Source organism: Ailuropoda melanoleuca, chromosome 4, assembly GCF_002007445.2.
Source record: "Ailuropoda melanoleuca isolate Jingjing chromosome 4, ASM200744v2, whole genome shotgun sequence".
In the NCBI taxonomy this organism is placed as follows: domain Eukaryota; kingdom Metazoa; phylum Chordata; class Mammalia; order Carnivora; family Ursidae; genus Ailuropoda; species Ailuropoda melanoleuca.
Window position 1 is genome coordinate 20,992,251 of NC_048221.1, and position 70,658 is coordinate 21,062,908.

Sequence of the window (70,658 nt, forward strand, 5' to 3'; positions counted from 1 at the left end):
GGCTCAGGACTGGGCCTGCTGGAAGTGAAAGCCTAAAGGCACAGGAAGGTCTTGTGGGGTCTGGGGCCCAGGTGGACTTCTGGCCAGTGTCCCAGCCTCGGTGGGAGCCTAATAGAGGCCGGGCCCAGCCAGGGGCCCGCAGCGCCATTGTTTCCTTCGGGCCCGCTCAGCTCACCAGCCTTCTGGAGGAAACACACGGGAGGGCTCTGCCCTCTAGTGGCCACTGGTGGCCGGGCCTCTCCCTAGCTCTGGAGCCTCAGCGGAGCCCGCTTCCCCCTCCGCCTTCTGGAAGTGCCTGCCTGCTGCACAGGAACAGGCCCATTTCCCAGGGGCTGGAACTGAGGCTGGTCCCTGGAGCCAGAGCCCAGGAATCTTGATCTCTGAGCACCTTTGAGCTCTGACGTCCCTGCTTCCAGACGTGAGCCCCCAGCCCGAGGCTCTGGGTGGTCCTAGGGTAACAGGGTCTGAGTCTGCCATCAGGGATGCCTGCTGTGCCCAGCATGAGGGTACTCACAGATGGTGGTCCATACGAGCGCTCCAGGGGTTAGGAGAGCTTAGCTCTGGAATGGGGAGCGTCCTTCTGCCCAGTGGGAGCAGGGCCTTCCCCGACTGCAGCCCCCGACATCCGGCTGTGGCCAGTACTTGTGGGTGGGGAAGCATCACTGGAGTTGAGAATTTGGCCTAGGGCTTGACACAAAAGGTACTTTGCCTCTGGACACCCCCATCTCTGCGCCAAGCCCCAAGAGAAAGGGGGCAGGGGACACGGGGGAGGAGGGGAACGGAAGGGAAAATGCCACCTCTCCAGGGAGGCAAGCGTGCGTGCTGGGGCAGACTAGCAAGTCGCTCCTTGCCTTGACCGAGCCATGGGCTGAGGCTAAGAGCTCAGCCTCAGGAGACCCCCAGGCCCTCCATGCCAGGCCCTGAGCCCCCTGCCCTTCATTTCTAGAGGCTGAAATGGTGAAGAATCACGACTCTTGCCAGGCACAAGATTCAGCTCGAACAAGGTGGACCCGCCCACCCCTGCGGGCAGCTGGCACCCGGGCTAGGCAGTGGCCAGGACAGCCCAAGCTGCAGTGGCTCAGAGCCTTCTCACTGGGGTCCTACAGGAGACCCCGCAGCTCTGGGGAAGGGCCTGTTCCAGGAAGCCTGTAGGTTCTGCCCAGGACATCAGAGCTCCAGTCCCCCCACCCCCCCCCAGAACCACACACACTTCCTGCTCCCAATTAGCACTAATTGGACAAGAGGGAGAACCCACAGACCGGGCGGCAAAAGCAGTCAGGTCTGTAGGGTCCCAGGGAGGCAGGCTTTGGGGGATGGGCCCTGGGGTCTCTGTCTCTCTGAGGGGAGATCAAGTAACAATGCCACATCTTCCAGGGACCCCAGTGGTCCCTCTGGAAGACAGGAGCTTCTCCAGGGCTAGGGCAAAGTTGGGGATGGGGAGCCTGACACGCAGCCCCCTCTCAGCCTAGCATTTGAGGCCTTCACACCAGCTACTCACCCCAACGTGGCCTCTCATTTCTTCTGCTCTGGGTCCTCACACACCCACCCACCCATTCCTGTACTCACTCATTCATTCGTGCACTGGCCCCCTATGGCCGGGCCCTGCAACCACAAAGATGACACACAGCCTTCGGCAGGGACTTGGAGGCCTGCTGAGGGCCAGGAGCTCCTCCCGAGGGCCCTGGATGGTCCGACCAGACCAGTGATAAGGTGGGCCTCAGGGCAGGAGGTCCCTGGGGTTCCACTCCACCGAAGCTGGCCTCTCCTCTACCACTCACCCCCGTCCAGGCCGGGGCCCAGGTTGGTATGGGCCACACTGGCAACCCAGTGGGCTGGCTCCGTTTCATTCTAGGTGAGGAGAAAAGGCCAGGCTGGTGGCGTGGCGTGCTGGGAGTGGAAGGATCGGCCGCATAGCCTCCTCCGTGCCGCTGTGGGTGGCCCTCTCTGGTGAGGCTGTCATTCCCTTGATCACCCAGTCTGGACTCGGGGGCCGTGCCATCCATGAGCAGGCCTGAGGGCACAAGCCCTGGCAGGAAGGCCCAGCACCGCGGGTCAGGAGGAGCGGGGGACTCCAAGCCCAAGCTGCTACGCGGTGGGGCTGGAACACGTGTGCCCGAACCCGGCCGCCGGATCGCGGGCCCTGAGCCAGCCAGCCCCCTGGGCGCCACACCACACGGCTCAGGCCCACCGTCCCGAGCTGGGGGCACAGGAGGAATGCAGGTGGGTCTGGCCTCGCCCCCATTCCCCAGAACATCCCCCTCAGGGAGACAGAAGCTTGGCTCTGCTCCCCTCCCTTCCCCACCTTAGAGATGGAGAAGTCCTGGGCAATTTGGTGTTGCCATGACAACCGCACACTTTCTTCTTCTCTACTTAGCAGATTGAATCTGAGTTGCAGATTAAATCCTGGTGAGTTGTCTGTTCAGAAAGCATGCGGCTGCTTGGAGAGATGTACGCATCTTCAATTCCCAAGTGCCTCTGATGCCCACTCCTTGTTTCCTGATGGCTGAGGCCGAGGAGATGCGCCCTGCCCTGCTCCCTGGGGCGCTGCTGGGGGTGGTTCCAGCCCAGTGGCAGACCCCCTGAGATATGGCTTTCCACCGGCACAACCGCATGGACAGCACTCTGGTGTGTCATCTCCAAGGTAAGCTGGACAGTGGTTGTCGGTGGCCCCGGACAATGTTCAGGCCTCTTTGTCGTGAGGCACAGGGGTTTCTGAAAAGAGCTCTGGACTCACAAGGCTCTCTCTGTCCCCTGCAGGGGTGTGTGCTGCTTTAGGGACTCAGGCAACCATGGCTGAGGGTTGCCTTTGTGTGACCAACTGGATGACTGGGCCCTCGGGCCCCCAGAATGATCTTTTTTTTTCTTTTTTAAGATTTTGTTTATTTATTCGACAGAGATAGAGACAGCCAGCGAGAGAGGGAACACAAGCAGGGGGAGTGGGAGAGGAAGAAGCAGGCTCATAGCCAAGGAGCCAAGAAGCCCGATGTGGGGCTCGATCCCGTAACGCCGGGATCACAGCCCTGAGCCGAAGGCAGACGCTTAACCGCTGTGCCACCTAGGCGCCCCCAGAATGATCTTAACCTCTGCACTTTCCCCAGAGCCGACCTCAGCCAACTCTGACTATTAAAGATCAGAGCTCACTGCGAGTGGGGTCAGAGCTCGGCCCCCCGATGAAGGAGACCTGGGAGGGGGAAGAAAGGCCGTCTGGAATGGGGGCTGGTGGCCCTGGGAGGCAGTCAGGGCACTTGGGCAGGGGCATCATGGGCACTGAGTCCTTCTCTCCAGAGGGCTTGGGCCGTCATTGGTCACCTCCTATTCTGGATGCCAGCTGTGTCCAGGGCCAGGCAGGCCCACCTTGCTCATGCCTAATGCTCGGTGCCTGGTCTGGAGCCGTGACACTGCACAGGTTCAGCCTGGCAGCCGGCTGGAGTCTGGTTTAGCACACTGAAGGGCAGGTAGCCAGGGGGTGGTCAGAGAAAGGGGTGTCCCAGCCTGTGGTCAGGTGTTCCCAGGCTAGGAAAGGGCATGGAGGAACGTTCGGGACAAGCAGGAGGACCTGCCTCTGCCCTCTGCCCTCAGGACTCACGTGCAGTCCTGTTGAACCCTCCACGTGGTCCTTTTCACGTGGCTGTCACCCCCCTGGGCTGCGGCAGCCCAGGCCGGGGGCTGTCTCCTGGTTTAGGCCTTTGTGGTATTCGCTCAGAGTTTTCTGAGTTTTAGGGGAGAGCATAAAGTACAGAAGAAAAAAAGAGAAAGAAAAAGAATCAGCAGCAGCAGCGTATGGAAAGAAAAGAGATAATAATTAATAGCTTGAGGAAAAACAATGGATTGTAGCAGAAAGGAGGCAGCACACTAATTGGTTTAGCAGAGAACAGTGCTGGCATAGTTTTAAACGCATAAACACTATCCATTTGCCCCAGACTGTGCCATTGGAAGGATAGAAGGGAAGTGTGTGGAGACGTGACTATAAGAGCTCATTTTTCCATACTATGAGGTCTATGTTCTAAAAGGGGAAAAATCGAGAAATAGTAATATAAGCAAATTATTCAGAAATGAGAAAGGAAACAGAAGAATTGGCCTAAAGAACTGAAAGGACCGGCCGGGGAGAGGGCAGCTAGGGTGGGGAGCAGAACCCGCCAGGTGTGGGTTACCAGCCTTTGGTATCGTCCAACTTTTAAAACTGTGGACATGTATTATTTTGATCAAAAGAAAAATTGAACAAGAGGGGCGCCTGGGTGGCAGAGCGGTTGAGCGTCTGCCTTCGGCTCAGGGCGTGATCCCGGTGTTATGGGATCGAGCCCCACGTCAGGCTCCTCCGCTGTGAGCCTGCTTCTTCCTCTCCCACTCCCCCTGCTTGTGTTCCCTCTCTCGCTGGCTGTCTCTATCTCTGTCGAATAAATAAATAAACTTAAAAAAAAAAAAAAAGAAAAATTGAACAGAAAAACAGGTAGGGTTTAGATAAAGAGTTCGTAAATCGCCCAGTAAATCATGAAGTCAGGAGACAGCATAGCAGGGATCTTCTCTCAGGTCTATGGCCAAAGGCACGAGAACTTGGGATGACTTTGTCAAGACTATGGGACTCAACCTATGGGCCGAGCAGCTCACCAAGCCTGCACGAAGGCTGCAAACACGGGCTCAGAGCTTAAGGGGATGCACTCCGTGCCTCTGGGCGGGGACACAGAGGCTCAAAGCCATTAGCTCGTGGAGGGTGTGTCAACCCCGGGGTGGAGTGGGAGCAGCAGAAGAGATGCCTTCCGGGCTGTTCCCTTCCTTTCTGCTTCTGGTGGCTTTTTGTCCCCAAGTTCCCCAGGCAGTCAAGCTGATTAATCAGATTAATCAGAGGAGAGCTGGGGCATTGATGAATTTCCTGACACTTTCTGGGAAGCAATTCCTTGGGACAGACACACACTCTCCTTCTGTCTGCGGCCGAGGAGGCCTTAGAGCCTGGAATGTCCGGTCCTCGTTGCCGGCGTGTGGGCACCAGGGACACTGAGGCCGCTGTTCCTCTGGGGTTTTCCTGGCCTCAGCAGTGAGAAAGACTGTTGATTGAGTGACCAAGTGACAGGCTGCCATGATACCACAGTTAATGCTGACCATTGCTGGGTGCCTGGCATCATGTGAAGCCCTTTCCAGACGTGGGACCCCAGTGAAAGGAGGGATTCGGCCCACTGGCCAGCAGGTCCTGAGTCCGGGCCTCCAGGCTGGCTGGTTGGTCATGAGCTCAGCGTGAACTGAGCAGTCTTTTCTCCATCCCCGGCTTCCTTGGGCTCTGGCTGGGCTCCGACTGGCGCTGAGAGGCAGTGACCTGCTCTGACCCAGCAAGGGCATTGTCAGGGTTCGCCTGCAGGCAAAATGTAGAAGCAGGTCCGGTACGGAGAAGTCTTCGTGCCAGGATATTGACTACCATGCAGTTTACAACGTAAAAAAACCGGAGACAACCTGAAAGTGTATACACGTGGTAAGAGAAAGAGCATCGCAGGGGCCAGCAGAAGCAGGGCAGGTGCACACTCTACATGTGAGGTGAAAAGAGGCACGGACAGGATGTGGCCTTTTAAACTGTCTGCAGGGCACGGGCTGCCTGGGGATAATTTTTTTTTTTTTAAGATTTCATTTATTTATTTCAGAGGAGGGGGAAGGGGCAGAGGGAGAGGGACAAGCAGACTCCTTGCTGAGTGCAGAGCCCGACACGGGGCTCGATCTCACGACCCTGAGATCAGGACCTGAGCTGAAACCAAGAGTCAGATGCTTAACCGACTGAGCCACCCAGGTGCCCCTGCCCAGGGATAATTTATAATTTACAATTTATAATTAAATATTAGGAAATAGATGAAATACATAATAGCACCAGGAGATAAAATCATTTGTTATCAGGCAAAACTGTGCATGCAGACATGTGACTCTGGTCCACTTCCCCGGGTGAACACGGCCCAGGCTCCAGCCTTGGAGTGCACAGGCCCGCCTGCCCTCCAGCTCCCCACTCCAGCCCCCAAGAGCTGCTGCACAGTGACTTTCCCTTGGCTCCCATGATGGTCCCAGAGCATAGTGAGCAGGGATGAGAATCTTCTGCAGACGGAAAAGAGGTCAAGTTAACCCCCAGATTCTTACGCAGAGACAAAGGCAGGGCTGGAGTTAGGATGTGGTTCTCAGGCTCTCTGGCTCTGTTGATTATCTGGATCAACAGCCGGCTCCAGGGCCAGAACCTCATCTCTCAGGCTGCAAAGGCGACTGGAGCCCTGGCCGAGGTTGGAGGGGTGGCCCATGGAGGCAGATGGGAATGGGGGAACCTGGAGCAGCGGGCTGTGCCCCTCAGAACCAGGCACATCCAGGTCACAGCTCTTGGAGGAGGAGCAATAGGAGGAAGGGGTTGGAAGGGGAAGGCCTGATGGACCCCCACCACTGAGATATGACCCAGATACTGAAAGTCAACAGCCTTACTCCTTCCCCAGGGGTCAGCGCCAGGCCCAGACATGCCTGGTGCCTGCTCGCTGTCCACGAGTCCTAGCTGTGGCCAGAACTAGGAGAAAGCCCGTTGATCTGAACCTGGCACCATCATCCCAGTCCAGCGAAGGAACACAGAAACAAACACAGAGTTTACAGAGGTTAAGTCTGACAGGCTGACCGCAGAGACAATGCTTGGTTTTTGTTGTGTTCTGGTTTTAGAGTGAGGAGGACGAACTCCACAAGTGTTAGATCAGCTGTGATAAGTGGGTTCAAGCCGAGGACCCTGGCAAACTGGGGAGGGAGGCTGTGTTGGGTTGCCAGGGCCCCGGACCTAAAGCTGAGGCCAGCGGGAGCCAGTGCAGTGCGTGTGGCCGTGCGCCCGGATGGCAGGACCAACTCAGGCCTCTCCCTCTCCTTCAGAAGCAACCAACAGCGGCTGGCCCTCCTAGGACAAAGCCATGCTCTCCTCTAATCACCAGGGGCCCTTTTTCTTTCTGCTTTAATCTAAGGCTGTGGGGAAATATAAACAACGAGCTGAGGCAATTTCTGAAATTGCTGAAAATCACTTAACCAGCTTCTGGAGCATTCCCTCTCGTTCTGGGAAGCTGCTAGGCTGAGCCCAAGAGAGGCATTGGCTGGCCACTCATGGCCCTCTCCGGAAGCTGTGGCTTTGCCTCCCCACGCCTGGCCGCCAGAGTTTGCCAAGATTCAGGAGGCCTAGGGCCTAGCTCTGCACAGTCCTGACCCACGTGCTCACCCTCGCTAAGCCCCTCCCGGGCAAGCTGGCCTGAAGAACAGCTTTCATTTCCTCTTCAGTTGTAGCTTCACCTTCAAGGAAAGGGGAAAGAAATGCTTCTGCTTGACGAAGAAAGGACTCTTGACCGCATGCCTGTAACTTCCGTGGACTGGGGATGGGGAGGAGGAAGCAGGCAGGGGTGAAACCAATGTCCCCAGAGCCACAGGTCCTCACTAACTCTGTTTGGCAGACTTATCATTTCACTCACAGGGCAAACACGAGGCTGGCGCTAAGCACTCCCTGCTCAGGGCCCTCCATCCTCTCCTTGATTTCTGGCCACACCCTAGGAGGCAAGTGCTCTTGGGCCCATTTTCAGATGAGTCAACTGAGGCTCCAAGGGAGCCTCAAGGTCACACAGTTTGAAGTGGGGCTGGATCTGCCTCCATGCCCCTCTCTGGAGGAACCCCCACCATAACCCGCCCTCCTAATTCTCAAGGGAGAAAGAGCACAGGGCTGTTGGAAGAAAGGGAAAGGAGTGGGAAGGGGACAGAACAGCCTGCGAGGTCAATAGAATAGGCAACGGAGCCTGAGGGGGGCAAGGGCCCAGCAGCTGGGGAGGTGAGGAGAGGTGTGAGGGTTGGAGACTGGACAGCAGGTTTGGACAGCAGCTGTGCACCCCAGGGCGCCCTTAGAGTCAGCCCCCTGTGATCCGAGGAAAGGGACAGGGAGCTGTGTTCCCAATGCCACGTGCTCTGGGTGAATGCCTTCGGTGGGTGACAGCCAAGGAAAAGCGGTGAACTCCTGAGTGTGTAACGCCCTTGCTTCTCTCTCCTCTGCTAGCTCAGGCTGAAACAGGCCTTTGAGTTGGGCCCACAGGGTGGGAGAGTGGGACCCCGGTGGTCATGGGGGTGGTGGTGAAGAGTGCCGGGGGAGTAAACCAGCCAGGGGATGGGGAGCAGAAGAGAAAGTGGGTGGGAAGGCGGGGAACGCGGGGTGTGTAGGAAGCCTTTGCTGTGGCCTGTTTCCTGTGGCTCTCAGAGCTGCGTCTGCTAGCCTACCTCTGTCCTTTCACCTTCCCTGGGCCATGGGGCGGGGGTGCCTAGTGACAGATGAGAAAGCTGAGCACAGAGGGCAAGATCTCCTGCAAAGTGAGTAAGGGGCCTGGGAGTCCCAGAGTCAACCACCTTCCCACTCCTTGGTGGCATCACCTGGGGTCAAGGACAGCCACAGATGGGTAGGGGGGAGCTTTTTCTTTATAATGCAACATCATTTTTTGGTAAGATTGATTTCTCTCAAATATTTCTTATTCGAGCTAATGCTAATGCCTGTGCAAAGCAACAACCTCAAAATTTTTAACATGGGACAAAGACTGAGGGACTGAGGCAGGGCAGGAGTTGTAGGGGAAAATGAGCCTTAGAAGGTCAGGGTAGAGCTTTAAAACATCAAACCCTGTAGATTTCAAAGTGGTTTTTTTGTTTTTAACAAAAAGAATTCTTCTTTCAAGCAAACTCTTAAACTAACCCCCAAATTTCAAAATGAATAAAAGCAGCACTGCTCCTCCTGGAGCAGGAGCAGAGCAGGAACAGCAGAAGCAGAGCAGGAGCAGGAGCAGAGCAGAGCAGGAGCAGAGCAGGAGCAGAGCAGAGCAGGAGCAGAGCAGAGCAGGAGCAGGAGCAGAGCAGAGCAGGAGCAGAGCAGAGCAGAGCAGGAGCAGAGCAGAGCAGGAGCAGAGCAGAGCAGAGCAGGAGCAGAGCAGGAGCAGGAGCAGAGCAGGAGCAGGAGCAGAAAAGACTGAGGGACTGAGGCAGGGCAGGAGTTGTAGGGGAAAATGAGCCTTAGAAGGTCAGGGTAGAGCTTTAAAACATCAAACCCTGTAGATTTCAAAGTGGTTTTTTTGTTTTTAACAAAAAGAATTCTTCTTTCAAGCAAACTCTTAAACTAACCCCCAAATTTCAAAATGAATAAAAGCAGCACTGCTCCTCCTGGAGCAGGAGCAGAGCAGGAACAGCAGAAGCAGAGCAGGAGCAGGAGCAGAGCAGAGCAGGAGCAGAGCAGGAGCAGAGCAGAGCAGGAGCAGAGCAGAGCAGAGCAGGAGCAGGAGCAGAGCAGGAGCAGAGCAGGAAAGGAGTAGAGCAGGAGCAGAGCAGGAATGGAGCAGAGCAGGAACAGAGCAGGAACAGAGCAGAAACAGAGCAGGAGCAGAGCAGGGGCAGAGCAGGAACAGAGCAGGAACAGGAGCAGAGCAGGAGCAGGAGCAGAGCAGAGCAGGAGCAGGAGCAGAGCAGAGCAGGAGCAGAGCAGGAGCAGAGCAGAGCAGGAACAGAGCAGGAGCAGGAGCAGAGCAGGAGCAGGAACAGAGCAGGAGCAGAGCAGGGACAGAGCAGGAGCAGAGCAGGGACAGAGCAGGAGCAGGAACAGAGCAGGAGCAGAGCAGGGACAGAGCAGGAGCAGAGCAGGCACAGAGCAGGAGCAGAGCAGGAGCAGAGCAGGAAAGGAGTAGAGCAGGAGCAGAGCAGGAATGGAGCAGAGCAGGAACAGAGCAGGAACAGAGCAGAAACAGAGCAGGAGCAGAGCAGGGGCAGAGCAGGAACAGAGCAGGAACAGGAGCAGAGCAGGAACGGAGCAGAGCAGGAACAGAGCAGGAGCAGAGCAGGGACAGAGCAGGAACAGCAGGAGCAGAGCAGGAGCAGAGCAGGGACAGAGCAGGAACAGAGCAGGAGCAGAGCAGGAACGGAGTAGAGCAGGAGCAGAGCAGGAACAGAACAGGAACAGGAGCAGAGCAGGAATGGAGCAGGAGCAGAGCAGGAACAGAGCAGGAGCAGAAGAGGAGCAGGAACAGAGCAGGAGCAGAGCAGGAACAGAGCAGATGCAGGAACAGAGCAGGAGCAGAGCAGGAGCAGGGGCAGAGCAGGACAGCGCCCACCCCCTGCTCAGGCTCAGGCGTTACCACCACAGATCGCAGCAGGCCTTTGGATCAGGGAGGATCGGATCTCTCAAGGTAAAGGTAAAGGGTGGAGCTCAGGTATCAGGCAGACCCCCTGTTCTGCTGCCATCTTCCGAGCTGGGTGGCCCACGGCAAATCAAGTGACTTCTCTGTGTCTCAGCTTCCTCACCTGTAACATGCAGACAACTGATAGGGCTGCTGCGGAGATCTAACCACTGACACCCATCAGGTGTGTGGTCACTCAGACCTGGCACATGCTCGGTGCTCCCTAACTGGCAGAGCGAGGGGCTTGTTCAAGGTCACCTAGTGAGTTAGGCAGGGCAGCTAGGCCGCGGTATAAGCGACAGCACATGTACATGGCCACAAGCTGTTTAGCAAACCAAACCCTGCTCGCGTGCTTCTGAAGACAGACTTGGACGCCAGTGGGTTCCCTCAGTGACTGTGCAGATGGAAGAAACGCCGCAGGCAGGATACCTCTGGGGTCCTGCCACCCAGAGCCTGGCTCTCAGCCCTGTGTTTGCAGGTTTGCTGCAGGAGAGCTGAGAGGAGGCGAGGACAAGTCGCCAGAGTGCCTGGGCATCATGCTATCACCCCACTGGGGAGCCGGAGCGCCACATGATTTCACTCATGGATACAAAAGAAAAAATGGCAAGGAGCTCTGTCCCTTCTATGGCCCCCCACAGCCTGACATCTGCACACCTGCAAGACATCCTCTTGTCATTGGAGAGCTGCCACTCAGGGCTCTCATGAGCTACACGAGGAAGAGAGGAATCCTGGGCTCTAGTTCGGGAACATAAAAATGCACTCTGCCCATCTGGTTTGTTCGTAAAACCGTGCATGCCCTCGGGGAAACAGAAAGCTATTTTAGCAACATTCCCTAGTTTGGTTGAGATTATGTGTGGAGGAAAACATTCCCATTTTTGTCATGGCTACAGAGGTTTGCTTTTCCCGTGTTTTCATCGTCCCCACTCCTCGGCCAGGCCAGGCCCTGAGGAGGGCGAGACAAGAGTGTGCCCTGAGACAGGGGAGGCTGGAGTTAACCAGCGCTAGGGGGTCCGCATGCCTGTGGAAAGGAGAGAGGCTCCTGGGTCACCCAAGTTGTCCCGTAGTTCGCCTGGACACGCGGTGGAAGTGAAAAGGCCCTCTGGGGGAGGCCCTCTGGCACCCTCTATGCCATGCTTGCTTGTGTCACCTTTTGATTTTCGAAAGCAAGTGCAAAGAGGTGAGAGACGGGCGGGGGAGCTGGGAGCAACACTGGTGCTGGCCACAGCGAGCCGCGCTTTCAGTCCACGCCGCCTGCTCCCCGGCTGCACAGGCTGCGGACAAGCCAGGACACCACTACTTCCACGTCATTGAAAAGGGTGTCAGGGTCTCTCAGACACGAACCAGAAACACGCTGCTCAGCTGTCATGTCCAATGTGACGAAAGCAGTCGTGTCTTACTCTGCCCCTGCTCACTGCCCGCTCTGACGGCATCAGAGCCCTGCCTCGAGGCCCCAGTTTGTGACAGGGTGGTAAGGGTGAGATGCAAGGACTGAGACCTCCCTGTTTTACCGGCTCCTTTCCCACGGAGCACTGTGAACCAGGTGGCCTCTGCCAAATGCGTTTGTCAGCCTAGGGCAATGCTGACACAGCGGGTCAACGGAGTCGTAACTCTGGGACACATTTATTGGAGGGAGGGAGGAAATGAGACAAACCAGTGGTGCTTTAGAAGATTCCTTCACAAGTCAGCTGTTCTGTCGTGGGCCCTCATGCACTCCTGAGGCTGAAGGGGCAAAACTGGATGGCGCGTGCCACCCTGCCTGGCCCCTACCCAGCAAGAGCGGACTGAACCGGGGCTCAGCTGCCCCACGGGTGGCCCGGCCACTGGCTCACTTATGACCTTGACCCACAGCCTCTGCCTCTATGGGTAACATAGCCCAGCTCCCTTTCTCCTGCAGGGGCTTTGCACTGGGAACAGAAGTTAAAGCTGAGAGGATTGGGGGCTGGAGACAAAAGAAAATGTGAAAGAGGAGAAAGGTGAGGCAGCACCTGGTTCTGAGGACTCCTCCCTGCACTGCCCACCAGACTGACACTCCCCCACCCCATGCCATCCCTGCTTTCTGGGCCCCAGGAGAGGTGAGAATCACCCCAGCATGAGGCCAGAAAGAGTGGAGCAGGCCAGGAGCTGCCCTGGTGCCCATGCCAGGCCTCTGGCCTCCCAGCCAGGCGGCTTCACAGGCACCCCTCCCTCCTTCCCCAGCTCCCAACGCCCCATGTTCACTGGGCCTCGTGGGTGCAGCATCCAGGGGCCCTCAACTCCTCAGGAACCTGACCCAGCAACAAAATAGCATGCCAATTCGCCAACCACAACTTTTGTGCAACAAAACAGCATGCCAATTCGCCAACCACAACTTTTATGCACGTGTACTCATTATGTTCAATGGGGGGCGTGCACAGTGCACTGCACCAGCTCTGACAAACTGTGGGGAGGGTCTCCACGAGGCTGCTGGAGCCCGCAGAGGCCGGCGCTGAGTTCTGTGTGCACTGACTCTGGTGAGGACCTAGTCACGAGGGGAAAGACCTACTAACTCCCTACACCTCACCTCCAGCACTTTCTACCTAAGCCGCACTGCCCAGGAATGTCGGAGAAGTTGCTGGGCAAAGAACCGACTGCACTTTGGGAGAGGGGCACCCAGCAACTTCTGTTAATTAACAAGTACTTATAAGACCTTCTTCATTAGGCCCCCAAAGGAGGCCGAATGATACTAGGAGCCCAGTTTTTCAGTTTTGCTGTGATGGGCCCAGACAATTCTGGTTAAAAAGGAATTGACATTAAATAGCAGGACTGATCATGCCATGGTAATTGGGGTCAGATAGATGAAACAAATCAACAGAAGTCTTCCTTCCCCTCAAATTCTTCCAAAAAAGCATCTTTTTCCCTCTATCTTTGAAAGTTAATTAGCAAATGAAATACTGACATTAAAAGCTCCCTCACCCAGGTACAGCAAGCACCAGGAGAACAAAACAATAGCATCTGATTGGCTCACAAGTCCAATGTCCAAAGTAAATACATGGCCCAGCACCTGGATAAAGGTGAGAGGGTACCCTGGACTCCCCCAGAATCACACTAAAATAACACACTTGCCTTACCAGCCCGAAATATGAGCCCTCACCTGTCAAAGAATGGCTGCTTAATCAAAAAACAATGAAGAAGATGAGGACCAAGCCAGACAGAGAAGCACACAGCAAGGGGAGGGAAACAGCACTTGGCCGGGAAGGGAAGAGCAGGGACGCGCTGCCAGGCCTTTCTGCTCCGGACACAGAAGGCTCCCTCGCAGAAGCCAGGCAACGGCCCCTCTTCAGAGTCAGGACCCACAGCCCAGCCACAGCATCCGTATGCAGAGAAAAGCATAAAGATGGTTCACGTACTCAAGCTATTTGCCCACCTTCCTTTTGAAAATTTTTTTCTTCTTCTTTGGAAGAGATGTGAAGAAAATACTTGATTTGTTTGAAAATCGGAAGACTGACATGAAACTAGCAACACAAATTCACGATGAAAGGAGACAGGCAGGAGGCCGCACCCTGCTGGAATCCAGCTGGCCCGTGGCCGGGAGTGGGACAGAGCACAGCACCTCCAGAGCCAGGAGCGAGCAGGAAGTGGCGAGGCGGCAGCAACCCCTCACTGAGGGACCCGACAGGCCAAATCTGAAGTCACCAACACGTACATGCGGCCAGAGCAGCACAGAAGGATTGCTGCAATTCTCACCATCAAAGGCTTCTTCATTTCATAAAAGGATGTGCTTTAGAGACTTGTTTCCATGGAGAAGTAGCCTCACGATATTTTAAGTGGTACTTAAAGCCAAACGTGTGAATCCCCCAGAAGCCCTTCCTGGGTAAAGCGAGGCAGCTAGCACACGTGTATGCAAGCTCCCTGAGGCACCCATGTGGCTTTAGGGAGCCAGCAAGGAAAAGCTCCAGAGGCAGTGGTCAGGCCCAAGTGCACTTCCAGGAGGCGGCCAGCGGGTGGAGGCAGAGGTCAGTGAGGTGCAAAGGGCCTGCTGCCTCGGTGCTGACAGCCCAGGGGACAGGTGCTAGTTTTAAGTACACACCCGCTTCCCATGGGACTTTTCCTATAAACAGGGAAGTAGGACGTGGGAAGGAGCCCCGGGCTGCCCGCCTAGCTGGCCATCTTTCAAGAGGAACTGGTCCTGCCTGCAGCGGCCCTGTGCTGACAGAAGCGCCAGCAGGACGGCATGGGATGAGGAGAGACTGAGCACTGGCTGTCAGACACATCCTCCCTTCACGCTGGAGAGCAGAGCAGAAACCTGGGTGGGCCTACTCCCAGGAGCTGGGGGGCTGGCAATGTTCAGGCAACAGCCACTCTTCCTGGAGCAGAGAACAGACATTGTGAACGACTGGTCTTGGGCCCTGGCGCAGGTGAGGACAATGGACAATGGCAACCTTGATTTGCCAAAAAAAGCTGATCCCAGAGCCCTGCCCCCAGAGACGACTGTTCCAAAGGTCTGGAGTGGGTCCTGGGAGCCTACATTTCTGACTTGCAACCAGGCAATTCTGAGGCAGGCAGTTTAAGGGCCATGCTTGGAGTCTGGGGTCAACGGGGCATGGGGTGGGTAACAGGGTTCTAGGGGAGGAACTGGTGGTCAAGGGCAGCAGAGAAGGAACTTTTGAGGGCTAAGGGTCCATTTCTGTGCATTCAAGAGACAAAGAAAAGTACATGAGAGGGAGGGAGGGCTGCCTCAGTGTGTGCCACCCCCCCTGCCCCCATCCCATGGGACAATCGGTTCTTCTGAGCCAGCCTGAGTGCGCCTCATAAGAGCATAACCATGGCCATGCTTTTGGAGGGTCTCTGAATGGTCAGTGATATCTTACATTTAGCTACTTTTCCAATTAGTGGGAAGCATTCTCCCTTTGAAGAGATAAAAAGCCCAAGTGCCTGGTGCTAGTCTCAGTGTGCTGGTGGGCCTTGATCCTTGGTCCTCTGCCTCTGGCTCCCGGCCAGTGGATTTAAACGTGGGCATTTTAGCCACACCACCATCTGATGCAAGGTGCCCGGCTCTCTGGGTGTAAACAGAAAGTCTGGGACATTGGGGCCAGATGATGACTGTTATCACCCAAGATACAGCAGGCGCGTGTAGCTCCGAGGGTCAATCACGCCCAGAAGGAATTAATATATTATCAAAAGAAGAAAAATGCTTTGTTGCCTCAGAACAATGCCCGGTGACCTTGCCCGCTGGGTGCGGGGTGCGGGATGCAGGGAGGTGAGCCTCAGCCGGGGCTGGCCACATGGGTCCTGAGCTGGCATTCGGGTTTACTGACCAGGGCTGGAAGCACCGGGTCGGGGGGGTGGGGGTGGGAAGAAGGGCTTGCCGTACAGCACATACCCCTTTTTATTTGGAGGGGAAAACACAGATCACTTCCCAGTCCGCTGCCGCCTGTGCAATCTCCACATGAATGGTGTTGCCTTTGGGGGCCAATAGCTCACGCAGGATCGCCACTTCCTTCAGAGCCTTCTCCGGTGGCCGGGCCAGGGGTCTTGCACCAGCCCTCACCGGCCCTGGGGAGGCACGCGGTCTGGGGCACACAGCAATCACAATGAGGGGCATGACTCCCCCTAGCTGACTCTGGGAAATGCTCCCCAAAAGACTGCGTTTTCATTTCCTGGATTTCTTTTTTTTTTTTTTAAAGATTTTATTTATTTATTTGACAGAGATAGAGACAGCCAAGCGAGAGAGGGAACACAAGCAGGGGAGTGGGAGAGGAAGAAGCAGGCTCCCAGCAGAGGAGCCTGATGTGGGGCTCGATCCCAGAATGCCGGGATCACGCCCTGAGCCGAAGGCAGACACTTAACCGCTCTGCCACCCAGGCGCCCCATCATTTCCTGGATTTCTTATTGAGGAATGTTGTTCGCTCTCTAAAAACCCAGACCACAGTGTTTGCATGGGGAAAGGCACGACTCCAGGGCCACCTCTGGTCTCATTCCGTGCACAACACCAGGTCTCCTTCCCGCTTTTACAGAGTAAGTGACATGCTCCTGTGACATGTAATATGGCTACATCTCTCTTTCTGGACCAGATTATTGTTGACTATTATATCCAAGATACAGTTTGTTGGCTTACGTAGCTCCTTAGATCAATCACGACCAGAAGGAATACATTAACCAAAAAGAAAAATGCTGATGAGAACAAAATGGTGACAAAAATAATGTATCTATTTTAAAAGAGCTTTTGGTCTTCCCTTAAAAGTGGGACTCCTCCTTCCTGTTTGAGGCTTCAAACGGATGGTGTTCGGGCCGGCGGTTCTCTCCGACGTCTGGCCTGCCGGGGTCGGTCCTCCCCCACGCCAGACCCGTCAGCAGGGCTCTCCCGCACAGCTAATGCGTTCCACCCATGAAACAGACCTGCAGCTGGCCCAGGTGCCACAGGCCTCAATGCCCCTGAGGTCACGAGGTTTTGTCAGCCAGTCTGAACACACCTAACTGAGTCCTCACAAAGTGGATCAGCTTGGTCTCCGTGAGGAATGCTATCCCAAGAGTCATTCCCAAACAGAAGGCCCCCACGGCAATGTGCGCCAGCCTGGCTGGCCAGCCCTGCTCACAGCAGAGGAACACCTGCAGAGAGAAACCACCGTCACCGCCCTGACCCCTCCACCTGTACATCCTCCCTCGGGGGCCAGGCAGGGAGAGCGGAGGCCTGGCTGTTCCAGCTTCGAGTCAGGTAAAAGGTGTGACAGCTGCGTATTGAGGGGCTAACTCCATTCCCTCTGGTAATGTGGTTTGGCCACATCTGTCATAACATGCTGTCCTGGAGGCATGGGGAAGGGGGAAGAGGCGGCAGCTACTTGCCCAGATGGTTCAGAAGAGCAGGAAGGGAAGCCCAGAGCCAGGGACAGTGGGCAGCCTGCAAAAGCACGGGGTGTGAGGGCTGCGGGGAGTCTCACCTCGGACACGCCAGTAATCCCGGCACTGAGGGCGAATGCCCCGAGGAGGGCGGGCGGGAGGTACAGGCCCGCCAGGGGCCTGTGCGGGCTCCTTCCGTAGTAGCGGTGGATGAAGCGAAGGCCCTGCACGATGCGAATGCCCATGTTAAAGCAGTTGGCCAAGATGAAGCCAACGCTGCCGCACCATCGGGTCAGGAGATAGGATAACACCAGGAAGGAAGACGAGAGGGCCAGCATCGTGAAATTGTACCTGGGCAGAGAGAGACAAGCAAAGTGGGGGAGTGGGTACCTTGTCCCGAACAAGCCTGCTCCAAAACAGGTGGCCGTGAACACGGAATCCCAGAGAGTGCCTCTGAGTTGCCGTGGCCCAGCTGGTTTTCTTAGCTGTCAACAGGCTACGGATGACATGGGGATGTCACCATCCCCGTCCCCCGAACAGAACAGTGAGGAAATGAACAACTCAAGATATTACGATTTTTAAGGATGACTGGTTAGTTTAAGTGACACTTTGTGATCCACACACATAAAAATCCTGTTCAGCCCAAGTCTTCAGCGTGAGGCCCAAGAATATGACCCGGGTAATAATTACATGTGAAGGCAAACTTGGTGACAGCCACGGTCAGGGGCACCGGGATACGCTGATGAGTGAACACACAAGGCCCTTGCCCTGTGAGGTCTGGATGCATTTTACAGACAAGGAAACCAGGCACAGAGAGGCGAGAAATTTGCCTAAGGAGTGACCTGACTCTGGCCCCTAAACTGGAGGAAATGCAGAAGCCCCGTAACCTTGGCCAGTGGAGCTCACTTCAAGTGACCAGCCCTCAAAATGACATGCACACAGGGAGGAAGGCCTGGCCCACGTCAGTGTCCCCCCGACGCTTATACATCCTTCCCTCTGCTCTCCACGTCTCCAGAGCTCTCTAGATGCCTCACTGCATGGAGTACACGGCCTTTCCACTTAGTCACCTTAGTTACCTTCAGTTCTCAGCAAGGGAAACGGAGTCTCCACAAGGACAAAACAGCCCCTGTCGTCTTCCAAAAGGCTTGTGGGACAGCCACGAACAAAATTCTCCAGCATCTGGTTTCTGCCTAGCGAGCAGCAGGCATTCTAAGTACATAGTTGTTGAGGGAACCAAACCGTTAGGTCCCCCGGCCCTGTCTACTGGCTTAGGGAGGCCACTCGGGGTCTGTGCACAAGGGGTGGTAAGAAAGCCACTGCGTCTGCTGAATGCCCAGGTACTGGCCCTCGGGCTGACCAAGCCCAAGGTGCTATGGAGATATACTTTATCAGAGGGGGTGATAATAACACTACACACACACACACACACACACACACACACACACACACACACACACACTATCCTCCAACAGGGGAGATATGCTTTTCACTAACTACGGATCAATGATCAGAACAGCCACCTTTATAACAAGCCACCAAGGGTGGGGACCATCATAGATGGGTTAGTTATCTGACCTCTTTTCCAAAAAGAAGTAGAGATGTATGATCTCCCCCCCCGCCACCCCAGAAACTATCTCAAATCCTTGGAGTTGAGGCTATAGGTTCACAAACTATCAAAGTCATCCTCACCCAACTCCAAGTAAAATATCAATAATGAATGAAAGCAGTAGCTAATTCATGCTAATTCAACACTGCGGCTCCACTGGTGTGGCCATTTGGGAAGAGCTGATAATGATAGGGGTCTACTGTTTCTCATTAGACTAGGGCTCTGCAGCTGTTGAACTTTCCAGAACTCAAATCTATAGCCTTAAAAGCATAATCCACTTCGGGAAAAAAAGAAACTTATAGATGCAATTAAAATACCATTTTTAAATTGAATAAGCCTGTTGCAAGAGGGTTCTCTTACAAATGAAAATAAATAAGTAAAGCTAAGCAAAATTGCCTTGGTCTCCACAGTACCACTGAAGTTCACATAAAAGGTGGAGGCTCCTGGCTCTATCCCACAATTCCATGGGATCTATAGAATACCAAATTTCAAACAAAGTAGTCAGTAATGGTATTTATACTGGTGTATATTAAAACTGATGGAAACTGAACATCAGGTAAAGAAGAAGAATTTACCTTGAGATTTGTAAGCTAGTAACCAACGTTAGGATTGAGAAACTGGTGGCCATCAGATAACCTCTTAAGTGTGAGGATAAAAAATTAAAGTTGGCTTTGATCAGAATTTTAAATGCTTTATCTGTGGTGTCTGTGATCATTATGAACCCACTAGCCACCTTAGTAGAAAAAATATGGTTGGCTTTATTTAAAAGTACACCATTCCTCATTCCAAGTCTTAAGTCATCTTGGGTGAACTTACCTCATCCATTCCTACAGGCTACTGAGAAAAATCATTTAGTCGGTGTCAATACCAGTTTATAATTTCTGGTCTAACCTTATGTGTTGTCTACAGTCACTTTTCTCATCGTTGCTCAAACCCCTCAAAATCCTTACCATTCCACCATCAACTTGCCAGCCCATCAATGGTGCCTACCTTGATGTCAAGCATAGCACCACACTGCGTGTCCATCCTGTCTTCCAGTAGACGAGGTTTCTGTTGCCCAGGGCGAATTTGAGTGTGGGAAACACAAAAGAGGAACTGCCCCAATTCTGAGTTTGCTGACTTAACCCACAGTTTGATTTCAAAATCTAATTGTTGGTTTCCTAGAACCGGTTTTTGTATTTTTTTTTCCAGGGGTCTTAAGCTCAGTTAAATGATTTCCAGAAAACATAGCAGGCTCAAAACCTCTTGAGACCTAAATTCCCTTCCACTCAGAGATCCTAAACCATATATATTTTGTGTATCTTATTAAACTAAAAAAAAAAAATGCTACTTGTAAAATCAATGCAAAATTAGTGACAATAATGACTATTCTATAAGGTTTGGTTAACATAAACAGTCAATTATTTATGAATGCTTAGGTTTTCCATGGCCCCAGGAAAATACTGGGCTTAAAATCAGGCTTATCAAAAGATGGCCAGTCAAGGATGTTGACTGAGGCAGCAAGTGAAGTGCCCCCGGTGGGTACTGGCTGAATAGATGAAGGCACAGCCATCAGTGTAGCCTCCACAGCAAGAAAGGGACGGCTCTGGTCTCTCCTTGCCAACCTGAGAAGATCGTGCTCATCCTTCAAGCGACAGTTATGGAGTCCAGCTCCAAGGTGGGCATTTAAGGGGCAAAAAATCAGACAGTCTTGGGCTTTTGCGTCACTGTCCTCTGTGCCTGGCAGACTCTGCTTGGTCACCCAGCCTCAGCCTAAATGCCACCTTCTCAGAGTGGCCTCCCAATCTAAAAGAGCCCCACTCTCGCGGCATAACCCTGGTTTAGTTATTGGTACTGCATTATATGTCCCTATTTATTTATTTGTTTGCTGTCTGCCTCCCCCACCTCCAGCTCCAGGAGAGCAGGGATCTTGTCTCTTTCTACTGCTGTATTCCTGGAACTTAAAATGATGCCCAGTAGAGAGTAGAGGCTCAAAAAGCACTTGTCAAAGGGACAAAAGAAACTGAGATGTCCTTAACAAAACAGAACAAAAAATCTTCAATAGGGCAGGCTGAAAAATCCATCAATCATATTTGATATATATTATACAGTTGTTAACAAAAAAGCAACTTGGAGTTCAAAGGATGTTCTAATACTTCACATCCAACCAGATGCCCTATTTTTATTTAGAAAAACACTGACTGGCCTGAAGTTGTTAAGTAAAAGCCCATGATTTTATCAATACAGTATTTTTTTTCAATTCAGAATCTGAAATGTCCAATGTAAATCAATCATGACATCTAACTAAGCTACCCAATCCCACCATAAAAATCCTTATTTGAGTTTTATCTCTGGTTAAATTCACAGAGATGAAAAAATGCTGGGGTCTGTGATGAGTCCAGGTGCCATGTGCTCAGACCAGGGCTGGGGGCCGGGCCAGGGGCCCAGATGGAACCTGGGCTGCCGTGGTAACTCATGTAGGAAGACCACGCTTAAAGTCACATTTAACTCTCTGGAGAAGTGCATTACTGCAGATGAGAACTGCGTTAGAAAGTGCTCTGGTTCTGTCTTTTCTCTATGTTGACTACTCATATCATGAAAATAATCTTCCAGGTGTTTATATATCGTCAAAATCCCATTACAGCTAACTTAAAGAGTTGTTTCTTTTGGTTCAATGCTATGTAAGAGGAAAGAAATCAACTAGCCACTGTCTATATTCCCTCATGATTTGATTGCAAGGTCCATTTTAACATTTTAAGCAGGCTTAATGCTGACTCTCCCCCTCCACACTAAGGCTGAAATTATTACAATAAAATTGCCTTCAAAGAGATAAATTCCTAGTCCAGAGCCCTTTCTACCATGGCTCAGGGCCTCCTTTGGCATGTTTTACATTATATCTAAAAATTATTTCATGTTTGAAGCACCTTTCAAATAAAAACACATTATCTCAAAATTAAACTTAAATTGACCTTTTCATCCATGAAAAAAATAAGGGGTGGGGAGGATGGCCTCAAAGTAGTTTTACAGCTATACATTTAACGAAGTAAAAACCCTAACTAGACCAATATTTGAAAACTACGGGCTGTGAGCTAAAAGCTGGCGGGGAAATCACCTGAGTAGGTCATGACATGGCAGTTTGAAAAATGAAATGTAACAGAATTAAAAACCATACGTGTGTCTCGCGCATCACTGGGGTACTTCCTGCTTCGTGAAAGCTTCACTTGGTCATGCCCACCTGAATACGTACAGCGTCACAGGGCGCCGTGTAGTTTTACTGACAAGCTGGTCTGGGCCAGCGGTTCCTAAGGCCCTATCATCATCGGAAATCTCCCGGGGCTGTGTGATGACAGATTCCTTGGCCCGAGCCCCTCAAATAATAGTTCAGTTGGTCTGGGCACTCAAGGCCTTTCAGAGACAGCACAAAAGCCCCCAAGGGACCCAGGGGTCAGGGGGCAAAGGGATAACAAGGACCGACTGCCCCATTACCTACAGCCACCCCTCTACTGTCTTTGCCTTCTCTTCCCCTCCTTTTCCCCTATCGATTTTATCCTTCTCCTCAGCCTCATCTGGTAGTGGTGCCTTAAGATACTGCCATGCTACTTCTGGCATTTGGGACACGCCCCGGGTGTGGGTCGGAAGCTCCAGTTTACTAGTTGTGTCAGAATCAGCTTTAAAAAACACACCTATGCTCCGGGCTGCCAGCCTGCAGGTGTGCTAGGAGAGGGCGGCAGAGGGAAGCCGGAGGGGAATTTGCAATCTAACAAGCTCCACGGGGGACTGTGACCGATAACCAGTGTCAGGAACCGCTGTGGGAGGTATCATGGCAGAGGTCCTGATCTGGGGTCAACGGATGGGAAAAATGCTGGCAAACCGTGTATGTGCACTTGGGCTTTTCTCTGAGCAGGGGACACAGACCCCTGAGCTTCTCCGGGGCCTACGAATCAGTCTCAAGGGTAGGACTCTGCATCTTGAAGGAGCTCCACGGTAACCCACAGGGGTGCTGGGCAAGGAGGCGGAGGAGTGGAGCTTGTCTTGTGCCCATCTCTGCAAACCTAGGCTAACACAGCCCTTCAGGGCCCAGGTTTCTTCCTCCTCCGAAGGGAGGCGAAGGGTGGCTGCTGCCCCCAGTGTGCATGGGGAGGACGAACTGCCTGGTGCCAACACAAGCCCTGGAGCGCCCAGGGACGGCGCCACACTACTGGGGTAGTGCTACCTCTAAGAGGCTTTCTGGGGACGCGTGTTCAGAACAAAAAGAAAGAAGACTGGCAAGTTACTTCAGTTTGGCCAAAGGCCATGATTTAAGGCGGGCCTTGATGGTTACCTACCTGTCGACCTCCTCTTTGCTCATGGCAGCAAATGTGAAACACTCGGTCACTCCATTGATGGCAAGCAGGAGGACGTAGAGACAGTAGGAACGCAGCAGAACAGGACCTATAAGGAAACAACCCGAGACTCTAGAGCCCAAACAGGAGGCCCCCATGTACCAGAACTGGGTCAGGATTCTGGCTGCTGTCCTCAACAGGCAGACACATACTTGAACCTATGGTCTTAATCATCTGGAAGGACTTCCAGTACTCCATGGCATTGATTAAAATAAACAGCTAAAAAAGAAAGGGCAATTAAGAATAAACCTACAGGGGCACCTGGGTGGCTCAGCTGGCTTAAGTGTCTGACTCTTGGTTTCGGCTCAGGTCATGAACTTGGAGTCCTGGGATCGAGCCCCTCTTTGGGCTCCCCACTCAGGGTGGAGTCTTCTTGTCTCTCTCCCTCTCCTGCTTGTGCGCTCTCTCTCTCTTAAATAAACAAATAATTAAAATCTTTAAAAAAAAAGGAATAAACCTACAAATGTCTCAAGCTTTTTTTTTTTTTTAATTATTTATTTATTTGACAGAGAGAGACAGTGAGAGAGGGAACACAAGCAAGGGCAGTGTGAGAGGGAGAAGCAGGCTTCCCGCAGAGCAGGGAGCCCAATGCGGGGCTCAATCCCAGGACCCTGGGATCATGACCTGAGCCGAAGTCAGACGCTTAATGTCTGAGCCACCCAGGCGCCCCTACAAATGTCTCGCTTAACAACTAAAAGCTTATTTGGCCAGGAAGCAAATCTTCTTGCTTCTTAAATCAGGAGGAAGAGGTCTGCTGGCTTGGGCACTGAAGGGCACTAGTGGCCTTGCATGGCAGAGAACTCATCTGAAGACGTCCTGAAGACAAGACCATGGGGAAAAGCCCAGGACTTGGAAGCAGCAAGAAACTAGAGACAGAACACACCCACAAATCTGCACAGAGAGTCAGAAGAACCATGTTTTCTTCTAAAACATGGTGATGCAGTCCTACAGCTAACTAACAAGCTTTAGAAAAATCTGCTAAGAAAGACTGGGAGCCTTAAAAATGGAATTAAACCCCCCTTTTAGGAGGGCCATTACCAAGAGGCAGCCAAGCAACTTCTAATAAAACAACCTGTGACCCAGTAATCCCACTCCTACATATACAACCAATAGAAATATACGTACGTGTTCACATAAGCACTTGTACAAGAATGTCCGTAGCAGTTTTACTCATAATAGTCCAAACTGACCATCAATGAGAGAAAGGATAAACAAACTGTGGGCATCCATATAAAGAAATACTTCTCAGAGAAGCAATCTAAGAGAAAAAAGGTACTGATCCATGTAAAAACATGGATGAATCCCAAAAACTGTATATTGAGAGAAAGAAACTGAACACCAAAGTGTCCATGCTGTAGGATTTCATTGATATGAAGTCCCTTTTAAAGGCAATACTAATCTGGGACACCTGGGTGGCTTAGTCGGTTAAGCGTCTGACTCTTGGTTTTGGCTCAGGTCATTAACTTGCGGTCATGGGATCGAGCCCCACAACGGGCTGCACGCTGAGCACGGAGTCTGCTTCTCCCCTGCCCCTCCCCCCACTTGTGTGAATGGATAAATAAAATCTTTTTAAAAAATTATAAAAGCAATACTAATCTATGGTGATAGAAATCAGAACAGTGGTTGCCTCTGAGGTGGAGGGAGGGAAGTTGACTGGAAAGAGTCCTGAAAGGACTTTCCGGGATAATGGAACTGTCGCAGATCTTAACCAGGATGTTGGTCCCCACCGATGCTGCATCCAAGTCCCACACATGGACATGGCAGCACAGGGGATGGGGAGGGGGTCAAAGAGGCCAGTTCAGGTCACAGGTAAGTCCACTTCCCAGGTGAGGACAAAGACTGATACGCAACTGGGACAACTGAGGACAGCAGCGTTGCAAGTTCCACTTTCAAAACTCAGGTGGTTCGGCTGAGCAACAGAAAGTTGCCATTCTTTTCTGATTAAATTCAGGCTGGAGACAGTCAAGTTTTGTGGAGTATTCTTTTTAAAGATTTTATTTATTTATTTATTTATTTATTTATTTATTTATTTATTTATTTATTTAAAGAGAGAGCACACGAATCAGGGGAAGGACAAAGGGAAAGGGAGAGAGAGAGAATCTCAAGCAGGCTCTGCCCTGAGTGCAGAGCCCCATGCGGGGCTCAATCCCACCACCCTGAGATCATGAGCTGAGCCGAAATCAAGAGTGGGAGGCTTAATCAATTGAGCCACGCAGATGCCCCAAGTTTTGTGGAGCATTTAAGTGAATGAAGAAGACTAGTGGGGAGGGCAGAGCAGCAGTGTTCTTTTCCAGCACAGGAAAGGTATTTGGATCCACAGTACTAGTCCAGAGTCAGGAGCAGGGCAAAGAGATGCAGGGTGGCCTGGAGACAAGGGAGGGAAAGCCAGCAGGGGCCCAGGGGGATAGACTACCAGGAGCCACTATGGGCTTTACAGAGAGCTCAAAGTTTGGTCAAAGTGGAGGAGGAGACAAATGATAGAAGACCCTGTTGGGACAGTGACACTGATGGGGCCCGGGGCCAGAGATGACAATGGTCCTGGTTCACCAGACAGCACATTCTTTCCAGAGACTGAGAAAGCAGACCATTCTTAGGATTCTCCTCTTTCAGGAGATGATACCAAGAGAATATTTTTTGAGTCTAAAATTATTGTTATTCTTTACAGTGTTATATTAATTTCATGTGTACAATACAGTGATTCAATAATTCTATACATTACTCAGTGTTCATTGGGTTGAGTCTAAAATTATTAATGGCTCTGACATAAGCCATTAGAAACAGAATTTACTACCTTAAAAATCAACTACCACTGACCCTTTTAACCGATAACTCTTACTACCAACACTGAAAACTGGCACCAGCCTCTCACTTGCGCCGAAGGCCCACACAGTCACAGCAGCCTGCTTCTATACCTTCTATGACTAAGTATTCCACCAGGTGAACACTGTGCCGACAGGACAGCCTTCTCACAGACACATCCTGTGACTGCGTGACAATAAAGGCTGTTCCTTGGCGAACACCTTTCTAGAGGGGCCATGCTGCTGTGAATGGTTGAGTGCCTGTGACTTACTAACGGCTTCCTAATGAGCTTCCCTGCCTGCTGCTGGAAACGCAGGCCTGACAGCACAAGCCCCAGGCAGCTGCGACCACATCATGGTTTCACAGCAGGTGTTTCTCCAAACTGAATGACCTTTGCTCTTGGGTAGAAACTTGGCCCCTCCTCCCCTAATACCCAAAGTTTGGGCCCATTATAGCGGAGACCAAAACATATCAGTGAACTTGTAAAATGGCATTTGACAAAGCCCTTCACATTGAGATGGAGAAGCAGAAAGAAGTCTTCAGAGTTCTTGTCTAGTGACCCGAGGAACTGAAAACATCTTTCTTGAACCCAAGATGAAACGGACTGCAAATGGACTCCCAGCCAATGGCCCAGCACATTTTGAAACTGGTGACATCCCCCACCTAGCAAGTGCTGTGAGACGCTCAGTGGCAGGGGCACCAGGTGTTCCTAAGTCAGATACATTCGATACTTTTGTCCTTCAAAAACCAAGAGTCACTGGATTAAATACACCATTTTGCTTGCCGAGATCAATTTTATTCTCTGCAAATGGCTGAGCTATCCCTCAGAGACCCCTGCATCAGGCTGTGAGATTTACGTGGCATGTACTGCCTTCAGATGTGTTTAGATCAAGTGGAGACTCATTAGAGCCTGCTCTCTGCCTTCTTCCCTCACCCCAGAGGGTGCGCAGGGAAGTGCCCAGCAAAACACTTTTTAGGCCTGGGAGGAGAGCCAAGGATGCATAATGACTTGTCCAAGTGAGACTGGGGGACCGCCTGCCCTGGTGCCAAAGCCCCCAGAGGGCACTGAGCTGTTTCTGACCTTGTGTGAAGGCAACGGTGTCAGAGCCCCAGCCACGGACAGCACTCCCGACACCGACAGATACCAACCTATACGCACACAAGTTTTTGAATTTCACAAGACTCTCCTATTGCTGTTCGGAAATTAGAACAAATCTGGCAGAACTCTTGTGCGTACCTGACCCAGAGCTAAGCATGGCCCCTCCATAGATCTCCAAAGCCAGCTGAGAATAGGCAAAGCCAAAAATGGTGATGGTCAGGCCGGTCAGCAGGGCCAGCTTGAGCAGCGACTCCAAAACCGCAGCGGCCACAGCAACATCCTCCTGGGGTGGGGGGAGAGGGAAGGAAGTTGGATGAATCATGAGCTAAAGAAAAACTTCACATCTGGCCTTCTCTGTCTGCTGTCTTACAGATCACTCAACTGCTGAGTGGCATCCCTGCTTTCCTGCAGCCTGTGTTTGTTTTCACGTCAATTAGCATGAAGGAAATGAAGGGGAAGAGCCAATCTGTGCTTCCTGAGGTACCACAGGGGAGGTGTGGTTTTTGGCTCATTTAGGATATGTTATTTCAAAGGATGCTTAGGAAACATTCACTTTCCTCTCCGATACTTATTCTTAAGCAGAGAGCAAGTTTTTACGATGCTAGCTGGCTAGCTTTGTTAGAGTGCTTCTCCTGACGAACGTCTCTAAATCCTGACATTCCTATCAAAGTATGCTTAGGAAGGGGCGCCTGGGTGGCACAGCGGTTAAGCATCTGCCTTCAGCTCAGGGCATGATCCCGGCGTTATGGGATCGAGCCCCACATCAGGCTCCTCCACTATGAGCCTGCTTCTTCCTCTCCCACTCCCCCTGCTTGTGTTCCCTTTCTCACTGGCTGTCTCTATCTCTGTCAAATAAATAAATAAAATCTTTAAAAAAAAAAAAAAAAGTATGCTTAGGAAAATATTCCTAAATCAACCGAGAACCAGATTAGTTCATTTTGAGATACTATGCATAAACTGTATTTTGCAAAGTGTCTTCTAAGACATTTAAGAGGCCAACGTAGCTTCCTTTTAATTCTCAGATAAGTCAGACATTTTCAAAGGTTTTAGTAAAAGGGAAGTTTCTACAACCAAATACGCCTGGATTAAAATCTCGTCTGCATTTGCCAATCGGAGTAGGTAGATTTGCACGGTCAGAGTACAATCTGGGCACTTCGCAGTCTTGAAGAAGCTTAAACAACTGTGTGGTGAGTGAAACCAAATGACCACGTCCTTTCCTCCCCAGGCAGTATGCGAGCCTTGCCCCAGCCTCTGCATCCTTCGGCTCACCCCTGGTTCTTGAGAATCTGAGGATGGGGGAGGCAATCTCAATCTTCCCACTAAGCCTGGACCATGGGAAGGGGGTCTGTGCCACACTGGGGATGGCTGCAGAGAGTTCTGGGTCAAGAATGAGGTCACAGAGAAGAAGGGTCAGAAGGGAAGGGCCAGCCAGGGCAAAGGGAGGAGTCTGCAAAAGAAGGGAGCTCAGAGTCCTGCCATCATTCAGAAGGTGATGGAAGAATGAAACCTAGAAGGAAATTTCAAACAGAAGGGAAACTGACTGCTCTACATTTCAGTCTGTTCATCCTGCAATTGGAGAATTCACTTGAGAGATGGTGACGTCTCTCCAGGACTACCTGCTTCTGAAGGGTGGCATCCTTTCCTCTCTCCAGCACCTTAGCAAAGAATATGTAAAAACTCTCCTCTACCGGCTGGAAGATTAACCTGGCCACGAGAGAGCCCAGATTATTCACTATATCGTATACACCTAGAAGACAAAAAGGAAGAAATGGCAATCCTTCTGGTTTTTCTATTTGAATTTTCAAAGCACCATCAACATTTTTTCTGATTTAATTTTTTAAATTAAACTGTTTGAGATAATTATAGATTCACATGTCATTCTAAAACATAACAGATCCATTACCCAGTTTCCTGAACAGTAACATCTTGTGAGAGCATTGCACAATACCACAGCTAGGACACTGCATCCCTTGATGCAGAAACTTCCCTTGATAAAGTCAAGATACAGAACGTTTCCATCACCAGCACCTTCTTATAAAAATCATTAATGCTGGGCACCTGGGTGGCTCAGTTGATTAAGCATCTGCCTTCGGCTCAGGTCATGATCCTAATCAGGGTCATAGGATCCATCCCCGAATCGGGCTCCCTGCTCAGTGGGGCGTCTGCTTCTCCTCTCCCTCTGCCCCTCCACCTGCTTGTGCTCACTCTCTCTCTCTCTCTCTCTCTCTCAAATATATAAATAAAATCTTTTTAAAAAAATCATTAATGCCAGGGGTGCTTGGGTGGCTCATCAGGTGGGTGTCCAACTCCTCCTGGTTTCGGCTCAGGTCATGATCTCAGGGTCTTGGGATCGAGCTCTGCATCAGGCTCTGTGCTCAGGAGGTAGTTGGCTTGAGGATTCTCTCCCTCTGCCCCTCCCCTCACTCTCTCTCTCAAATAAATAACTAAATCTTTAAAAAAAAATCATTAATGCCAAGTTAATTTTTAAAATTTTTTCTTTCCACTACTTCAGGATTACAGTTAAAAATAAATATGAAGAGGGGTGCCTGAGTGGTTCAGTTGGTTAAGCGCCTGACTTTAGCTCAGGTCATGATCTGAGGGTCCTGGGATTGAGCCCTGTCCTCAGAGGTGAGTCTGCTTAGGATTCTCTCTCTCTCTCTTTTCCTCTGCCCCTCCCCGTTTGCACTCTCTTTCAAATGAATGAAAGAAAGAAAGAAAGAAAGAAAGAAAGAAAGAAAGAAAGAAAGAAAGAAAGAAAAGAAGAAGAAAGAAAAAAGAAAGGGAAAGAAAGAAAGAAAAAATACTGAGACCTATCTAGCTGCACAAACACAGGGCGGATCTGTAATTGTGATGACGAGCTCCCTTTTCTCATAGCACCCCCAACAGTGCAATGGGCACCAGAACTCTGCAGAAACCAGGGGATCTCAAAAGAGGACCTGCCACCCGAGTCACATGAGAGGGGGTAGTCAGTACACTGTGGATATTTGCAGAGACCTGCAATTTTCAATCTTCAGGAATCATTTTATTAGTCTTCATCTTTCATAATCATCAGGATTATTTTTCATTAAATGTATCAAACTGCTGAGAAAAATATTAGAAAGTATCTACGAATGGTATTCACTACAGAATTTTCATCTTACCCTGATCGCCAAAATTTAACACGTTCAAAAACGTCATTACATATCGCTCGCCTACAAATAGAAGAACAAAATAATTAGCATTTCAAGGGCACATTATTTTGTTTCCTTTTTTCTTACCGTCTATCCTTTTCAGCTGGGAAATACTCTCAAAGGAGAAAAATTATATAATCAATTAAAGACATCTTCCTTGTCCTAACATTGATTTCAAATAATCTCAAAATAGTAACAATTGGGAAAGTGCTGGGGGATTTATTGACAGCAAATCTCCAAACCAGTTAAATTAAAAACAAAACAAAATCAATAAAACCAGTCTAATAATTTACAAAGGGGGGATTACAAAAATGTTAATAATGAAAACGACTGTCCCAAATTTTAAGTGTAAGTTCTGTGAAATGAGAGGTCCATGATCATGTGCACAGACTCTTCAAGTTGCCTCCCTGGGTGGAGAAAGCTCCACAGAGCCTGGAAGGGCTCTGGAGCCCAAGCTCATGATTCAAATATAAGATAGGCTAATGCCTTCAAGGTGAAGACACTAGCCCAGAGCCCCACCCCCCCTTCCAAACATTTTATCATCCATCAATGGAAAACACAGCCCACAGTGGAGACCTCTGGAGTGACCACAGCCCTAAAGGGCAAATTCTCACCTCCTAGCAACCTGCTCAAAAAGGAAAGCAATATTCAGAGACCAGAAGCAGTGAGGATCTTCTCTAAAGTCTCCCTTCAGCCCTGGCCTTCCTGCACTTTCCCAGCACTGTGTCTGTGGGCCTCCACAGGCCCTCCTAGGTGTGGCCCACAGGACAGCACTCGGCCCTGTCTGCATCTCTACCCTGCTCTGATCCATTCTCACTGCTAGCAGTCCTGGCTTCAGCAATACAGATCTTAAGGCAACCCCTGCTTCCACACCTTTAAATTGCTCTTTGGTGTCTGCAAAAAGTCCAGGCTCCTTAATTCTGCATTTGAGGCCTTTTATAAATTGACCCCTGGCTACCTTTTTGGCCTTTCTTCACCAACCTCCTGCCCACCTCGCAGCATTACATTGTCATCCTCTGCGATACCCGGCTAGGTTTTAGCCCCTCCAGCTGCTCTGCTTCAGGCTGGGTCCCTCCTGCTCCCAGCCTCAGCTTTTAGCATGCTGGCCATCTAGACTGGCTTTACCGTAGGGACCGCCCTGTGCTCTGGTACAACCAGCCTCTCTTCTCACACTCTGTAAGCTCCCTGGGGGCAGGAACCACATCTCTCTCATTTCTCTGTCCCTGGTTTCCTAGCAGAGCTCCAGGAAGTGCAAGGGCACTTGAGAGACGCTGATGTTTCCAAGTACAGACCTCACAGCCCTGGTTCAGAGCTAACCACACAAAAGTCTGTGTCTTGGGTGAGAGAATGAGCTCCTTGAGGCTGTGGCCTGTAACTCATTCATCTGTGTATTCTCAGCACCTGGCACACAGTGTTCAGGAAATGTGGGGGCAGAAGGTAACAGCATCTATATTTTTGCTATTACAATGAAAGACTTCACCTTTTTTTAGAGTTCTAGTTTTTAGATAAGAAGAATTTGGGGGCAGGGGGTTCTTGTCCAGTCACTTCCTTATTTCACAGCGATGGAGACGGAAGCCCTGAGAGGTTCCTAACAGCCCTCTGCCAGTCAGGCCAGGGTGGTCCAGCCATGAAGCGAGTGAGCAATCGGAACCACACTGAGGCCTGGCTCACTTACACCTGCTGCTGTCTAGCCACTGCGGTCCAGACAACCAATTTAGGGCCATTGTTCGGACTGGATCCATTCCTCAACTCATTTAAACTGCTCTTAAAACTTTGGGAGGAAAAGAAAGTGCATAAAGAAAATGCCCTTTCCAAATTCCCTCTATTGATTTTCTTGTTCTAACAATGTGAACTATCACAATATACAATTTCACTATGGATACCTTTCTTTATCAAAAGATACTTGTTGAACGCTGATCACGTGCCAGTTCCAGCAGGGTATTGGGGAGACAGTGGTAAACGGCACATCCTGCTCCCAAGAAACATATAATTAAGGCACCTTCACTCTGCTCTCCAAAGGCTTGTGACCCTTACTTCCCGCAGGGGTCCTGTGAACAAGTTCCACTTTTGTAACGGCAGTGTCACAGGCTCAGGCTAGGACTAAGCACTCTCAAGGCACAAGAGCCCTCAGACTGCTCCCGGTTCTATCCTTTAACTCACAGACGGGGCAAGTGAGGCCTAGGGAAGTTACTTCCCTTTGGAAGCATAGTTAATGAAAAATAGAGAGGGAAAAAGGAAAATAATAAGGTAGTAATAATGATGGTTGTATTAGAATGCTAGAATCATAGGGAACTTTTTCCTATTTTCCAAAATTTTTGTAAAGAGGTTATATTATTTTTATAATTAAAAGACAACGTCTGAGGGACACCTGGGTAGCTCGGTAGGTTAAAAGACCAATGGTTGATTTCGGCTCAGTTCCTGGTCTCAGGGACATGAGATTGAGCCCTGTACCTGGCTCCGTGCTCGAGGTGGAGCTCGCTAAAGATCCTCTCTTTCCCTCCCTCTGCCCCTGCCCTGCGGTTCATGTGCGCTCTCCCTCACTTTCTCAAAAAAAAAAAAAAAAAAAAAAAAAAAAAAAGACAATTTTTAAAAAGATTTAAAAATACATTCAGTAACAGAAAAATGGATGTATAGACATAGCAAACTTATATAGAGAGAAACCACTACCTTTACCCACTTCTAGCTGCCTCAAATCTCATTCTTTGAACTAAAGCTGGGCATAAACAGACCAACGCACATGTGCAGAAAAACGAGATGTACTTCCAGCTCCGTGCCAGCCCTGTGTGCGGAGAGCTCTGCCACTGCCAAACTGGAGGGCCTTAAGAAACTGGAAGGCTGGCCAAACTATCACACAGGTAAGTCTTACTATTTAAGAAAATAAAATGATGAAAACCTGTTTCTTAAAAATTATGTTCACAAAAAGAAGTGTATAAAAAGTTAGAACAGGGTAATGAGATTATGGATAATTTTCTCTATTTTCCAAATTTTCTCTAAAGGATATAAAACTTCATAATATATTTCTTTAAAGGATAAAACCTGGAGTTTGGGAATTAGACTTGGATCCAAAGTACATTGTTCCTCATTACTGTAGGGCCCCGTAGAAGTTATATAACAGCACTGCCCCTCACTATCGAATGAAATCAATGTTAGTTCTCCTCTCCCTATTTTAAAAGCTTCTGTTTCTGAGGTCCCTCTGCCCACAGGGGCTCTAGAAAGCAGGTAGTCTGGATCTAGGTAACGAGCAGTTCTGTGGAATCCCCTCAGTTATACTATGGTGTCCTGACTGCTCAGAGTGACCTTTTACTTACCTTCTGTCAAAATCTGCTTCAGAAAAGACTGTTTGAAAAAACTCCAAGTCAATTTAGCCTCTTTCCAATTTACAAAAGCCTAGAAGAGAAAACAAAACAAAAGCAAAAGCTCCCAGGTACTGCAAGTCTACAAGTACAAGAAGCTTCCATGAGAGGCAAACTCATCTTGTCCCTAAATCCCTACTTGGAGAGTCCCCACTCATTTTTCATTTAATGCTAAGCACACAGAAGGCACCCAATGAATTCTGGCAGAGGGTTTCCATTGCTAAACATGAAGACAAAGTCTCTAGGTGGAAAGAGCAGTGGTGTAAGGATCCTGGCCAAGAGTCATTCACTGAGATGCCTAAGGAACTGTGCTGTCCCCTCACTGCCCAGACGGTAGGCTGACCATATCTAACACACACACAGCTCCGAGTCATTTCTTTCCTTAAAAAATGTCTGAAGCATGCTAAGCTGCAGAACGAATTCTGCTCCACACACCACACATTTTAATGCTATATTTAGCCACCCAGGGTCCCTTTACACAAAGTATATGAGCTTTGTTTGTGTATTTCAAAAGGAAACCAGGCTGCCTAGGTCAGTCAAACCGCTCAGAACTGTTGTGACAGAGGAAAGGAAAAAACAAACCCAGAACTTTTGGTACGGCTCTTCCAAAACTGTCCATTTCCTAAAGACAAGGACGGTAAGAAGAAAGCAAGCACTTAGCAAGGGCAGAGGTCAGCCTGGAAGAGGCAGACGGCCTCAAAGCCAGATTGCCAAACACAACATGGAGGAGTAAGGCACCTCGCTGGACAAGACTTCTGTCTTTCTCTCTCCCGCAGTCCCTTCTGGAGGCGCCTCCTCTCTCATGGAGAATTCCTGGGGTCCCGGAATGTTTAGTCTAGGTGTTAGGTACTTACAGGGTACCTGCATCTTGAAAAATTCTTACTAACTTCAAGTTATGACTTTGAAAAGTAGGATTTCAGGGGGCTCTTTGGGAGGAAAGGGGTGAATCACAAAGGCCCAGCCCACTCTTCCTCTCCAAAAGATCAGTTAACAGCCATGGAAGTTGGCCGAAGGGCAGCTGTAGAATCTGTCCCAGTCACGTGGGCCCCTGATCTCGGCCCCAAGCCCTTTTGTGTAGAGTACTGCTGGCCGGTGGAAATATAATGTAGGCCACACACAGAATTTAAAATTTTCTAGTAGCCACAGTGAACAGTGTGGCTGTAAAAAAAATAAAATAAAATTATTTTAATATATTTAACCCAAAACACAATCATTTCATGTAACTATTAGAGGCATCTCATATTATTTTTTCATACTAAGTCTTTGAACCCCAGTGCTTGTGTTGCACGTACAGCCCATCTCGATTCTAAATGCTCTCCAGCCACTCGTGGCTGGTGGCTACCATTTAGGAGAGAGTAAGTCTAGCATATCCCTTGAAAACAAGGGTCATATTCAGTCTTCAAATCTCTTCACCCCTTGGTTTCAGAGCCTTTCTTCCAGACACTTTGAAGACAGGCCTGAATCCTCCCAAACCATGCTGCCCTCAGAGCATCACTGCACCTGGAGCAGATGCCACCCCGGGCTCTAGTCTGGGAGGAAATCTCTCTCTCTGATTAGACCTCTCCTTTCCCAGAACAAAGAGCGCCGGAGTATTTACCACCACTAGGGGGCACTGCGAACCACATCATCCCCAGCACTGATCCCGCCCTTTGCTGTGGGCAGCACCTTCCCTCTCTCCCTGTCACACTCTGCGCCCCCACACCGGGTGGTCCTGGCGCGGGGGTGCGGGGGGGAGGCGCTGGGCAGCAGTGCCTGTGCTCTTTTCCAAGGAAATGAACAGTTACAGCTGGCCATGGGGTTTTTGTGGAGCCTTCTTGACAGAGGTTGTGAATAGGTTTGGGAAACTGACCGAGCTCTCCAAAAAAAGGCCATTTACCAGAGGGTAATCTTGACAGTGTATCTGACTTGCAAGCTCATACGGGAGCATTCCATTCTCCTAATGCCTTCAATTTAAATGCACCCACAGCATAGAAGGAATGGTCACACTGCTTATCTCCAAAATGCTCACTCAGAACACAGAGGCAGGAAGTCTGATCAGAGATTGGGTTTCTTCTCAGAGGCGTCTGCTAAGTGGTCGAAAAGAAGCAGAATATTCTTTGCACTTTTACATTTTGATTCAAATGGATTTGTCACTTGGGAGGTCAGAAGAGGCCTATTTCACAAGAGCTAGGTTGGTACTGCCTAGCTGGTCTTTATGGCCGTGCGTTTCTCTGGAATCCTCTGACCAAAAAGCCATTCCATTGCCTCGCTGTACTGGTGGAGAAACTGAGGCATGGACAGCAAAAGGTGATGGGCAGTACCTCAGGGGAAGGTTTGCAGTCAGAACTCGGGGACTCAGGATGAAGTGCGTCAGTCCCCCTCCCAAACTCTTCTGCCTCAGGATGGTCCAGTAGCCATGTGCCTCCCACACTGACAAGAGTCACCAGGTAGTCTGCAGCCATGGACCTGTGTCCTGCCCCTTATCACCTCCATGTCCCACACAGGACCCCTTCCCCTCCCTCTTGCTCTGGGGCCATCGACTCTGCCCAGCTGTGTCCACACTCAAGTACACTTCCACCCACCCTCCCACTGTCCTCATCACTTATCATTTGGACAACTGTCACTGCCTCCGTGTGAGCTTGTTCATTTCCGACCTTTTCTCTAGCCCATCCTTCTCTTGGGAGGGTTCGGGCTTTGGAGTCAAGCTCAGACATTGAGGCTCAAGCTGCAGCTCCCAACTTCTGAGTGCAAAAGCCATGGGCAAGACACTTAATTTTGCTAAGCCTCCATTTTCCCATCTGCAAAATGGGATAAGGAGTCTTATCTCCTGGAGCCGGTATAAGGACTGAACAAGAGAAAACGAGACACTTGATAAAAGTGAAACAGATGGTAAGCGCCTCAACACAGGCAATTGGATCACGGTACTGTTCACAAACCTTTCTTTAGGCTCCCCTGCCCCTGAATCAAGCCTGTACTCCAGGGCACTGAGGCCACCACTACCCGGCCCTAGCCCAGCAGGCCACAACCTCCTTCCACCTTTTGTTTCCTCGCCTAAACCCTCATTGTCCAGCCAACCTAAGTACCGCAGTCATCCCTGCAATCCCAATGCCAACACAGCGATGGGCATATAACGGGCCCCAAGCAAATGTTCTTTCTTCCCGCAGCCGCAAACACGCATTTCCACCACATGTGCACATTCACCTCTGCCTGCCTATGTGTCGAGGCCCAGCTCAAAAGCAGCTTCCTCCAGGAAGCCTTCCTCAATGTTCCCACATGGAATTCATGTCCTTTTTCTGTGCTTCTATTTTGTTAACACTACACACACACTGTCTTGCTGTGGTTGGCTGAGTACACACCTTATCTCCCCTCCAGTTCTGAGGGCGGGGACCCTGCTCAGGGCACCCGGAACAGTGCTTACCACAGAACACTGCTTATTACATGCTTGCTGTGTTAAATTACTCAGCTTTACTTAAATGTTAGCAGATCTCTTCTATGAAATCACTCAGATGTGTCAAAGAATATAACAGATATAAAAGGCAGCCATTATTTGAGGTATCACTTACTTATGTTAAGGCTAAATACGTCTCTTTACAGAAGATGGAATTCTACAAGTACAGGAATCAAATCTCCCAATTTGGTCAAATCGGTTTTGGATGTAACTGCTTGAGCAGCTCTGTCTAAGGGAGCCCCCAGGACGCAAAGCTGCTCCCGAGAGTTAAGCTGGGCGCACTGCTGGTGGTAAAGTCATCCACTGCACTCAGATTCATCGCATTTCTTTTCTCTTTTACAAAAAATCAACTTGAATAATGAATTGTTCTACCTGGAACTTCCCAATCGTTAAGTCAACACGTCTTCTGTTGGAAGACTACACGGCAGAGAGATTAAACACACAGACCAAGGCTAGTCCACAGACACAAGTTAGAGAGAAGTGGGTCCTAAGTCAGGTGTGTGATGTTGGTTTGGTCACTTAACTCCTCGGAACCTCAGTTTTCTCATCTGCAAAATAGAGACGGTATCTCACAGGGTTACTAGGATGGCTGAACACACAAGTCCATGTCAAGGGCTCCGCACAGTGCCAGGCACAGGGTAAGCATGCAGTTATAAATGGCTCTTTGTCCAAGTTCAAATACCTTCACAATTTCTCAAGTCTTCAAAGGGGCCTCACGGGTCGTGTAGACCAATAATCTCACCTTAAAAATAAGGACCCTGAGGTCTGGAGAGTGTCCTGCAGATACCCCACCTCCCAAACACACAGGAAGCTCCCCGAGGCCCAGCAAGCACCTTCCCACATGTCGGCTTCCCAGATGGCACCCAGGACAGGGCTGTGCTCTGTGGGTCAGCAGGAACGGCGCCACTGTGTAAGACAGGTACACATCCCTTCTCAAGGGCAAGGCTTCTGCCCGGCAGTAGGAGCCTGGGGACTTGTGGGATGGAACGCCAGATGAAAGCACCGAGTTCCCAGCCCAAGGCCATCAGACGCTGCCTTGCTAGGCTACGCCGGTGGAGCTACTTCTGCTCAGAGCAGCGGCGGCATGGGGGTGACAGTATCAGCTGTCACTTACGGACAGCCACTGTGTCAGCCACGATATTCAGTACCTCCCATGCCCTATTTCACCGCACTCCCACAAGCACCTTAGGAGAGAGGTACTTTTAATAACCCCACTTGTCAGATAAGGAAACCGCAGCTCGGAGCTGTGAGCCCACCACCGGGTTAAATACACACCAAGGCTCTTTTCACTACCCTCTGTCTCGTTGCCTATATTAACGGTCCAAATGCTCCTTTCCAAAATACTGCTGGGCACCGGGGCTGGCCCAGTATGAAAAGCCGGCCAGGCCTGGTACAGAGGAACACGGGGGAGCACTCAGGAGGGGAACTTTCCTGCACTCTCAGACGTGCTCTGTGCAGCTCCAAGCAGAAGTGATCCCAAGGCCTGATCCTCTAAGCCTGCAGATGAGGCACTGGGTATCCCAAAATCGCCAGGCTGATTCAGGTTAAAGGTGAGATCCGTTTGATCAGAATGGAGAACTCTTATCTAACAAATGAGAACATATCTTTCTTTGTTACATAATATCTGCTCTTTCTTGAAAAGCTGTATAACAGGATTCCATAAGTTCTGAGATTCACGTCTCAAATGCTTTACTGCTTTCTCAAGTAATCACAAAAGAGGAATAAGGAGACGTCCAGCTGAAGCCTTACCTCAGCTATGTGCACCACATCTAGCCGGCAAATAAGCAGGGGAAAAAGGGAAAGTGGGTCAGCCCTGTTCACAAGGCATCTGAGCAGAGGCAGTGAGGCATAACGTCCCGTGTACAACTCCAGGGCCGCAGACAGTAGCAACGACCCTACCAGAGTCAGGAGATAAAAGTCAAATGGACTGAGAGCTGACGAGTTCAGAAGAAAAAGGTTATGCCTCTCTCCCACACATCGGCACCTAGAATCCTCAGTGGTCTCCGTGGGAAAGTGGGTCACTGGAAAGACCGGCCTGACTCTAGGTAATGGAGCTACGCAGGGGTCTTCCCTGCTTTCATTGTGCTCGACTCTCTGTGCTGGAAGTCAGTCCTGGGAAAAACCAAGACATAGCCAAACAGAGAGACCGGCACGCGGTGGTTACAGCCTGTGCTCTGTGGGGATTCAAGCCACTCCAGGCTCCTGCCCTCACTCTGAACCTCACCCTGGGCAGTTAGTCTCTAAGCCTCAGCTCCTTAACCCCAAAAGAGAAATAATAAGGTCAGCCTCACAGAGTTGGCATAAGCATTAAAAAAGGCACAGAAAGCATTCAGCATAGGGGCTACACAGTGGCTCTAAGAGGGGAGCGGTGTTGTCTCCCATGGGCCATTGGTCCCCCATGGAGACATTTTTATGACAGCTGAGAGGTGGCAGCTCCTGGCATTTAGTGAGTACAGATCAAGAGTGCTGCTAAACACCCTACCATGCCCAGGACAGCCCCAGACATCAATAGTGCCAAGGCTGAGAAACCCTGGCTTAGCACACAGCGAGCACTCAATAAATATGAGCTATGAAACTATCCACACTATTACAGCAATAAACAAGAACGCAAGAGTTTCCTTCTTTCCAGGATAATCAGCATCTGGGATTAACATGATAAGAGATGGAGTGCATCACTTACTCTGCTTCTTGTAAGACTGGGTAACAGGTCTGTCATTCTGGAGACAGGAAGAGTCTGTTCCTTGGTTGACTCTGAGGAGCCCAATAACTTTGTGAAATAAATAACATAGCAGAGCACCAGAGCTGCAGTATAGAAAAGCTGAAAAAAAAGAAAATAATGGATTTAAAGGGCACTGTTTTAATATAGGCAGAATTAAGATATGCCTGGAAACTGGACCTCAAAGGCCAAACCAGAAAGAGAACTGTCTTTATTATCTGCACCTGTCAGTGAGCAATGCCTCCCGCTCCGGAGAGAAGCACTACTCAGGAAGAGCCAGCCCCACTGTGGCCTCTCTGGGGAAAGTGCTCCAAACACGTCACCTGACTGGGAGAACAGTTCTGGGCGGGCAGAACATCATCTCCCTGACAGACATCCCCTAGTGCCACCACCACCGCAACGGCAGACATGTTCTCAAAGGAACGACTCTCCCGCCTCGACAGCAGCCTGCGAGGACCCACGTGTCCTGTGCTAATATGCAGACACTTGCCGTCCTAGATGACGGGGGCTTTCCCATAAACCCATAAGCCGTGACACGGACTACAAAGCAGAACTGAGCTGTTGGCTCCCTCCTCGCAGCCCAGTGAATGGGCAGGGCAAGAGCCACTCCAGGAGGGGGGAGGTGATAAGAGGGCCCACCCTTCCCTCCACAGAGCCCGGACAGAAGGGTGGCTTTTGGCCAGGAGCCACAGCCCGGGCTTTTGTTTGCAGGTTGGGAGGAGTATCCAAACAGCCCCTTTCACAAGCTCCCTTCTGCCTCCTCCCTGCACTGGGAACAGCAAGGCACACTAGCTCGGGAAGGAATGAGGCCTCCAGGTGCCGCTTTCAATCTGGAAACGCTGAGCCTGCTCCTCTGGCAAAGGCGGAGAGCAAGGAGAAAGGGAAGCCTTGTTCAGCGGGTGCGGGCTCCGTGGCTCTCCACCCTTATCCGTGCCTGAGCACAGAGCCCACCATCCACTGTCCTTCTTTCACGCCTCATGCCCTGTAAGAAGACACAGCAGCTCTGCTGTGAGCCAAACCACAAGAGGACTCCCCTCCCCACCTCCCCTCATCTTCCCACAGCCCAGCACCTGGGAAACAGTAACAATCTACAGGTAGTCTTCCTGCCGGGCGCCCTAACTACGTGATCCTTCCCCCTTTTTATGGAAGAAAAATTCACATAACACTGAGCATTTTAACCATTTTAAAACATACAACTCAGTGGCTTTTAGTACATTCACATTGTTGTACAACCACCGCCGTTATTTCATTCCAGAACACTTCCATCACTCCAAAAGGAAATTCTGCGTCCATTAAACAGTCACTCTCCGCTCCTCCACACCCTGGCAATCAAACCCAGCTTTGTCTCTACGGACTTGCCTCTTCTGGACACAGCATATTAATGGAATCATGCATTTGGTGGCCTTTTGTGTCTGGCTTCGCCCACTTAGCATAATGGTTTCCGAGTTCATCGTGCCATGGCAGCTATCATTGTCATGGCTGAGTAATATTCCGCTGCACACATATGCCACATTTTGTTCATCCCATTCATCAGGTGATGGACATCTGGCTTGTTTCCACCTTTTGGCTGTGGTGAATAGTGTTGTTGTGAACATCTGTATACAAGTTGTTTGAACACATTTTCAATCTTCTGGGTATATGCCTAGGCGCAGAATTGCTGGGCATACGTCAGTTCTATATTTAACTTTTCGAGGAACTGCCAAACTCTTTTCCACAGTGGCCGCACCATGTTACATTCCCACCAGTGACGTGTGAGAGCTCCAATTTCTGCTCATCCATGTCAACACTTGTTATTTTCTGGGTTTTTTTGATAACAGCCATCCTAACAGGTGTAAAGCAGTATCTCATTGTGGTTTTGATTTACATTGGTCTAATAATGGATGATAATGGAGCATCTTTTCATGTGCTTATTGGCTATTTGTTTGGATATCTTCTTTGGAGAGATGTTTACTGAGGTCCTTTGCCCCCTTTTTGGGTACTCTGTCTTTTTGTTCTTGAATTGTAAGAATTTTTTATATATTCTAGAGTAACCCCTTTATTTGATATATGATGTCATGTGGTAAGGGGCTGTGTAAGGAGGAACCTGGAGGTGGGTTGGACAAAGGGGAATCCCAGAGCCCTGGTGGGGATCACCTGCTGATATGAGGTGCTGTTGCTCTTAGACCTCTCACACAGACACTGACAAAGAATGTACCAGAGAAGAGCTCTCTGAAGTCTTTCATAAGAAAGCAAATAAACTCAGGGGCGCCTGGGTGGCTCAGTCGTTAAGCATCTGCCTGTGGCTCAGGGCGTGATCCCGGAGTTCTGGGATCAAGCCCCACATCAGGCTCCTCTGCTAGGAGCCTGCTTCTTCCTCTCCCATTCCCCCTGCTTGTGTTCCCTCTCTCACTGGCTGTCTCTGTCTCTGTCAAATAAATAAAATAAAATCTTAAAAAAAAAAAAAAAAAGAAAGCAAATAAACTCAGAATGGGCCTTGCTGACCCAGGATGTATCCTGGGTGGGAGCATCAGAGTCATAATGCCAAGTGTCCTTCCCAAAGGAGTCAACCGATAACTGGGCATCTCCAAGGCCTCCCATCCTATTACGGAGAGTGTATCAAAAACATGATGAATGCGGAGAACTGTAGTTCCAGATCTAATAAAACATGGCAAAAATTATCACAAATAACTCCTCTAAGATACACAACTATTTGCAAACTGCTTTTAGGAGGCACTTCTCATTCTTATAATATTGATTTGAAATCTACTTTTTCTGTGTTTCACAAAAATACTTGTAGTTTTTGCTCAGGACATGGGAAAGACTTTCACATAAATCGCTACTAAAACTTTTAACTTACATTTGTATACATTAAGAAAAATAACAAACTGCTTCGTACTATAAGCTGTTCCAGTAACTATGTGATCTTAGGTTTCATTTTTAAAATGAGCACTGTACTCTAGTAGTACTCTCATTGGAGCTAGGGATATGAACTAGAACTAGAACGTGGGATGGCAACGAGGCCAGACCTGCCGGAAGTGAGAGCGTGCCTGCCAGGACTTGGTTCCTGTGCCTCTGCATTGTGTGAGATTGCAGTGCAAGTTCCAAACAGACTTGGCAGAGTTTCCTCCTATTCTGAAAACACCTGATTGAAATCCAGGGAAAATCGCACACATACAATTCGATTCCCACCCTACCCCCTTACTGCTTTTTTCCCTCCTCCATTAGACAGTAAGACAATCAAAGATGAGTTTGGTATGGGCTTGCCCACAGAACATCTAAAGGAGTCGTTATGTTTGACAGCAAGGCCTAGTGTGGGGTCCTCGCCAGGCCCCTGCGGACGTGGAACAGGATGGACAGCCAAAGGACAAGCGCTATCAAGAATATATTTCTAGAGCTTCTAGCCTGCCTCACATGCATGAGTACTGCAAATGTAAACCACATAGTAATGGGAACAAGAAGAAAAAAATCAAATGGAGAAACATCGATTAAACAAAAGTGAAAAGCCGTAACTCCTACCTGGGCCAAAGAGAAAATGTATAGCCCCCAGTGAGGCAACCACAGCACAAGAAAAGCTGTCAGGACACTCTTGAGGATGACGGACAGGCTCTCGGCAATCACCTGCAGAAACATGGTAAAGGGTGCACTTTACGTTATTAAAAACTAAAGATGCACAGGAATGACGAATAGGAAACTGGGATAGTGGTTACCCTGGCAGCGAGGATTGGGCATAGGGTTAGACCCAGCACCAATAATGTTCTAGTTGGGCTGGACGGTAAGTTCATGGATCTTCAATATACTATCCTGTTTTAAGATTCATACATATGCTATATATTCTTTTGTACATATCAAATTATATATTTTGAAAGATGAAAAGTTAATATTAGTATACAATTAAAAAGAGAATCACTAGAAAAATCTGAAAAATCTTTACAGCCCTTACATTCTTATCTAGATTAATAACTTGTCTATTAGTAAACCTATTATTCATTAATAGTACAGCAGAGGTAAACTTACGCCCAACCCATCTGCCAAATTTCAAGGGAATGAACTAGACCAATCATGTTACCTTTTTCCAAATATCTTTTTAGATGCAAATCTGAAAAAAATCATTCACTCCTAGAAAACATTTCTAAGAAACCACTCTTTCCCTTATTCTTCACATTTTTCATCAAAGCAGAAGGCACACTGACCTTGAGTTTGACAAACATCTGCACTTGTGCCAAGACCCAGAAGGGCTCTCCCAGAAGCTCTACCACGGCTGAAAGGCCAAACAACACCACTCCAGTTCCATAGTGGGGGACGACATTAGGGTCAGGCACTTCAAGCAACTGTAACCACACCCAGCCCAGGAGCAAGGACCAAAACACACCCAGCGGGACTCTAGAAAAGGGAAAAAAATGTTTTTTAATATGCTAGATATAAAAATAAATATATATTAAAATAGTAGCAGTGAACAGAAAGGAAATATAATCATAAAAACAGCTACCACTTATTAAGGCACTTCCTACACACCAGACACTCGGATCTACCCCCTTTACCTCTTGGACACCTCACAATGATCCTGTCATTATCCCCATTTAAGTGATGAGGAACTAAGACTGATGACAAACATTGGAAAATCTGGCCAAGGTCATGGACAGCTAGTCAAGAGCAGAAGCAGGACCCGATCCCCATCTAACGCCAAACCCTACACTCCTATCCACTGTGTTAAGCTGACGAGATAAGCAAAATTGCTGGAAAGTACATGCCTGTTGTCTGCACCTCAAATGACTTAAAGATGGTATCCAGTTGGTTCTTGCACCCAAATAAGCAACAGTCCAGTGCACTATGTCCCTTTGCATGTGCACCACAGAGCACTTCAATATGACTGAGTAGTTAACTCAAATAAAATGAACACCTACCAGCCTCATGACAGTCATTTCCATGAGGCAAGAAGGAGTTATGTAAGGCAGCACTGAGAAAAAAACCTCAAGCACCAGCCCTCCCTGCAGGGATCTAACTGCAGAAGAGCCATTACAAATTTTAGCTGATGTACTTGGCCTTCAAGAATATTCTAAAAGGCTCAGAACTCAAATCAACCTAACAAAATTGAAGAAAGATATAATGAAAGCCCTAAAAGGCTTTCAAAAAATACTAAGTGGTTGTTAAAAGCTCAGAAAAGACTACAGGGGGAAAGATTAGGAATAAAGAAGATGGCCCAGGCCCATTGGGGCCCAGAATGGGCATCAGGAATGGCAGAAACAATTTCCCAAGAGGGTAGACACAGGGCTAGAAACCCGGCCTGAAACCCCCACTCGGAGCTCTTGGCCGTCCACAGAGAAAACAGCCAACAAACTCCTTCCACATGGACGCCCTCTCCCTCCTGTCCCATACCCAGTCCCCAGAAGCCCCCCATGAAACCAAAGCTGGAGACAATTCAGCTTGGGGCAAGGGTTGCTGTTTCACCTATAAGACTTAGGGCACTTGCTTTCGCACTGTCTCCTGCCGGAGCACAACTCACGTTAGCCACAAGAGGTTGAAGGTCTGGCTCCAGTCTCGCTGGGGGCTCCCACTCAGACACGCTCTACGGAAGGCCTCTCTGGCCAGGAAGATGGTGGTCGAGTACAGCAGTGTTAGCCTGTAAAGGAAAAACAGACATCAATAATGACTCTAGTTTTTTTCTTTCATGGAGAGAATTTCTGAGATTTTGCCAGTGACAGGAAAACAAAGTCTTGGGGCATAAATCACTGGTGGTGATGTGAAGGGCCGTGAGTTCCTACAGAGCCCCGTACTAATCTGATCCATGTGAACGACAGAGTTAGGAACTGAACAAGGGACACCTGAGAGTGTGCCCACAGAGCATTATGCCAGGACAGACACTGCCACAGTGGCCCCCCAAATCTAATGCTTCACAGCTGGAGGCAGAGGTGTGGCTCTGACCATAAGGAGGAGAAAAGGACAAGATATGACTGCACACAGCAAGGGGACCTCTTGGTCACCCTGAGACTGGTGACCCATCAGTTCTTGTAAGAGAAGCTGAGGCTCTACTGAGTGGAAGCTCTGGCCAAAAGCATCTCAGGACAGGCAACAGACTTGTTACAGAGGTCACTGCAACCCAGGTCAGCAAGGCTTGTCTGCATACTTCCGGGGTGGCCGGTAGCTACGTGGACCCTCCTGCACCTGGGTGAGCGGTAGCTGTGGTTTTCCCTCATCAACAGGCTGTGGCTGATGAAGCCAGAGTGGGGACAGCCCAGGGCTAAGGTCTGTCTGAGGTTGTCCAAGGATCATGCTGCTACCCAGTGCTTCCGTCTGCCACTGCCAATGAGGAGACTGAACCATATGTTAAGTAGGGGGCAGGCCAGACCATGGTTGTCAAAGCAGAGACCTGCCAATCTGGAGGAGAACAGATGGCAAGAGGCCCAAACTGTTTTTAAATCTGAGCACCTAAGAGAAGATTTGGTCCTCTTCCTTCCTGCTTTAAAAAAAATTTTTTTGAAGATTTTATTTATTTATTTGAGAGACAAAAAGAGAGAGACAAGCAGGGGGAGGGGGCGGAGGGAGAAACAGACTTTCTGCTGAGCAGGGAGCCCCACATGGGGCTCTATCCCAGGACCCCAGGACCATGACCTGAGCTGAAGGCAGACCCTTAACTGACTGAGGTGCCCCCTTTTTAAAAATTGTTTTGAAGATTTTATTTTTAAGTAATCTCTACAGCCCACATAGGGCTCAAACTCACAGCCCCAAGATCAAGAGTCACGTGCTCCACCCACTGAGCAGCCAGGCACCCCTCCTCCCGCTTTTAAAACAGTATTTCTTGGGGCGCCTGGGTGGCACAGCGGTTAAGCGTCTGCCTTCGGCTCAGGGCGTGATCCCGGCATTATGGGATCGAGGCCCCACATCAGGCTCCTCCGCTATGAGCCTGCTTCCTCCTCTCCCACTCCCCTGCTTGTGTTCCCTCTCTCACTAGCTGTCTCTATCTCTGTCAAATAAATAAATAAAATCTTTAAAAAAAAAACAAAAAAACAAAAAACAGTATTTCTTAAAGTATGGTCCCTACTTTAAAATTACCTGAGGAGCTTGTCAAAATACTGATTCCTGGGCCCCTCCTCAGTCCCACCTAGTGCAAAACTCCCCAGATGATTCCTTTGCCCGTCAAAGTTTGAGAACCTTCTCCAAGCTCTGAGAACAGAGCCCAGAGCATATGTCTGGTGGGTATTCGATGTGAAATGCTGTCTGGAACACACTGTCTTGTTTAACAGGACGTGAAGATCCACCTGAAAGCTGAGCTATTCTGAGCACTCCCATCACTTCATATACCTTTGTGTCATTTGTGAATACAGAATACGTGTGGGTGCCCTTGAACAGAAAGAAGAGCAGAAGAAACAAAATGGAGCCTAAAAGACAAAGCAAGGCAGCTTTCTAAGAGCCGCCGAGGGACTCATGACAAGGACTCCAGCTCTCACCCTAACTACCATTTTCCAATTATAAAATTCACCGAGGGGGGAAGGCAGCCAGCTCCAGCCCTGCGATTATGAAGCACACCCTCACGTACTGCAGAACCCCTGCTTCCTTCGCTGTCAGCAGGACAAGAACACAGGGTTATACCTGACACAGGGTTTGCAAGGAATTACTCCCACTCCTCTCCTGGGTTCTCAGAGTAGGCAAACCGAAACAGCTGGCAGAGAAATGTGCATTTGGAGGCCGCTAATGGAAGACACTCCGTGGGGCCATTAAAAGCAACATCGCGAGCTCATTCCCCTGCCCCGGCGTGCTCTTCTCAGCCCCCGGCTAAAACACTCTGCTTCTGGGAAAGGTCCAGGCTTCTAAAACCCGAGGCTGACACACAGGTGCCCTGACTAGGGATGTGAGTTGTGGGCAATGCCAGGGCACATCCCTTCTTACCTTACATTCACTATGCCAACGATTTCCTTTGACAGGAAGCGAAGAATAAATGCATTCAAGACAAAGGTGATCAATCGAAACAACACCTACAGAAAAAGAGGAAAATTACATGAGAGTGAATTATGTTGGGAATATTTATTTGTGAAACGAAAACAATGTGGCTGGTCTTCCTAATAACATACTGACATACGGCAGCTTTGCCCTCTCAAAAACATGCCACCCGTCTGCATTTCTTCTGAAATTTCATTCCTTGGGGTCCCTTGGCACTCCTGTGCGATGGTCAAAGAACCCACAAAGGCACTTGGAAGGCTAATTTCTTGATAGGAGGGAGGCCCTGACATATTCGGTGAATTTCTTCGGGTTCAAAGTTAAGCACTCCAGAAGAAGAAAATTCTAGTTAGTGCTTTACATTGGCCCTCCCTCCAACCTGTTTAGAAATAGCACACACTTAGCAAGTGAGAGCCCACAGGGTATGGCAGAATCTCTAGGAATCCCAGGGTCTAATTTCTCTTTCTTCTCTGCCTAGTAATATCTGGGGATTCTGATAATAACATTTAATCTCTTTGAACTTGTTTTTTCAATTAGAAAAGAAAAAAGGCTGTATTTATTTACTACATATTTGCCACTTTCCTGAGGGGAGTTGAAAAAAAAAACTTTTTTAATTTGAGTACAGGGGCGCCTGGCTGGCTCAGTCAGTAGGGCATGTGACTCTTGATCTTGGGGTTATGAATTTGAGCCCCAAGCTGGGTATAGAGATAACTTAAAAATAAAATCCTTAAAACAATTTTTGAGTACCATTGACACACAGTGAAGTAACTTGCAGTAAATGATAACTGCAAACAATAAGATAATATAAAATGGGGAAAGGGAGGGGCACCTGGGTGGCTCAGTCATTAAGCATCTGCCTTCAGCTCAGGGCGTGATCCCGGAGTTCTGGGATCGAGCCCCGAGCCCCATGTCAGGCTCTTCTGCTGGGAGCCTGCTTCTTCCTCTCCCACTCCCCCTGCTTGTGTTCCCTCTCTCGCTGGCTGTCTCTCTCTCTGTCAAATAAATAAAATAAATCTTAAAAAAAAAATGGGGAAAGGGAGACAGAGTCCAGCTATTGCCATTCGAAGGGGATATATCCCAAGATTTCAAACCTGTCAATTCAAGAAAACTATCTGAGCAAAGAATTCTTCCAGGATACAGAGAAGAACAGGGTGCTAAGTGGGGATGCTAAAGGGGGACGTTGACCAGGTGCAAACCTCAGCCCCCCCTCTGCTTCCAGGTAGCACGGCTACCTGGTAACTCAAGTGCGCTCCACAGCAAATGACAAATGACTCTCAGAGTTACCTGTGAACAGCTGCAATTTGGTCGTTTTTTTGAGAGAGAGCACACACGCCCTTGTGTGGGGGTGAGGGAAAGAGAAGGGAGCAGAGGGAGAGGGACAGAGAGAATCTTAAAATCTTAAGCAGGTTCCACACCCAGCGTGGAGCCGGACACGGGGCTCGATCTCACAACCCTGAGATCATGACTTGAGCCAAAATCAAGAGTTGGACGCTTAACTGACTGAGCCTCCCAGACACCCCTCAACAGCTGAAATTTGAAAGATTCAATCAAAATATGCCAATGGGCCATGACGGCTTGAAAATCTCTGGTAAAAGGTATGACCAAAAACAGACAGTACAGTGTTAACACTGTCCGTGTCTGTAACCCTAGAGTGTCACAGAGCAACAAAGTCTCCAAAGCCAAGACATCACCATCTTAACCTTTATGGAGTCAAAGGTGGACTTTTGGGAGTCTGCTGAAAGCTCTGTAGCTCTCCTTGGAAACATGCAGATACATATATACCAAATTCTTGGCTCAATCTTAGACGTTCAAAGCCATTTCATGGAGCCCTGAATGGAAAAAGCACTCGGCTCAGAGTCTCAAATTATCCTTTAGCTGTTAAACCCATCATCTCCTAACTCATAGCTATGAGTCTCAATTTCCTCCTGTGAGGCGAGGCTACCTATCTCATAGGGTTAGTAACAAGGATCAAACAAGATCGTGAAGGTGAAAGCATTTTTTGAAAAATACATACAAATGAAAGACATTAATACTTTCATGATGACCAGCTCAGAATTAAGACAGAGAATAAGCTCTCGAATTATTGCAGAATACAACTTAATTGCAAAGCTACCTCAATTGTCTGCATTGTAATTCGATAACGCATACAAGATTAAACATACAGGGATTAAAACACTCAGGAAGCCTAGATTATGGCTACAGTTTTCAAATGACGCACACATTTATGCTAACTTAAAAGTCAAAGTTAGGGGTGCCTGGGTGGCTCAGTCATTAAGTGTCTGCCTTCGGCCCAGGGCATGGTCCCAGGGTCCTGGGATCAAGCCCCACATCGGGCTCCCTGCTCTGCTGGGAGACTGCTTCTTTCTCTCCCACTCCCCCCGCTTGTGTTCCCTTTCTCCCTGGCTGTGTCTCTCTCTGTCAAATAAGTAAATAAAATCTTTAAAATAAATAAATAAATAAAATAAAAGTCAAAGTTATCATTGTCTAAGAAAATGTCTCAGGCTATATCTCTATCTCCTAATTGGTTTGAAGAAAGGGTTGAGTTAATGAAGCTCTGAAGGTGCTCATGCTAGGCAGTATTTGCTCCACATAGTGGCCCTTATTAGCAACACAATCTTCATGTAACTTTGTAAAGGACTTTAGAGTTTATTTTCTTATATTAAAAATGAGGGATTTATTACATGCATCATATATACATTGTGGGTTTTTTTAAAATCGTAGTTAACACAGTGCAATATTGGTTTCTGGAGTAGAATTCAGTGATTCATCCCGTACACACAACACCTGGTGCTCATCACAGGGGCTCTCTTTAATACCTATCACCCATCTAGCCCATCCCCCACCCACCTCCCTCAAGGGCTTTGCAGTTTAAAAAAAGGTCTTTCACAACTGTTAATCATTTGACCCTTCAAAGCAACTTGGTAAATGCACAGGAAGCAAGTTAAGACTCAGAGCAAAGACATTTGCCCAATGTCACACAACGATCATATGACCCAGCTTCACTTTACAGGTAGGCCACCTGACTCCTGGTCCATTGTATTTTCTGCTTAGATGTGGTCTGTTTTTTTTTATGAAGCCACCCATCATGGGTGGTATCATCAAAGCCTGAACAATCAGCACTGTGGATAAAGCACTGAACTCAGTTATTTCCGTTGTGGAATAGAAGAAAAAAAACTTGGTAAACTCAGGGTTCACCTACTTTAGGGTTAGGTGAATGTTTATTAAGCACGTGTCTTGTGCAAGGAACTCTTCTACGTGCTTTATGTGATTATATCATTTCATCTCTATAATGACCATCTTAAAAATCCTTATTACCATAATAAAAATACCTAACATTTACTAAGTACTTATAATGAGCCAGGCACTTAACAGTCCTGCCATCTAATCTTGCTAATGACCCTGTGAGGTTGCATTATTGTTCTCATTTAAGATGAGGAAAACTGATGCTCAAAGTAAAGCGATTTTTCACAAGGCCAGGGATCTGCCAAGTAACGAGGACTAAACGACCTTAAGTGTGCCCGTCGTCTCTTGTAATATCCAAGTGAAACGCTGCCTGTAAAATAAGGGGGAGGGTGGATTCAGGACTCCTCTGAGTAAGGGCTGAATGGTTCAAGAGTGCAACACAGAAAAATTGAGCCTCTTGACTTAGAATGACCAGCTCCTGGGGTTAAAACAGTATTTAGAGACCATTTGGACCAGTTGGCATGTACCTTATCTGACAGATGATGAAAATTAGGGCCAAGAAGGGGAAGTGACTTATCCAAGGTCACATAGCCAGAAGGAAAATGCAGCCAATGTTTACTAAGTGCATACAAAGAGTCAGGTACAGCATTAAGTACAATTATCTGAATGACTCCAGTCAAGCCTCATAGGAACTTTATGAGCTAGATACTCTTATGACCCCAATTTTCCGATGAGGAGCTGAGGCTTAGCATAAGTCCTCTGTCTTGGGTCATACACCAAGCATAAGGCAGAACCAGGATTCCTACACCTAGGTATCTTTTTCTTAGTTATGCCATACTGTCTCTCTGAACTCAGTGGGAGTCAGAGCGTTTGAAAACGGTGTTTGAGGGTCAGCGATGGGGCACGGAGAAAGTGAACTCCTTCCCTTGAAAGCATCAGATTCTAGAGCACCAAAGGCACCCCTGCCACCTGACCCGACACCTACTACCATATGGGAAATACAACGCTCAGAACGAAAAGTGACTTGTTTGCAGCCTCCCAGCCAAAGCTCTGCACTCCAGGCCCAGGCGCCCCTTCGCCGCCGCCACCGCCTCCTGTCCAACCCCTCTATAAGTGGGGTCCACGCTGGGACTCGGAGTGCCCCGGGGCGCGCACTCAAGGGCCCCAGGTCCGCCTCCCCGTGCATTCCGGCTGCAGGTCGGGCTGGGGCCGGCCGGGCAGAGAGTACCTGCAGGAGCAGACCCGAGGAGGCCAGGCGGGCCGCTTGACCCAGCACCTCCCGGCTGCCCATAGCTTCGGCGCCCGGGTTCGGTCACCGGGAAACGCACCGCCAAGCAGCCTCGTCGCAAGGAGAGAGCGTCACGGAGAGGCTCGCCCTCTGATTGGTGATCTTGGGGCAGCGGAGGCGGAGCACGAGAGGTTCTGGTCCTTTAAGTGGCCGGCTTGAGTGACGTCAGTGTGCCCGCGCCGCATCTCGTCTCTCGTTTGGGTTGAGCTTGTGAGTCCTCTGTCCCTGCCCTTCTCCCTCCCAAATAGGTTAAGAGAAGGTGGTAAAGTAGCCAAAGCCCCTTCCCTGAGGCTCTCAGCCTACCAACCAAGAGACACTCATTTCTCCGGCGTCGTTCGTAAGATTCTTGCCGTTTGGCCTTGGTTTAGAAAGTTGCGCCACAGTCCCCGGAATTAGGCAGGACGGGATTGGTCAGCATTTTACACAGAAAGGACAGAAGGACTGGAAGTTAAATCAGCATTTTCACGTGTGTGGTTCTGTGTAGTCCTTCCTAAAGAGCTGAGAATTGGGCCCTGTTGTCAGATGAGTAAGATGAGACCTGAAGATGTGAGGTGAATCTGCACAACTTGTTCCTGAGTGGAGCCGACCCTGGGCTTCAGATCCTAAAGTCGCTGCTTTTGCCTACATGCTACCAGTTGTGAGGACAGAGCAGAGGAATGGTCGGGAAGTGCTTTGTAAAACGTAAAGCACCCAACACACAGCATCAGCTGCTGGGTCCTTGTTCTTATCTACTATGCAGTTGTGGGACTTTCCCAGTCTCTTTTAGGCCTTCCCTGATTTGACCCCAGTCTACCTTCTGAACCACCTTTCACACCATCACTTCCCTTTCCCAACACTCTCCAGGCCTAGCCGTTGGGAACCCTCACCATTCCTCAAACAGGCCCTATCTCATTGGCTTTCATTTCTGTTGCCCTTTGCCCAAAGTGCCTTCCCTGATGGCATCCCCCACCAACCACTCTCCCAGACCCCATTGTCCTGACTTTCCTGAGTACTACAGTCAGCACCTGCTATGGACTGAATGTTGGTGTCCTCCCTAAATTGATGTTGAAGCCCTAATCCTCAATGTGATGGTACATAGAGGTGGGGCCTTTGGAAAGTAATAGCTCATGAGCATGGTACCTTCATGAATGGGGTTAGTGCCCTTATAAGAAGAGACGAGATAGAGAGGAATGCTCTCTCTCTGCCATAGGAGGATACAGCAAGAAGGCAGCCATCTACAAACCAGCCAGGACTTTATCTTGGACTTTGCAGCCTTCAGAACTGCAATTAATAAATGCCCGTTGTTTAAGCCACCTAGTCCTTGGTATGTTGTTACAGCAGCCTAAGCACCTGGAAAGCACTTTGTGACCTTTATAGCTTCTGGCGCAATCTGCTTTGCAGTGAAGAGGCTAGAATATGCATCTCTGCTGAAACAACCATGAGCTTCAAGAAGGCAAGAGTGAAGCCCACCTGGCTTTGCCTCCTGTGGCAGTGCTGGAGAAGGCTCCTAGGAGTTCCATAAATGTCTCCTACCCTGTTACAGCTGCTATGGCTGCTGGAAACAGACTATAGGGCTCAAGGCCTATGGCCTTCCTCCCCCACTCCATCTTGCCAGATGAATCAAGCTGTGTCTAATGGTAGAGGTTCAGAATGTGTTTGACTATGAGACAGACCTGGCCCTGAATCCTCATTCTGTTACTCACTAACCTGGTAACCTCAGTATGCTCATCTGTTGACTAGGAGATATTTTATATCCATCTGTTCTGTGAGGGTAATCATAAGAATGGAAGCAGACAAAAGTCTGGCCCTTCAGGAACCTAAAATCTAGTGGAAGGGAGACTGACTGAAACAGTACTAATAATAAAATTTCACATAGTGATAAGTGCTATGAATAAAATGAAACCAGATAAGGGAAGAGAGGCTCTTGGAGGGGGAGAGGGCGTGCTGTTCTGGAAGGCAGGATAAATCAGGTAACCACCTGGAAGAGGAGTGTACCTAGAGAGGAGGGCAAAGTGCTAGAGGGTCAGCCTAATGTATTTGGCCTAATGGCTGAGATGCCCAAGGGCTTGACCTGCAGCTTGCCCATCCCCATGGACCTTGAGCTGGCAAGTAAGGTAGGCTACCGCTCCCTTTATCCCCAGCCAAGCAGCTGCCTCCTCCATGGCTCGTCCTTGAAGCAGAACCAACCAAGGGCTCTTCATGTCCACATACTCCTAACCCTGGGCATCCTAGTGGCTGGTCTAGGAGGGACGAGGAGATCATTTTGCTGGGGGCAAAGAAGCCAAAAGGGAAATGCTGCAAGCTAAGTCCAAAGAGCAAAGCCTCAGGGGAGTCCAGGATACAGACTCGGAAGGGCTCCTGGGCACAGAGTTGGGGGCCTTTTTCTCCCATTCTGGAGGTTAGCACTTAGTAAGGAGAGACTGAGCATGCACTTTGTGCTCAGAGCCATACTGGGTGCTGGGGCGGGTGGAGAAAGGAACCGTGCTGAGGGTCAGTGAGCACTGACCACCAACTCCATGGTAGGTACTCTTGTGTGTACATTGTCCATGCATGTTTCAACTCCTTTAAATCCCCCTCAATGATTCTTGGGGTGGGTATTACAGATGAGGACAATGAAAACGGAGATATTAGTGACTCACCCAAGGTCATTCAGCTAGGGAGGAGTCAAGATGGTATTTGAACCCAGGTGCTTTCTGACTCTAAATGCTTGAAGACGTTCCTGCCTTCAAAAAGGTTCAGGTCCCAAAGGAGACCTAAGAGTCCCCATATCTAGGGGCGCCTGGGTGGCACAGCGGTTAAGCATCTGCCTTCGGCTCAGGGCGTGATCCCGGCGTTATGGGATCGAGCCCCACATCAGTCTCTTCTGCTATGAGCCTGCTTCTTCCTCCCATTCCCCCTGCTTGTGTTCCCTCTCTCTCTGGCTGTCTCTATCTCTGTCAAATAAATAAATAAAATCTTAAAAAAAAAAAAGAGTCCCCATATCTAAACCACAGAGAACATATGTGGCATCGAGGGGAGGGACTCTGGGAGGGCTGCAGTGGTGGAGCGGCAGTGGGCTTGGAGGCTTCCCTCACCTCCCTGCTGAGCCTCCCCAAAGGCCTTGCCTCTCCTAAGAGTGCTGGCACCCACAGGGCGTGGCACAATCCACAGTGTTTGTGTAGAGGGCTAAGCTCAGGGCTGGTGAACTGCTGCCTGCTGGCTGTTTGTTGCCTGTCTTGTACAGCCTTCAAACTAAGAACGGTTTTTACATTTTCAAATGGTTGCGGAAAAAATCAAAAGAAGAATATTTGATGATACACGAGAAGTATACGAACTTCAAATTCCAGGGTCCACCAATAAAGTGGTATCGGAGCCCAGCCACGTCCACCCACCTGTCTGCATACTGCCTGCAGCTACTGTCGTGCTGCAAGAGCGGAATAGTGTGCCCCCCCCAAGCTAAAAATACCTACTATCTGGCCTTTTACAGAAAAAGTTTGTCCGTCCTGGTGATCACTGTCGAGCCCCAGCGCCTGCCATGCAGTAGACATTTGAATATTGAATGAATGACTGCGTAGATAAATGAATGATGAGGCACTAGGGAAAAAGGGAAGACGAGAAGGATTCTTCCCCAGGGGTCACTTGGTGTGGGGAACCAGTGATCCCTGGAGAACACCAGACTATAACTGGTGGTCACTGAAGAAGCTCTTTCCCCAGGCTGCCCCCCTCCATCCTGCTTTCTGTGCCAGGTGGCCTCCTTGCCAAGGAAAGCTGACCCAAGCAGACTATTTTATTACAAACTAGAGGAAGTGCCAGGGCTGACACCAAGCCAGCTAGGCTCCCCAGGCAGCAGGGCAGGGAGGGGGGCTGCCAGCGGGCTGCTTGCGAGGTAGGGTGGGAGCTGTGGCTAGTGGCTAGTGGTGCCTTGGGCCTCAGCAGAGGGGAGGAGGCAGAGCTGAGGACGGTCCCAGGCACCAGCCACTAGGTGGCGGGTGTCTTGGGCGAGGGCCCTGCCCTCCTAGGGCTCCCTGCTGCCCCAAGAACCTCCCCCAGGGGCCCTCCCAGAAGGAGAACGTCACGGCTCTGCCCCTCACTCAGGAGTCCCCGGGCATGAGAACACGGCTGCACATCTCATAGTTCACATTTGCTGAGCCCACGTAGGTACGGTGTCAGGCACTGCGCTTTCATGATCTCGTTTTACTCTTGCAGCAGCCCCACAGGGTAGGCACCCTGATTATCCCCATTTTACGGACCAGGAAACTGAGGCTCAACTATGTTAAGGGACTTGCCCAAGGTCTAATAAATGGTGCTGCAATTTGCCCCTGGCAGTGTGGCTCTCAGACCCCAAACCAGGAGTAAACCAGAGTATCTATTGTTAATGCTGATTGCTGGGCTCCCCCACCCCCCGCCGGAGGTTCTGATTCAAGAGGCTGGATGGGCCTGGGAAGTTACATTAATGAGCACCCTGGGCGGTTCTGAGGCAGTGGACCAGGCTCTGGGAAGCACTGCCTGGGGGCACTTCTTCAGGCACCCTGCAAAAACTGCCTCCTTTGGGGAGCCTGGGTGGCTCAGTCCATTAAGTGTCTGCCTTTGGCTCCAGTCATGGTCCCAGGGTCCTCGGATTGAGCCCGGTGTCCGGCTCCCTGCCCAGCAGGGAGTCTGCTTCTTCCTCTCCTCTCCACTTGTGCTTTCTCTTGCTACATCTCTCTCTCTCTCTCAAATAAATAAATCTTTTTTTTAAAGATTTTATTTATTTATTTGACAGAGAGAGACAGCCAGCGAGAGAGGGAACACAAGCAGGGGAAGTGGGAGAGGAAGAAGCAGACTCTTAGTGGAGGAGCCTGATGTGGGGCTCGATCCCAGAACGCTGGGATCAAACCCTGAGCCGAAGGCAGACACTTAACAACTGCGCCACCCAGGCACCCCAAATAAATAAAATCTTAAAAAAAAACACACTACCTCCTTTGATGAGCGGAATCTGTCTGCTTAAAGCTGGCAAAGCAAGTCCTGAGATCTGCCCCCAGGCTTGTCCAGCCTGCAAGGGGTCTTGCTGTCATGACTAGGCTGTGGGTCGGGGGTCAGGGCAGCAGGAGCTGGAGGCAGTGCCTGGGTGAGGGCCTTGGGGAAGTTCCCTGCCAGAAAGGGTGTACAGTGCAGCCCTGGGGCCCCAGGTCTGCCCATGCATTGAGGGTGAGTGGCCACAGGCCCATGGCTCTGTTGGCTCCTCTGGACATTGACTTGTGCAGAGACAGGAGAGTGACCTATCACGTGCACAGTGTGGTTCAGTTCAATGCAGCCTCCATGTCGGACCCATCACCCTGTGCTGTGCATTGGCAGGTGGCACAAGGGTGAACGAGCCACAGACACTGCGCTCTCAGAGCCCGGATCCCTCTCCAGGAGAACCCAAGAGTGATACCGGGCAGGCTGAGGTGGAAAAAATGGCCCAGGAGAATTCAGAGGGAGGAGTCAGGTCTTTCTGTCTGGGGCTGGGGCGTCAGTGAAGCTTGCCTGCAGAGGCTGTTTTTCAGCTGTGCCTGACCGGGCAAGAGGGCTTGGTCAAACAGAGGGCCATGCTGGGCCGAGAGAGCGGTAGCAGTGAGGGCTCTTAGGAGGGAACTGGCAGAGCCCATTGGAGGACCCAGGAATTGGTTCTGACTACGCCGGAGTGCAGAGTTCTACGACCGGTCTGGGCCCCAGTGCTGGGCTGCTGGTCCCAGAAGATCAAGTTCACGGGTGTGGGCACGCATGTGTGAATGGATACAAATTCAGCTACATGTGTTCATATGCGTGGGGGGGATGGGAGCGTGCATTTGCATGTGTGAGCAGGCCTGCTTGCCAGGGTCTGCCTACAGATCTCTGACGTCTGTGTGAGGCTGTGTGTGCGCACGCGCATGAATGGACAGGTGCTTGTGAGTTCATGTGTGAGGGTGGACACGAAAGTGTGAAGGTATGGTCACGCGCAGAGCATGCAACGTGTGAGGACATGAAGGTGTGGACTGTGCAAGTATACAGGTACATGTGCTGCTCTGGGGGCCAGCCCTTGGGCTTTCTGATCCCAGGTCCATCGCCCCCGTAAGTGTAATAATGGTTAACATTGTAGAGTCAGGCCCCCACTTTGCACGCAACACCTCAGTTCATCCTCTCATCAGTCTTACGAGGTGGGCTTGACCTAGTTAGGTCATAATCTTATTTGTTATTCCTCCCATTTTACAGATGAAGCAACTGAGGCTCAGGAAAGTAAAGTGAATTGCTTAGGGTTACTCCACCGGCAGGTAGCAGAGCCAAGACTAGGCCCAAGCTGCGGGACCTCAGAGGCCCCCCCCTTACCATTTCCTACAAGCGGCTGCTAAGCAATCCGTGAAGCTCCTGGTGGCATACAGCTGGCCTGGCCATGGCACAGACACTCAGGGCTACTCATGGGCTAAGCGGGAAGGAACTGTCCCTGGGGCCTGGCTCTTGGACCCAGGGCTACACACGTAGAAAGGTCACACAGAGGTGAAATGGGGCAGCCCTTGTTTATCCAAAACCCCAAAGAATTTGGACTGGAGCCAGCAGAGGCCCCTAGCCTGAGCAATGTTGTGTGTCCTGCTCTTTGAACAGCGGCCTGGCATGGAGAGTTGCCCCAGACTCTACTATGCTGGTTTCTTGGAGGCTGCTTAGAAGCACCTGCCCCTGCTGAAGGCCAGGATCCCAGACTGGGGACCAATGTCCCCTCCCCGGGACCCAGCAGCCTATTGGCTGCAGCACCAGCCCCCTTGCATTCCTGTCTTTCTTCTTGCATTCAGGATGCCGGTTGCCATGTTAAAGAACAAAACAGACAACAAACAAAGGATCTCCCAGAGTCCTTTTCCCTACCATTTGGAGATGGACTGATCGAAGGCAAATGCCTTTCAGGCAAGTCATTTCACTTCTCTGAATCTCCCTTCCTCATCTGCAAAATGGGGGTAACGAGAATCCCTGCCATGACATGAGATAACGTGTGCAGAGGCCTCCACATGCTCGGCACACGGAAGGAGCGTGTCTGACACGCAGGCACTATCAGAGACATTTCCACTGGATTCGTGACAACAATGAGGGCTGACCTCGTTTCCCCCTGTGGCCCTGGCAAAGCATTGCATCTTCCTGGACCTCCGTCCCCCACCCACAGAGATTCTTTTGACTCTTTTTTTTTTTTTTTGGTTAGGCTTCTTTAAATATTTTTTTTTAATTTTATTTATTTATTCGACAGAGATAGAGACAGCCAGAGAGAGAGGGAACACAAGCAGGGGGAGTGGGGAGAGGAAGAAGCAGGCTCATAGCAGAAGAGCCTGATGTGGCTCGATCCCATAACGCTGGGATCACGCCCTGAGCCGAAGGCAGACGCTTAACCGCTGTGCCACCCAGGCGCCCCATTCTTTAAATATTTTTAAATATAATTTATTTTCATAATTCTGTATTGTAAAATTCGCCGCTTCTAAAGCATACAATTCAGTGGGTGTTCGTACATGCCCACAGCTGTGCAACTGCCAACCAGGGTCTTTTCCAGAGCATTTTCATCACTCCCGCAAGAGACCCCATGCTCATTAGCAGGCACTCCCCTTTCTCGCTCCTCAGCCCCTGGACACCAAGAATCGACTTTGTGTCTCTTTGGATTTGCCCATTCTGGGCAATTCATATCAACGGAATCGTACAGCATGAGGTCTTTTGCACCTGGATTCCTTCCCTTAACATAGTGTTTTCTGCGAATCATCCACGTTGTGCCATGTATCATCACTTCTTTGGGCTTTATGGCTGAACGCTGGTCTACCGTAGAGCTAGACCACATTCTGTCCATGCACTCAGCCCCCCGTGGAGATTTGGGTTGTTTCCACTTTTTGGCTGGAATGGAGACTGTTGCTACGAACATTTGCATAAAGATTTTTGTGTGGACATCTACGTTTTCAATTCTCTTGGATAGGTACCTAGGGGTGAGGTTGTGCTAACTCTGTGTTAATCTATTCTCCACAGGAACTGCACTCTTATGTCCCCACCGTCATAAAGAAGGGCTCCGATGTCTCTCCACCCTCACCTATACTTACTATTGTCGGTGTTCTCATCATCGTCACGCTAGCCGGTACCAAGCGGTATGCCGTTGTTTTGATTTGCATTTCCCTAATGACTCATGCTGTTGAGTATCTTTTCATGTGTTTATTGACCATTTGCATGTCTTTTTTGGAAGCATGTCTGTTCAAATCCTTTGCCCGTTTTAAAATTCTTTTTATTTTAGCCAATAGTTACTGAGCACCTTCTGTGTGTTGACATACTTAGGGACTCTGCTTGGGGCCTGAAAGCTTGCCCTGCCCTGCCTCCCAGGGCTGTCGCATGGGAGCATGTGTGTGAAGTAAGGGACAGGCTCCAAAAAGGGGAGGAGGCACAGATGGGACTAGGACCTCAGGTTTCAGAGGCTTTGTCGGTGTAATGCACCCGCCCAGGGCTACCCCGCCCATTGGCTGCCCTGCCTCACCTGACACCAGTGCGATCAACACCGTGCAGCCAGAAGCTGACTGGGAGTGGCAGGTACCCCCTGAGTGTGCTCCCTCGGGGATTCTCAATTTAAACCTGCTACTACCCAACCAGGGCCAGCCACGGAGCCCCTGGTCGTCTCCAGGCCTTGCTGCAGGGTGAGTGCTGGTGGCAGTTGGGGTTCTACTGAAGCCTGAGCAATAGGAAGACAGAAGGACCCTGCCCTGCGCCCACTGCTGTGTGGCTTCTGCATGTTCCTTGACCTCCCTGAGCCTCAGTTTTCTTTTTCTTTTATTTTTTTAAAGATTTTATTTATTTATTTGAGAGAAAGAAAGAGAGGGCATGAGCAGGAGGGACAGACAGAGGGAGAGGGAGAGAATCTCAAGCAGACTCCCCACTGAGCGTGGAGCCCTATGCGGGGCTCCATCTCATGACCCTGAGATCACAACCTGAGCCAAAATTAAGAGTCAGACACTCAACCGACTGAGCCATCCAAGCGCCCCAAGTCTCAGTTTTCTTATCTGTGAAACAGGAGAGTAAGAGCACAATCTTTCAAGGTGGTTATAGGCTGAAATGCAATGATGCATGTAAAGGGCTTTACACAGGTTAGGGCAGAGGAAATGTTCCCTAAATATAACTCATGTTCTTTGTTTTGTCATCTGAAAACTGTGAAGGACAAGATGACCCCTGAAGGCTTGACTCCCTTATAGAAAGGAGAGGTTGACAGGGTGCCTGGGTGGTTCAGTCGGTTAAGCATCTGACTTTGGTTCAGGTCATGAGCTCAGGGTCCTGGGATGGAGCCCCACACTGGGCTCTGTGCTGAGCACAGAGTCTGCTTGAGATTCTCTCCCTCTGCCCCTCCTGTGTAAAGCCCCACTTGTGCTCTCTCTGTCTCTCTCTCTCAAATAAATAAATGAAATGAAAAAAAAAAAGAAAGAAAGAAAGGAGAGGTTGGTAAGGAGCAAGTGACCCCCCAGGTCAAATGGAAGAAGTAAAAAGGGGTGCCAGACTCCCCCAGCCACAGTTGCCTCTGTGGGGAGCAGCTGCCTTGGGTTCAGAGTCATCCAAAAAGAATTTCAGAGGTGGAGCCCCTGTTTGGGCAGTAAGACCATCCCAGGAAGCCCTCCGGCCTCTGTGGCTCTCTGGTCTCCATCCTGGCTTTGCCTCAGCCCTCCTGGGCCACACCATGGCAGCTGGAGCCTTCTCTCACTGATGTGCAGAACTCACAGCCAAGGGGAAATATGTTTCCAGATAGGGTGAAAATAGATCCTTCCCCAAATATGCTCACCATGACTAAGAAAATAAATAGAACCAAGAGGGAAAAGAGGAGGGAGCAGCCACCAGACGAGGCCAGGCCTGTGCGGGCCCAGGACAAGCTGCCAGACAGGTGGGGGTTGGGCTTGTCCAAGAGAGGGTGTGTGTGATTGTGTATGAGTGTGTGCATGTGTGTGTGACTGAATGAGGGTGTGCATGACTGCATGAGTAAGAGTGTGACAGTAAATGTGTGTGTGTGAGTGAGTGTGCAGGTGTGAGTAGGCATGGGTGAATGTGTGAGTAAGCATCGATGCATGTGTATGTGCGAGTGTGAATGTGTCTGAGCAAGAAGGTACAGAGTACATATGTGGGCGAGTGTTCACCTGTGTTGTGTGGTGTATGTGTGTGAGCAGGTGTCTGTGAGTGTGTATATGCAGGTGTAAGAGCTGTGCATGCAGATTGTGTGAGTGCGCATGAGTGTGCGTGAACTTGTATGCGCGTGTGAGTGTGTGTGACTACGTGTTTCTGTGGGGAGGGTGCCCCAAGTCACGTGCTATGGAAGGCGGCCCCGAGGAAGGGGAGAATTCTCTGGGCTTAGTCACTCATGGCTCAGACAGACCAATCCAAGACCATGTTTCAGAACAGACCCGGCTGCATTTGTCATCGGCACTTCCTGTTCCCCAGTGGCAGAGGCGGCTTCCCTGAGTTGCAGCTTGGCAGGGACCCCTTGGGGGCATGAAATGTTGGAACCCAAGAAGATCTCGGATCTCTTCTCCCCAAAGACTCCAGGGTACGCGTGGGGAGCCTGAGGCCCAGAGTCGCACAGCTGGGGAGGAGCGAGGCTGGGAACTCAGGCCTTCTCATCTCTGTCGAGGGTTCTTGTGTCTCCCGCCAAGAACCGCCTTCCACCTCCCCGGTCATCCCTCCTTCCTGCGTTCAGCAAATGTCTACCAAGTACCTATTAAGTGCCACACAGCAAACTGGGAGCTAGGGTACAGGCGAGACTCTGTCTCAAGGAGCATTCCCCCCAGTGTGGAAACGCAGAGCTCAAGCAGATAACCAAGTCAATGGGATAATTCCAGATCCCAGTAAGTGCGTTGAAGTCCGGGAGGCAGGGTGATAGGATCGGAGGCCTGCTTCAGTGGGGTGGTCAGGGAGGGCCTCTGCAGAGCGACATTAGTGCTGAGGCCAGGGCAGGGGAGCCAGCTACTCACAGCGGGGTATCCAGACCCATTTCCTACGCGGCCTTGTAGGGGTGCATGAAACTGTCGGAAGCGCCACCGGTCAGGAGGCCTCAGCCACTCCTCTACCCGAGTCTGATGGGAAGTGATGGGAAACCCCTCAGGAATACCCCCTCAGAGAAGGCCAAAGCTGAGAAGCAAGCTGAGAAGCAAAGTGGGCCTCGGGGCCCAGGAAACACTGCTGGAGCCCTGGAGGACCGGCAGCCTCTACTCACACCCGGGAGCGCCTGTCCGGCCGCCATGGCAATGCTAGTAAGCACGGATGTTGGGTGACAGTGACTGCGGACCTAGCTAAGCAGTCAGCATGTGCCAGGCACGTACCAGGCACTTCGCCTCCCCCACATACCTTAGGAAATGGGCATTGATGATGCCTCCAGTTTATAGATGAAGTGAGGCCCCATTAAAGTATTGTGCACAAGCTCATACCACCAGGAAGGGGCAGAGCTGCCATTTGCACTCAGGCATCTTGGGATCCCAAAGGCCCGAGCCCCTGAACACACACCTCAGCCCCTCCTGCCTGTCTGACCTTCACATTGCACTTGCATGGACGCTCCTCACTGCTCTGGCCTCCTAGAATCACCCTGCCTGCCCTTGGAGCTCCCTCTGACACAGTCCTCAGGGCCTGCCATGTAGCCATGAGTATTTATGGGTCCACCATTTGCAGGGCCACAATCAACATCACTGTCCTCACAGCCCCTACTGTGTGCCAGAAGCTTTGGGACCTTTACATATGTGATCATAAGCTTCTCAAGAACCCATCAAAGTCAGGATTATGTATCTCATCTTACAGCCGAGGAGATAAAGGGACTGGCTCAAGGTCAGGCAACTGTAGTAGGGAGGGGGGTAACCTGACCCCAGAGCCTGATAACCCACATGCCTTCCCACAGGGTGCTAGCAAAGACCTCAGCCTGCTTTGCTTTGCTTAAGCCTCCAAATCAGCCTCCCACCACCTGCCTTAACCTAGGCAAGGTTCAAATTCATGCCTCAGCCATGCTATAAATGACAGAAAATCCCTGACTTTTGGGGTTACTCTTGAACACTTGAAACCCCTGGTGTTGACATGGCAAATGCCAAGTGTTCTCCACGTCTCTACCTCAGGGCCGTGAGGGAATAAATGTAAACTAGCACAGCCCCATCTTAGTGTAGGGACCCAGGATCCTGGGTAAGTGACCTAAGCCTTCCGAAGCTCCATTTCCCATCTGTAAAATGGGGTTATATCATAATGCCCACCTCACAGGTCTGGAGTCAGGTAAAACCAAGGGGACATAATGATGCCTGGCACACAGTAGGCGCTCAGTACATACTTATGGGTCCGCTGGTTGTTGGAGCATTGGCCCCAAGACCCTGAGGGGCTGGTGCTGTTTGGAGTCTAGATGGTGTGATGGAGATTTCAGCTTTCTGGGTTTCCAGGGCCCTCTCCCCAGGTCCCTGGCATTGCGGCCCAGCAGGCCCCCTGCTTTTCCTGTGGACGCTGTAGGGGTGATGCACAGGTCCCAGCCTCTCCAGTTCCAGACAAGCTGGGCAGAAGAAGCAGCCATTGTCCAGAGAGCTGTGTGCCCCAGAGCTGCAGCCGAGGGAGGGAAGTAGCTGCAAAATGGGGAAGTTGCTGCCGCAAACACCCTGGTTGAGAAACGTACGGGGAAAATCCAACAGGCTGCTGAGCTCTGGGGAGGGGATCTCCGGGGCTAGCACATACACGCCACCCCCTCACCCTTTGTCTCTTTAGCCTGGGGATGGAGGTGTCTTCCTGCTGGTGCTACTCTCTGGGCTGCCTTTCCATTCCCTGTATAACATCTCCACTCTTCCATTACCTGTGTCATGGATTCCCTACATGTCACTCCATCTATTTGATATACCCAGAGCAGCTTCTCTTTTCCTTCTGGACCCTGAAGTCCAGAGAGGTGAGGCCACTTGTCCAGGATGAAAGGGCTTGCCTGGGGCAGCCCACTCTCTGCTTCCTCAGGCCCCCACTCCGTTTGGAGATCTTCTTTCCTCACCCTAGCTCTGTGCCAGCTTTTGTTTTATGGAGGTCTGCCTGGGAATGCAGTGAACTTAAGGAACCCCTCAGCTGCTTCTCGCTAAAGTATTACTGACTGATACCTGCATCATCCAGAAGCAGCTAAAACCTCATCGGCTCCATCCAGGGGGATCTGAGGCCATGGAGCAGGTGCAGCCACAGCTGGAGACATGCCTTAAGTGTCTCTCTGCTTGTTTCTGTCCGCTTTCCCCCACAGTACGCCCACAGTCTAAACCAAGCCACACAGAAGTGCAGGGAATGCAGCCTGAAGAGAGCGGCCTCCTTCCACAGACAAAGATCAGAGCTGGGGAAGGCAAACAGGTCCAGGATGTGCACTTTCCTCTTCTGCGCACTGTGACGGGGGGTCAGACCAGGTGATCCCTGAGGACCTTTGCTCTCTGAAAGTCCACAGATCTGTGACTCTTAGAGCAAGGGTGTGATATCCCTGGGTTCCAGTCCCAATTCTGGTTCGGTGTGGCCTTCCGATCCCTTCTCTCTTTGACCTTAGTGTGCCTGTCTGCTCAATGGAGAGGTTGGTCAGGCAGGTCCAGGAGGGCTCTGGATGGAGACCCTGGTCCACATCCACGACGGGACCACGATTCTCCAGGAGCCTCTCTCAGGAATCTGCTGACCTCACCATCCCTGCTTAGCTAATGTCCTGTCCATCCTGCTGTCCCAGGCTGGAGCCCACCTGGCCGTGTGCCCACTTTTCCCCGTAGCCTGATCTGCGTGAGCCTGAGAGTCCATCAGCCTGGCCTAGACCTCCCACCCACAGGGCCAGGAGCCATTCCAGCTGTGGGGGGCCCTGCCTTCGGCCTGAGGGGGTGCTTCTCCTTGGAGGAATAGGAGGCACCACCTGGCCTGGACAGAGGTCTGCCTGAGCCCCTTACCCTGCTTACCCTCCCACTGTCTGGGGCTCTTTCTTTCCTCCTTTCCGGAAATGAACAGGAAACTGGGCTGCTCTCTAGAAAGACTCCAAGAGTCTTTGCTCAGAAGCAAAGGAGGCTGGTCTCCCTCCCCTGAAAACTGAGGTCAGGCCCTTCTAAGTTTTCTGCAGGCTGGGCTCTCAACCCAAGCAGGTTACAACGTACCCACTTCCCACATAAAACACTTTCGAATCACTTTGTAAGAGCTGAGGTGTGCTACATTTGACAAGTTGTCCTAATATTACCCTTTGCAGACATTTAATGAAACATGTAGGAATTTCAGGCTTCCTGTCACTGAGCTCGCATCCTATGCCACGTGATCTCAATGTCCTCAAAACACTGCACTACTATTAACCCCATTTTACAGGGGGGAGAAAACAGGGTGAGAAAGGTCCAGGACCTTGCCTAAGACCACACAGCCAGTGAGCCCTGGGCCACCCTCTGGGCCTGCCACTCCTCGCAGCCTGGATCCCTGTCACCCTGGATTCCTGGCTCTGCCCTGGGGACTGGGGTAGGGGCTTCAGGCCTGTGGGGCTCACACTTCATTAGAACTCAGAGCTGCTGCACAGCTTGGTTGGCGGGACCAGAGCCCTCCTCCTGGCCCAGTTAGGGGCTTGGCGCCAGTGCCGCAGGACTCCTCCCCGGGTGAGCTCTAGGGCACGTGGTTTACCTGCCAGGAGCCCGGAGGTAGGAAAGCAAACACCATAAATCATCAGGAAGCCCGTGTAAATATTTTATAGCTGAGACAGTAAATAATGCAGCTCCCTGGACACACCCGACCCAGTTCATCTGTCCCACATCCAGCCCCTAGGACACCCTGTCTGGGCTCTTTTCCTGCCTTGTATTTTTTTTTTTTTCCAGCAAATGCTGAAGCCCACTGCCAGGCAATTTCCCGTGCACCATCTTCTCTGCTTAGTCTTTGCCCAGGCTGCTCCCTCCACCTGGAACACCTTTCTCCCTAAGCCTCCTCCCTATTCATTCTCCTCCCTCAAGAGTCACCTCCTCCAGGAAGACTTCTTTGATTTTCTGGGTGGGGTTAGAGGTTCTTCTGGCTCTTCAAGTACCTAGACTTCCCCCATCTGGGTTCTGCTCACTCTGTGTGGTCTTTTCCTAGTGATTTGTCTGCTCTCCCTCCTTCTGTCAGCTCTGAGAGAGCAATCACATCACTTGAGTTGAATGCAAGCCTTGGCATATAGTCAGTGCTCAACAAATAATGTTGAAAGATGGAATAAATTATCTTGTTTAATCCTTAAATAAGTCTGTGAGGCAGGTGTTACTGGGTTACTAAAATCCTCATGTTACAGACAAGAAAACTAAGGCCCAAGTGGCAGTGCTGGGACAGACCTCCCACCTGTCTGATCCTGAGTCTAATGCTTTCTCAATAACCCATCTGGGAACACACCTCTTTCCCCTGTAGACTTCAAGCTCCTTGAGTCAGGATCCTCTGTTTCCGCTCAGGGAGGCCCTTGACCCCTGTCACAGGCTCTGGCATTCAGTAGGTGCTAATTCACATGTTTGAATGACTACAAAAAGCAAGTCAGTGGTCAGGATCTTGTCCTCAACCTGGGAGGGAATGCACAGTAAGGGCCTGGGGGGCAGGAAGCCAGGCAAGTGGACCTGTGCTCCCCGAGCCCCAGGGATTCTCTAAGAAGACGTGTGTCTGGGGAGGGTCTCAGGCTCCCAGATGGAGGCAGCCGGGGAAAGTGCTCGGATGCAGCCGCCCAGATGCCTTGGGTCTAAAGACACTGCACCACTTTGGGGCCAAGTCCCTAACCAGGCCATCGCTGCCTCACAGGAACCTGAGATGCCATGACAGACGATCCTGTCTGCCGTCTCCCCATCCTGTGCTAGGCTTCAGAACGAGGACAAAGAAATCAGGGCACAGGCACTGCAAGGTGGGACAGGACAAGGATAGCTTTGCACAGGAGCCCTGGCCCGACCCTGACCTCAATCCTCGGCAGGAGGTGGGCTGCAGGAGGGAAGGTCAATGGGTTTCAACTTGTATGTCAGTTCCAGCTGGTTGCTGATGGCTCCCTGAAACTGTGTTAAGGATTCTGAGCTGTATTCCTCCAGTCTCAGCCAGAAGTGATCAGTTAGCAAGACCTGCCACCAGCACAGAGTGGGGCGCACTAGCTCACGGCAGAGCGTGCCTCCTCCTCTTTCACCTCTCCTTGGCTTTCTGCACAAAGTAGGACTAAATAAAGGGTTGCAGGTTCTTTTTTGATTACTAACAACAAGGTCAGTTTGGAGTTACAGCTTGTGGAGACGGAAATATGAATGCATGGCCTCTTTACCAGTGTATCTGCAAGAGCCAGAAGGGGATAGGAAGAAGAGAATGGGAAAGAATAACAGAGAGCAAGTGACAAGTCAGATGTCCATCAGGATCTCCCAGCAGTGTGCCTGAGACCCTGAGCCCAGGGACAAGGGCAGGCCTGGCTCTGCCCTCACCAGTCAGCAGGAACCAAGAGTTTTCCAAGGCAAATTCCAGAGATAATTCAGGCAAGGGTCCAGGCCCACGCCTTCTATGTCTGGCAGACCTGGGCATCCCCTCTGGGCCCTGGAGGGTGCAAGGGGCACACGGGGCCGGGTGCCCTCACACAGCTTCCCAAGTTGTGGGAGAAGAGTCTTGCAGGATCAGAGCAGGCAGGGATGGGCAGGAGGGCCCGTCTGGGCGGTCCCCGAGGGAGGTGGCAGGACCCAGAGGGTCCACCATGAGGCCCCCAGACCAGAGTGCTGCACTTGTCCCCCAGCCTCCAGCTGCCCCTTGGACACCCGCCCCATGAGGCCACATCGGCAGGGTCTGCACCATTCTTTGCAGGTGGGGAAGAAGACTCTGGAAGGGGAGCTCCGTCCTTCCCCAGTCAGCTGCCAGTGCCTCCACAACGTCTCTTGCATGGCTCCCCCCAGGCCAGCAGCCAACTGTCCCACCCTCGCTCCTGTGGCTTTAGGGCAGCCTGGCCTAGTGGCTGTGAACTCTGGCCTGGAATTTGGAGCGGTGTGGAGTGTGAAGCTCCGTTTGGCTGTGTCCTGTGCATGTCATTCATCCTCCCTGGCCCTCAGTTTCCCGTCCTGTGAAATGGGGCTACTGATGGTGCCCACGTCATAAGGGCTTTGTGAGAGGCTTGTCACTTAAAGAACATCAAGTGTTAGCTCAGGGCCCGGAGGTCATGAGCACTTGATATGTGGGGACTGGAATTACCGTTGTTATTATTCTAATCTGAGACCAAGTTCATGTGCGCCACATCTTCAGCAGAGTCCAGAGTCTACCCAGACTCCCAGGGGACCCCTTCCAAGACTGGTAGGCATGTAGGCTGGTGGAGGACCCTGGAGCTGGGGACCTGAAGACCGGGGGCCCTGCAAGATGGGGCAAGCAGGGGCTCCCCGCAGGCCTGGGAGCTCTGCACTGTGGACAGAGTCCGCTATCCCAGGCCACTTAGAATCCTCTTCTGTCACAGCCCTGTCACTGAGCAGGAGCAATTATTGTCACATCTAATTTGGGTGCCCAGACAAGGCTCTCAGGCAGCCCCACACCAGCTGGCTATTGCCTCATATGGCTAAAAGTTGAGTTCTTTGGGGAGAAGTCCCTTCCAAAAAGGTTGACCTCTGTGGGCAGGGTACAAGGCGTCAGGAGCCCACGGTCTGTCCTGACCCACCTCTGCTCTGGGGGGCCTGGGCAGCCGGGGAAGCCGACGGGAAGCACCGAGGGCACTCTTGGACATGGTGTGAAGCCATAGTATGGAGTGGGCTGGGGAGCCGGGGACACAGTGGACTCTCTGTCCTTGTCCTCCTCCCTTCTGTCCCCTCTACCTCCTCCCCTCAGCCACCCAGGCCTTGGTCTCATGCAGGAGGACTCTGGCATGACTCGCATTGGGGTGCCTCCAGGGCAGACCCTGAGCTGGGGAAGCCAAGAAATGTGTGGAGGACAAACACTTCTGAGCACCGTCTCTGGGCACAGGGGTGCCACCACAGGAAAGCCAGTCTTCGCTAAGTGCCTACAGTGTACTTGGCCCTCACGGGGTGGTGCCACATGTGTGGTGGCATTGGGAGTGACCAGGAGAAGAGGACACAGCCCTCAAGGGAGTGATCCTGCAGCTAAGTAAGGAACAGAGACATACACGGTCTAAGTCTCAACCCTCCAGGCCCCAGGAAGGTCACATGCCAGAATGGTGGTACCAGGGAGTCCGAGACCATGGGCAAAGGTTCTAGAATCGAGAGTGAAGGAGAGGAAGGGTGCTTGAGGTGGCCCAGGAGCCCTCTACACACACCCACACCCTTCCCCAGGAGCTGCTCAGGCTGCCAGCAGCCCATTGTTGAGGGCTGAGCCGCCAAGCTCCCAGAGCGAAGGTCAGAAGGGCAAAGATTGGCGAAGGCTCCCTGGACCCACACCCACTCGTGCCTGCTCATGTGGCCAAACCCTGTGCTCAGGGAGCAGGCTGTTGTCAGCCTCAGGCACTGCCTCCGGGGAGGGAAACAGGGCCTGTGGGCCGGTGGAGTCCTCTCTGCTCCCCACCCCTGCATGACCTGGGCCATCACCAGCACGCTTCAGGACACTACTCTGGTCGCTGCCCTGTTGGCCCCAGGAAAGCCAGGCAGCATGAATATGCTCGATAAAGGCCATGCCTTCATTTGGGCGTTCATTTAAAGGTGCTTATTGCAGTCACTGCTGCCTCTAGGCTTTCCCTTTTGCTGTGTCCTCTGCCTAGAACACTCTATCCTCCTCATCTGCTCCCTCATGCCGACCTGGAAAACCCCTTCCCCAAGCCTTCATCTCCCACTGTCTTCAGCACAGGCCTACAGGCAGGCTCAGGCCTCTGTGTGGCGCCCAAGGCACTGAGAATGTGAACCCCCCACTGCCCCTTGGGGTACCCTGTGCAAGCCCCACAGGCCTCCCTCATGGTTTCCTGGCATTGGCCTTG

The 70,658-nt window shown here is 50.6% G+C and overlaps 1 protein-coding gene across 2 annotated transcripts; it reads right to left on the reverse strand.

Annotated features, from left to right (window-relative positions):
• Positions 1 to 4,443: 4,443 nt before the first annotated feature.
• RFT1 (RFT1 homolog) lies at positions 4,444 to 51,933 on the reverse strand. Of its 2 annotated transcripts, none has more exons than XM_034658468.1 (13): positions 51,809 to 51,933; positions 47,350 to 47,435; positions 44,969 to 45,085; positions 43,659 to 43,848; positions 42,985 to 43,086; positions 39,454 to 39,591; positions 33,302 to 33,380; positions 29,964 to 30,014; positions 28,440 to 28,570; positions 26,962 to 27,106; positions 22,869 to 22,974; positions 17,060 to 17,309; positions 4,444 to 5,439 (listed from the first exon to the last, which is right to left on the reverse strand). In XM_034658468.1, the coding sequence occupies exons 1-13, from the start codon at positions 51,869 to 51,871 to the stop codon at positions 5,413 to 5,415; spliced, it is 1,485 nt and encodes a 494-aa protein (XP_034514359.1). In that variant the 5' UTR covers positions 51,872 to 51,933; the 3' UTR covers positions 4,444 to 5,412. The 2 variants fall into 2 exon arrangements, with proteins under 2 accessions (XP_034514359.1, XP_011222916.1); XM_011224614.3 differs by lacking the exon at positions 4,444 to 5,439 and adding an exon at positions 15,874 to 16,730.
• Between the last annotated feature and the right edge of the window lie 18,725 nt (positions 51,934 to 70,658).

Excerpts from the sequence above, each read along its gene's own strand:
- RFT1 (XM_011224614.3), bottom strand. The coding sequence starts at position 51,871 with ATGGGCAGCCGGGAGGTGCTGGGTCAAGCGGCCCGCCTGGCCTCCTCG. Across the intron at positions 39,592-42,984 it reads ACATTTTCTCTTTGGCCCAG|CTTTTCTATACTGCAGCTCT; the intron begins GTAGGAGTTACG and ends CTTTTTTTTCAG. Across the intron at positions 33,381-39,453 it reads CCAGTCTTACAAGAAGCAGA|GCTTTTGTAAATTGGAAAGA; the intron begins GTAAGTGATGCA and ends TTTCTCTTCTAG.